Here is a 72,089-nt window from a genome sequence, read left to right as displayed (position 1 = left end):
GGAGTGTCAATTTATACAACCTGATATAACTAGAGTCCATTGGTCTAAGATTACTCTTGACAGCTCTGTGGGGATGAGAGAAGATCAAGAGTGGAAGCCGGGAGACAACTAGGGCCTGTTGCAATAGTTTAAGCAATAGCCTGGACCAAGATAACTCAGGTATGGGTGGTGATAACAAATTTTATACCGAGAGAAGTTCAGTAAAATGCTTCTGTGAATTTTGCCCATCCTAGTGAGTTATCTGAATGATTATTTTTATACCTTCAAGGTTGTGATATTGGGCTTCAGCTTGATCCATGCTACTGAAGAAAAGATAAATTTTCTGTGGTGTACTCAGGCATATCTGAATACAAATTGTCTTCCATATCGAGTGTGGTTAACTTTGTGTCTATATGTTTTAGAGTGTTATTTACAGGGAGAGAAAAGATGGATGAAATAATCCATTTTGGCCCATCAATCATCAGATTTGTCATGTAATCAGTCTAATTTGATTTGCAAAGATGTAAACTTATAAGTAAATCAGCCCAATGGGGTTTTTTTCCCCTGAAAATTGTGCACTGAAATAACATCTTCTCATTTTTGCTGTAAATATTAATAATCATTTCTCATCTTTATTACTTATTTTAAACGTTTATAGATAAGCTCTTGTGGTACTTTCAGGTTAAGATCTCTGACTCTTGCTTCTGCCATGGAAAACACTACCAATTTTCAAAGGGGCACCCTTGCTTACATAGTCTGTCCACTCTAGTTCCAGAATCTGGCTGAAATGTACTGATACATAACTCTTAACATGCATGTAAAAAGTTTCGTTAACAAGGGGCAAAGAGAGTTTTGTGCATTTGAAATTAAAGCATAACTAATTTTACATTTTGCTTTTAGCCACTTATTATATAAAATCCTTTGAGCTATGTTATAACCATATTTTGAAGGTGCTATATTATGTTTATAATTATCAAATTAAGTAACAGAAAATCATTTCATACAGTTAATGTACCAACTCAGCAATTATCCTTTATTTGGATAATAAGAAATGTAGTCTGTGAGTGACCTGAATGGGTTCACAGCTAATTTAGGCATAAATGGAGGTAAAACCCAGTCTCCTAATTTTCTAACAATGTAGGCTTGCTAGTGAATCAAATCACAGGGAATTGGTGTCAGAGTAAATTTGGAAGCATACGTAAAAGACATAAAAGTATCTCAACGAAGATCGTTTGTAAGCCAAAAAAGGCTCAATTAGCAAACTTCTAAAGGTTTATTTCACCAATTGAGAAGTATTCTCTCAGATATATATATATATATATATATATATATATATCTGGTAAATATATTCTAAAATCTTGAAGTCCACTTGAGAGTGACTCACAATTTTAGACTGCATAGTGAGAGCTGTTTTAAAATACATTTTTTCCTTGTTTTATGGGGAAATTTAGATGTAATCTCCAAGGGCTATGAGATTATATGTTCAGGAAACTTGGATATAGCCTGTGATCTGGTCTGGCTTCTTTGGAAGTTTTGTTTTGGGCCACAGAGCAGATGGACAGGCTGACCTGGTGACAATCCACATGTGTTTGAGCAAACTAAATTCACAGCCAAGAACAAGTAGAGACCATATTAATACCCTGGCAAGGACTGTTAACTAGTGGTTAGGTGGTCTGCTGACTCGATGTGAACAGTCTCAAGTCAGTTAGGGCCGCAAGTCAGACATTTCCAAACAAACCAGAAGCATTCAGGAAATTATAGCTTTAAATGATAATGAAAAGAGTTTATTTTCACTTAAAAGTAAACTTGTGTGTATAGAAAATCCTTTAATAGAAACAGCAAAAAATGCTGGGAATAATGCTGCTAATTCACCTTCCCTTATTCTGTTTCCACTTCAACTCCATCTTATGTTTTCACAGTAAATGTGAGCTTTATCTCTAGAAACTAATTGTGGTGAAGGCCTGTTATGTAATAGAGGCAATGCCAAAAACAACTGTATTCATCTGTTTTCACACTGTTATAAAGGAATACCAGAGACTGTGTAATTTATAAAGGAAAGAGGGTTTAATTGACTCCCAGATCTGCATGGCTAGAGTGGCTTCAGGAAACTTACAATCACAGCAGAAGGGGAAGCAAGGCACATCTTACATGGCAGCAGGAGAGAGAGATAGAAGGGGGAAGAACTAGACACTTAACAAATAACCAGATCTCATGAGAACTCACTCACTATCAGGAGAATAGCAAGAGGAAAATCCACCCTGAAGATCTCATCACCTCCCACCAAGTCTGTCACTCAACACCTGGGGATTACAATTAGAAATGAGATTTGGGTGGAGACACAGAGCGAAACCATGTTATTTGGCCCATGGTGCTTCCCAAATCTCATGTCCTTTTCACATTTCAAAATCAATCATGCTTTCCCAACATTCCCCCAAAGTCTTAACTCATTCCAGCATTAACTCAAAAGTCCAAGTCCAAAGTTGCATCTGAGACAAAGCGAGTCCGTTCTGCCTATGAGCCTATAAAATCAAAGGCAAGTTATTTCCTTCCAAGATACAATGGGGGTACATTTATTGGGCAAATTTTCCCATTCCAAATGGAAGTAATTGGCCAAAACAAAGGGGCCACAGGGCCCATGCCCATCTAAAACCTGGCAGGAGAGTCATTAAATCTTAAAGCTCCCAAATCTCCACTGATTCTATGTCTCACATCTAGGGCATATTGCTGCAAGGGGTGGGCTCCCAAAGCCTTCAGCAGCTCCCGCCGCCATGGCTCTGCAGAGTACAGCCCCTGCAGCTGTTTTCATAGGCTGGCAATGAGTGTCTGTGGCTTTTCCAGGCACACAGTGCAAGCTGTTGGTGGATCTACTTTTCTTGGGTCTGGAGTATGGTGGCCCTCTTCTCACAGCTCCACTAGGCAGTGCCCCAGTGGAAACTCTGTGTAGGGGCTCTAACTCCACATTTCCCTTCCATGCTGCCCTAGTAGAGGTTCTCCATGAGGGCTCTGCCCCTGCAGCAGACTTATGGCCGGACATCCAGGCATTTCCATCCATCCTCTGAAATCTAGGCAGAGGCTCTTAAAGCTCAGCTCTTGTCTTCTGTGTACCTACAGGCCCAACACCATATGGAAGCTACCAAAAATTGGGGCTTGCACCTTCTGAAGCAGTGGCATGAGCTGTACTTTGGCCTGTTTTAGCCACAGCTAGAGCTGGAGTGGCTGGGACATAGGGCACCAAGTCTCAGTGCTGTACAGTGCAGTGGGGCTCTGGGCCCAGCCCATGAAGCCAATTTTCTCTCCTAGGCCTCTGGGCCTGTGATGCATGGGACTGCTGTGAATACCTCTGGCATACCCTGGAGACGTTTTCCCCATTGTCTTGGCTATTAACATTCGGCTCCTCATAACTTATGAGAATTTCTGCAACCAGCTTGAATTTCTCCCCAGAAAATGGATTTTTATGTTCTACCTCATGGTCAGGCTGCAAATTTTCCAAACTTTCATGCTCTGCTTCCCTTTTAAACATACTTTCCAATTTTAAATCATCTCTTTGTGAATGCATATTACTGTCCACTTTCAGTAAAAGTCACATCTTGAATGCTTTGCTGCTTAGAAATTTGTTCTGCCAGATACCCTAAATCATCTCTCTCAATTTCAAAGTTCTACAGCTCTCTAGGACAGGGACAAAATGCCACCAGTCTCTTTTTGCTCTAATTCCCAATAAGTTCCTCATCTCCATCAGAGACCACCTCAGCCTGGACTTAATTGTCCATATCACTATCAGCATTTTGGTCAAAGCCATTCAAAAAGTATCTAGGAAGTTCCATACATTCCTACATCTTCCTGTCATCTTCTGAGCCTCCAAACTGTTCCAACCTCTGTCTGTTACCCAGTTCCCAAGTCACTTCCCCATTTTCAGGTTGTCTTTATAGCAGCACCCAACTTCCACTACCAATTCTCTGCATTCATTCATATTCACACTGCTATAAAGAAATATCTGAGACTCAGTAATTTATAAAGGAAAGAGGGTTTAATTGACTCACAGTTCTGCATGCTGTGGGGAGGTGGGTTTAGGAAACATAATCATGGTGGAAGGGTTGGCAAGGCATGTCTTACATGGTGGTGAGAGAGAGGGAGAGAGAGAGAGAAGTGGGAAGCACCAGACACTTATCAAACAACCAGATCTCATGAGAACTCACTCTCTGTCATGGGAACAGCAAGGGAAAATCTGCCACTGTGACCCAATCACCTCTGACCAGGTCCCTCTCTCAGGATGTGGGGATACAATTCGAGATGAGATTTGAGTGAGAGCAGAGAACCAAACCTTATCAATACTTACTTCATAATCCTTGGTTGAAATATCACATGGGCTACTAAATTATACTTATTTATTTCAAAGAATATGTTCATTCAAGAGGACTGGGATATGGAAATTGACTTTAATGATTTTGATCATTTAGAATGATTCAGGAGAATTTGTCACTCTCTGTGTGTATAAGATTTTATTGTCTGTGGAACACTTTTCTCTTACGATACCTCACTTAATCACCACAAAGATTATTCTTTTTATTTTTAAAAGCAAATAGGAACAGGAGAAATGAAGCTCAGAAAAGTAATGTCAGCAAGTTCAAAATGTTCACTGTGTTTAGTATATGAAAGTACCTGCTACCCTAGAATTCCAGTTTTCTGCAAATCAGGCATTGTTCTTGGATCCATAAAAGTCAAGTCACATGGCAAAGGTATGAGAGCAACTCACTTCCTGGGCTCACTTCCCAAAATGACTCATTCAATGTAATCCTTTCCAGACACTCTCTTTATAGTTTAATACACATCCAAACCAGACACCTTCTCAGAAGTATCCATATCTTTCATTCACCAAGACCTATGTAGGGCCATCTTATAATTTTGCAAGAGCAGTATAATAATATTTGGCCATTATAAGAAGGTGACCACTTGCTTAGCCAAAATGCAACAAAGGAAAGACTCATGACTGGTCTCTGATGCTAGTTTTGACATTTTTTTTTGTTAAGATTAACTTTACCTACCTAACTTCAAGATGTACTATACAGCTTCAGTAGTCAAGACAGTATGGTTTTGGTGAAATAATAGATAAATAGATCATTGGAACTGAATAGAGAGCCCCAAAATAGACCCACCTAAATACATTAAACAGATTGACAAAGAAGCAAGGACAATACAATGAAGCAAAGATAGTCTTCTCAACCAATGCTACTGGAACAACTAGGCAACCACATGTAACACCATAAATTTAAACACAGAACTTATACCCTTCACAAAAATTAACTCAAAATGAATCATAGGCCCAAATGTGAAATGCAAAACTATGAAACTCCTAGAAAACAACACAGGAGAAACTCTAATCTTGGGTGTGATGATATCTGTTAACTACAACACCAAAGACAATACATAAAAGAAAAATGTTGGTAAGTTGGACTTCATTAAAATTAAAAAAAAAACTTCTGTTCTGTGAAGGACATTGTCAAGAGAATGAAAAAACAAGCCACAGACTATGGGAAAATAGTTGCAAAATGCATGTCTGGTAAGGGAGTGTTATTCAGAACATAAAAATAACTCAAAATTCAACAGCAGGGAAAGAAATACCCTAGCATCAAAGTGCTCAAAGACCTGAAGATATAGCTCACAAAAAAATATATAAATGGCATATAAAAATATTAAAAATTCCGAATATCATATGTCAGTAGAAAATTGCAAATTAATAAAGCAATGATACCACTACACACATATTAAGATGGTTAAAACTTAAAATACTGACAATACCAAATTCTGGCAAGGAGGTAGAGCAATAGAAACTCTCGTTTATTAATAATGTGAATTTAAAATGATGCATCCACTGTGGAAGACAGTTTGGCAGTTTCCTGTAAGACTAAATATACTCTTACTATAGCATCCAGCAATTGTGCTCCTTGGTATTTATGGGAATGAATTGAAAACATAACCACACAAAAGCCTGCACATGGTTATTTATCGCAGATTTATTGCTAATTGACATAATTTGAAAGCATCTAAAATGTCCTTCAGTAAGTGAATGGATAAATAGACTATGATGCATCCAGACAATGGAATATTATTCAGTTCTAAAAAGAAATAATCTATCAAGCCTTGAAAAAATGTGGAGGAAACTTAAATGTGTATTACTAAGTGAAAGAAGTCAATCTGAAAAGGCTACATACAGTATCATTCCAACTGTATAATATTTGCAAAAAGGAAAACTATAGAGACAGTAAAAGAATCAGAGATTGACAGACATTAAAGGGGAGGGAGGATTCAATAGATGGAGAACAGAGGAATTTTAGAGCAGTAAAATTATTCTTCATGATGCTGTAATGATTAATGTATATCATTATAGATTTTTCCAAACCCACAGGATGTGCAATACAAAGTATAAACCCTAATGTAAACTGTGGACTCTGGTTAAGAATAATAGGTAAGTTCAGTTGTAACAAATGTACCACTTTGGTTGGGATTGTTGATAGCGGGGAAGACTGCACATATGTGAGGGCCAGGAATATATAGGAAACCTCTGTACCTTCTGCTCAATTTTGTTATGAACATGAAACTACTCTAAAAAAAGTTTCTTTTTTAAATGTTGATATGTGTTTTTGCAGTTATTCTTTGTCAGGCTGAGAAATTTCTTTTGTTTCCAGTTTGCTGAAAGCTTTTTGTCAAAAATAGGTGTTAAAATTTGCCAAAAGCTTTTGCTAAGGGTTTTGAGTTTATCATATGGTTTTCTTGATTGTTTATTCAACATGTTAAGTTGCCTTAATTTTAATATATAAACCAGCTTGCATTGTTGCAATATATCCTACTTGGTCATGAAACGAATAATAACTTTATCTGTTCAATTTGCTGATATGTGACAACTCTGTCCTTTTCTGTATTTTCTTTCATGCTGCATTTAAAAAAAAAAGTAATATATGCATATGTATAAGATATCCAACAGTATATAGAATGAAAAAAAATAGGTCTCTATTTCAGTCTACCACATCTCCATTCCATATCTCACAAAAATATGTGTATTCTATTTTAATTATTACTTTTTATGTTTTTCTAATGAATTTCTATTATAATGGAAAAAGATTTCCCACATATGCTCTCTCACTCTCCTGTTACACACCAGATCAAATTATATTCACTTCCTCTACTGTTTAACTCTGCAAATTCAAATAGTATGCTTAAACCTACAGTTCTAGTCCATTAACAATACATGGTATGTCAGGAATCTTCACTATGTCAGATGAGGACAGTAGCTCACCTGTATTTATTTGAACCTCCCAGCCTTAGGACTTTTATTTTCTTTCATCTGCATGTATATTTTCATTATTCCATTCTGTAATTGTACGTAAGTCTTCTATAGTTTGTGTGTATATTGATTCTAACAATGGAAAAGTAATATAAAGCATAGCTTAGAAATTGCTGTTACTACCTACTTTTTTCTTTCCTTTTCCTTTTTTTTTTTTTTTTTTTTTGACTGCAAAGCCAGATCTCCTAGGACAATTGTGGGCAGCTGTTGCATGGAAGAAAATTAGTGTTTTACCACCAGAACCATCATCATTACAACACAATTGAAAAAAAGCATAATGTGCAGCCAATTCACAGAAGGAAAATCCAAGAGGCCAGTAAACATATAAAAACATACCCACCCTTAAGAATAAACAGGGCAGTTAAAATTAAAACAACAATAAAATACCATTGATAATATCCTCAGATTGCCAAAGTTGTTAAGTCTGACAATAGCATATAATGGCAATATGTGGGAACATAGAAACTGTTATTCATGGCTAAAGGTAGTCTAATTAGAGCTACTTTGAAGAGAAATTTGGCCCTATCCATTTGAAAATACACATTTCCTGTGTCCTGGTAATTTCTCTTTTTCATAGATAATTGAGAGGAACTCTTACATATTTGCTGAAGGAAACCTATAAAGGGATGCTGATTGCAGCATTGTCTCTGAAATAATTAAAAAAATAAAAAAAATCCTAAACATCTGTGAGTATGGGTAAACAAAATGCAACAGATTCGTGTTAGAGAATATTATATGTCAGTTAAAAAGAACATAGTTCTTTTCTTCTAGTAAACCAAAACCAATGTTAAATTTAAAAAATCAAAATTGATGAATGCTATGTTTATGAAATTAAACATAAATTATAATATGAACTAATATTTATTGAATATGTATGTGTTTGTGTTTACTGATATGTGTGTAAATTAAAAATTTTAATGAACACTTCTGTTAAGGAAGAAGAAATAGAGCCAAGGCTGGCCACCTAAAGGGATTGTAATGCTAACTTTTATTTATAGTTGATTTTTTAATAAAAGGAAACAATAAAAAAGAAAATATTATCAGACATAGATACTGGATGACTGCATAACAAAATGATACATTTAATTTATTTCCTTAAATAATTAGTTCAATAAGTACTCTTTTACACATACAAACTTTTAATAAGTATATAAAATATAATGCATATCAGCTTTTTGTTTTCCATAGATGTATGACATGAACTGCCAAGATAACAGCTAATTAACATTCTAGATTTTCTCAGTGTTTATACCTGAAAAGCTGGCATTTACCTGTTATTTCCTTGGGCTGGTTTAATAATAAATGCAGTTGAAAAAGATCAATATGTTGACAATTGAGCAAAACAAAAGGCATTTGTTTCTCTCACATGGATATAAACAAAGGGATGCCTTAATTTTTCTCTATGAAAATGCATGAATTAAAAAAATAAATATCCTCACATGCCCATTGCTAGCAGATTCTGAGACTTGTTTACACATCTGCTTTGGTGTTCTAAATCAAGCTACTGCAATATTTCTGTTGTTTTTAATAAGTTGTGAGCAATTTTCTCAGTCTGACCAAGTTAGAGCAGCTGGTTATGTCCGAGGAATTCAACCTATCCAGGTTAACATTTACTGAGCACTGTCATTGGTGTTGTTAGAGAATCAGATATGAATAAGGCACTATCCTTACATATTTGCAGTTCAAAATAGATTAGAAGATCCGTTTAAGATCATGTATAATGATAAGTTATTCCACTGTAACAGAAGTGCTCTAAAATTGCTCTGGAGCTACAGAATGAGGGGCTTTCTCTTCTGTCCTAGTTAGGACTTGTAGATATTTCATTGCAACTGTTCTTGGAATGTTGCATAAGATCTGAGTGACAGAGAAGGAGATAACTCTCCAGACAGAGGGAATCTCCATACATATATTTTTATTGCATTTTAATCTACACTATTGTTAGTGATAGGGCAATTTAGTGACTGTACTCACAACAAATTTTGTATATTACCATGACTGTAATTATTGGCTAATAGGTATGAGTCATTAACATATACCAGAAGTGGACTAACATTTTAATATGTCTTAGCTCATTTAATCAACAAATGCAGGTATATATTATCATTTCCATTTTGTAGTAGAGGAAACTGAAACACAAAAATATTAAGCACCAGCTATATTTGACGTTCCTGGGTTTCAATCCCTAGTCTATTGATTTGAAGATTGTGTTTTTCTCAGATTAACTCTAAGATTTGAGGAAACTACTAAGTAACACAGCTTAACTTCCATCTTAAGAAAAGTCTGGCTCCAGAGACTTTGCTCTTTCTCCTCATATTGTAGTCTCACCACACTGCCAAGACATGGATAGACATAGTTTTTGACTGGCAGGGTGCAAGTCCTTAAAGCAAGAAAACATCCGCATTGTATTAGTTCATTTACACACTGCTATAAAAAACTGCCCAAGACTGACTAATTTATAAAGAAAAGACGTTCAATTGACTCACAGTTCTTCATGGCTGGGGAGGCCTCAGGAAACTTACAATTATGGCAGAAAACAAAGGGGAAGCAGGTAGCTTCTTCACAAGGCAGCAGGAGTGAGAACAGAGTGAAGGAGGGGCTGGGGACAGTGGCTCACACCTGTAATCCCAGCGCTTTGGGAGGATGAGGCAGGTGCGTAGGAGTTAGAGACCAGCCTGTCCAACATGGTGAAACCCCATCTCTATTAAAAATACAAACATTATTTGGGCTGATGGTGGGTACCTGTAATTCCAGCTACTCGGGAGGCTGAGGCAGTAGAATCACTTGAACCTGTGAGGCAGAGGTTGCAGTGAGCCAAGATCACACCACTGCACTCCAGCCTGCATGACAGAGTGAGACTCCATAAAAAAAAATAAAAAAAAAAAATAATAAAGGAGTGAAGGAGGACGAGCCCCTTATCAAACCATCAGAACTCATGAGAACTCACTATCATGAGAAGAGCACGGGGAAAGCCACCCCCATGATCCAATAACCTCCCACCAGGTTTCTCCCTCAACACAGAGGAATTATGGGGATTATTATTTGAGATGAGATTTTGGTGGGGACACAGAGCCAAATCATATCACCCACGAAAATAATTTTCAAATTTCCTGACCTACGTAATAAATAGAGTGCCTGATCTCTGAGCACTGACAATTTCCATGTGAACGTCCACTGATGCCTCAACATTTATACTCCCCCAAATAACTGACTGAATCCCTTTTCATGATTCTTAAAAGGGTGCCACATTTATATTGTCATGCATCTCAGAACTGGGAAGCTAGTTTTGATTCTTTTCTTTGCTGATTTTACATATACATTGTTGCCCAAATGGTACTGGTTTTATTTTCTAAATATATATAAAATGTGTCCCCTCTGCCCCATTCCTGCAAAACTGAATTCCATCAGGCCCGTATCATTATTTGTCTGTGGCCACCTAATAAGGCTTCTTCCCAAATCTGTTACTGATACCCTTGCCAGAAATACCTTTTTTTAAAACAAGCTGATTCTCACCTTTGTGGTTAAATCCTTGAATCTTTAACACATCATACAAAATCCTTACTACTGTCCATCAGGTCACCTTACAGCCTGGCCATGAAAGGTCAGGATTCTAGAATCAGGTTGCCAGTGTTCCAATCCTGGCTCTGATACTTACTAGCTGTGTGACCTTGGACAATTTATTTACCCTTTTAGAGTCTGTTTTCTCTTCTCAGAAATGCTGATAATGTTATGTACCTAACAGAATAGTTGCATGGATTAAATGAGTTGGTACAGGTAAAATGCTTACATGAGTGTCAGTAATCACTGTTAGGTGTTTGCTATAATTATTATTCTATTACACATTTGCATCCATGTATTTTGGATACACCATTGATACGGTTTGGCTCTGTCTCAACCCAAATCTCATCTTGAATTGTAGTTCCCATAATCCCCCTGTGTCATGGGAGAGACTCTGTCAGGAGTAATTGAATCTGGGAACAGTTACCCCAGTGCAGTTCTCATGATACTGAGTGAGTTCTCGTGAGATCTGATGGTTTTATTAGGGGCTTTCCCCCCTTTGCTCAGCACTTCTTGCCATCATATGAAGAAGGATGTGTTTGTTTTCCCTTCCAAGGGGAGGGTTGGATTGTAAGTTTCCTGAGGCCTCCCCAGCCATGATGAACTGTGAGTCAACTAAATCTCTTGCTTTTATAAATTACCAGGTCTCAGGTATGTCTTTATTAGCAGTGCAAGAATAGACTAATACAGTAAATTGGTACCATGGGGGTTGGGGGATGCTGTTATGAAAATACCCAAAAATGTGGAATCAACTTTGGAATTAGGTAACAGGCAGAGCCTGGAACAGTTTGAAGGGTTCAGAAGAGGACAGGAAGATGTCAGAAAGTTTGAAACTTCCTAGAGACTTGTTGAATGGCTTTGACCAAAATATTTACACTAATATAGACAATGAAGTCTAGGCTGAGGTGGCCTCTGATGAAGATTAGGAACTTGTTGGGAACTGGAATAAAGGTGACTCTTGCTATGCTTTAGAAAAGAGACTGGTGGCATTTTGCCCATACCCTGGAGATCTGTGAAACTTTGAACTTGAGAGAGATGATTTAGGGTATCTGAGGGTATCTAATTGAGGGTATCTAAGTGGCAAAGCATTCAAGAGGAAGCAGATCATAAAAGTTTGAAAAATTTGCAGCCTGATGATGCAATAGAAAAAAGAAACTCATTTTCTGAAGAGAAATTCAAGCTGGCTGAAGAAATTTGCATTAGTAATGAGGAGCTGAATGTTGATCACCAAGACAATGGGGAAAATGTCTCCAGGGCATGTCATATACCTTCAAAGCAGCCCCTCCCATCACAGGCCCAGAGGCCTAGGAAGAAAAAACAGTTTCCTGTGCTGGGTCCAGGGCACCCCTGCTCTGTCCAGCCTTGGACCTGGTGTCCTGCCTCCCATCTGCTTCAGCTCCAGTTGTGGCTAAAAGGGGCCAAAGTACAGCTCAGGCCATCACTTTAGGAGGTGTAACCTTCAAGCCTAGGCAGTTTACACATAGTGTTGGTCCTGCGGGTACGCAGAAGACAAGGATTGAGGTTTGGAAACCTCTCCCTAGATTTCAGAGGATGTATGGAAATGCCTGGATGTCCAGGTAGAAGTTTTCTGCAGAGGCAGAGCCCTCATGGAGAACCTCTGTTAGGGCAGCATGGAAGGGAAATATGGGGTTGGAACCCCCACACAGAGTCCCCACTGGAGAACTTCCTAGTGGAACTGTGAGAAGAGGACCACCATCCTCCACACCCCAGAATGGTAGATCCACCAACACCTTGTACCATGCACCTGAAGAAAAACACAGACATTCAATGCCAGCTTAAAAAGCAGCCAAGAGAAGGGGGCTGTACCCTGCAAAGCCATGGGGCAGAGCTCCCCAAGACCATGCAAAACCACCTCTTGCATCTTGATGTGAGACATGGAGTCAAAGGAGATCATTTTGGAACTTTGAGATTTAATGACTGTCCTGTTGGATTTTGGACTTGCATGGGGCTTGCAGCCCCTTCATTTTGGCCAATTTCTCTGATTTCGATTGTGTGTATTTACCCAATGCCTGTACCTTCATTGTATCTAGGAAGTAACTAACTTGCTTTTGATTTTACAGGCTCATAGGTGAAAGGGGCTTGCTTAGTCTCAGAAGAGATTTGAACCTGGACTTTTGAGTTAATGCTGGAATGAGTTAAGACTTTGAGGGACTGTTGGAAAGGCATGAATGTGTCTGAAATGTGAAGACATGAGATTTGGGAGGGATCAGGGGTAGAATAATATGATTTGGCTGTGTCCCCATCCAAATCTCATCTCGAATTGTAGTTCCCATAATTCCCATGTTTCATGGGAAGGACCCAGTTGGGGGTAATTCAACCATAGGGGCAGTTACCCCCATGCTGTTTTCATGATAGTGAGTGAGTACTCACAAGATCTGATGGTTTTATAAGGGGCTTTTCCCCCTTTGCTCGGCACTTCTCCTTTCTGCTGCCATGTGAAGAAGTATGTCTTTGCTTCTGCCTCTGCCATGACTATACATTTCCTGAGGCCTTTCCAGCCATGCTGAAGTGTGTCAATCAAACCTCTATTCTTTATAAATTACCCAGTCTGGGATATGTCTTTTAGCAGCCTGAGAACAGATTAATACAACTATGTTCCTTCAGGCTGCTGGACCTATGCCTACAATACTCACTCTTGTTTTCTATTTGGCAAACTCTTTTTATTCTTTAGCAACCTAATAAGAATGTTCCTGATACTGTGATGTCTACCTTGTTTATCTTATAATTAGTAATTAATAATAGTTAATTCATAGTCTAAAATTCATAATTTCTTTCTCAGTGTTTGGATAGAAGTTTGTTCAGACTGTGATTATAGCATGGATAACTGTTGTAAACCTCTGTTTAAGTGACAGCAAACAACATCAAGCTCTCTCCATGCCTGAACCTGGGTTTTATTCAGCTCTGTTTTTCAGCAGCAAAGACAGAGCCTAGAGAAGAGTAACATGAGCATTAATTAGAAAAGGTTACTCTGGCAGGAGGAGAAATGAATGGGAAGAGGAAATCTAGGAGCTGGATAACTGGCCTGGAGGTTAGGCATAGTGCAAACAATGAATAATAAAATATATGGCCATGAAATAGTCAATTCTAAGGGATTGGAGAGGGTGAATTGAGAATACGTAACTAACAGGGCAAAAGAGAAAAGCTATAACAAATATAATGCTTTTGCTGGATATAAAGTGTCATAACTTGTTTTTATGTTGTGTTATCAGTCTTCTTCTTTCACCTTGTCTTCCCCTTCATCCTCCTCCTCCTTCTTTTTCTTCTTGTTCTCCTTCCTCTTCTCCTTTTCTTTGTCTTCCTTCTTCTCTTCCTCCTTTCTCTTCTTCCTTGATTCAAAGGTCTATTATGTTTATCTTACATAAAGCAAAGGATTGGAGCATATTTGAATGACGTAATTACCCTGATGACTTTGAAAGTATAAATCAACATACAAAATGTAGCATAGTCTATTGAAAAGACAGTGAGACAGAATTTCTGGGTGCTTGTTCTAATGTCAGTGTTTATTAGTTGTGTGACTCTTTGGTCTTCTAACCACTGGATAAGATTTTATCAGTGTTATTATAAGATGCAAATGATGAAAATGTGCAAATCTGTTTTGAAAATTATAAAGCGCTCCACAAATAAGATGTATTACTTTTCTTAACATCAGAGTGTTGTAACAGTTTCCACATAATGTGTTTAATTATGTCTTGCTTCTAGGGAACATAGGACTTCTATGTAGATTGCATTTGTATAATCTGATTGAAGTTTCTAGCATATTATTCAAACTTCAACAATATTTACCAAAACTTAGTAACTAGATTTGCTACAATGTCCTTTATAATTGAAAATATTCAGGTACTGTATTTATATGTGAAGAAAATATTCTTACATATACATTTTAAAAATTTTAGTTAAAAAATAAAGTAGCCAGGGTCATTTCTTTGCATTACTTTTGACTATTTATCTTCTAACAGGCCAACAAAGTCAACAGCCTTTTCAAATTGACATAAACCTTAGCCTGCACTCTGCTCTTGCTCTACTGGGTGAAGGACGTGTGATGTACTATAAATAATTTTTGGAGACCTAAAGGCAGGGAGGATTTACAATAAAATGTTTTGGATGTTATTTTTTGATATATTGTTAAAAATATGTTTTATTTACATCCTATGTGTGAAACTTTTTTGTCATGTTTCCCAATCTATAATGACATGTAGTGACCTAGTAGTAAATGTCACTAGATGTTTAATACAAGGCATCAGGACTACTGCAGCCTACAACAAAATAATTGCAAAGTAACTTGTAAAGTGTCCTTTCCTAGGCTCATATATAGAGATAAATTTAAGGAAACATATCCAGAAATTATTTAATAATGTTCCAAAAACTTTTAACATATAAAAACTTTTTAAAAATCTATGTTCCAACATCTAAAGATATTTTATAGTAGTATGATTGTAATTATTATTATTATTATTATGCTAAAAGTAGAAAGAACTGTGCAGTGTCTGAGTGAGCTACTCAGTATTTTATGGGTGCTGGCAGAAGACATGAGACTTCTGTTTCAAAGGTGAAGGAGGATTTTATTACTTATGGCAATAGCAGTAGCTGGAATATCAATATTTTGTGGTGATTCCCTGAGACTCAATTCCTATAAGGTGATGTGAAGAGGCCAGCTGACACCTGCATATACAGTGAGTTGCATTAAAAGGAAAGGAACCTTGAACTTAGGAAAAGCAAATATTTTCTAATGGGGAAAAAAAAACATGCCTGTTCTTTGCTCCAGAGACAGACAATAAACGTGTTTTTCCCAACTGCAAGAAAACGTGCCCTTTGCTCTGGAGGGAAACGCTCTTTGTTATCTCCTGAGGCTGTGGATCCTTGAAAAGATTGGAGAAACAGATAGTTAATGGAGAAACAGACAATTGTCTGGAGAAACAGATAGTTAATGCTTCACCTACAAGACGTGTAGAAATACCAGAGATCCCTTGAAAACGATTATCTCCCCAAAGAGAGACAGTACCCCTTGAACATGAGCAAATCTTGCCTGGATTTGAATATTGCCTCTAGCAGTTTGTTACCTTGTAGCCTTAGACAATTCACTTATTATAGTTATTTAAGTTTCCTCATATGTAAATGGAGATAATAACAATCCCTATCATAAAGAGTTATTGTAAAGACTAAATGAGTTAATGCATAAAAAGCCTTTAGAACTGTGTACACACTGTAAACATTAAAGAAATACTACCTATTCTAGATAAATTATATTATAAACTATTGATTGCTTGTTCTTATTTTAAAGCATTGCTTATTTTGCAGAAATATATAAAAAGGTTATGCCAGAGATTCATTTTTGCAGTTAAAAATTTTCACTTATATTTATTAGAGTTTTTAACATTTGAAAATAAAAAATACCCATTTTACATATCTCTTCAACAGATATATAAACTATCAATCTATCTATGTTCCTGTACTAATTCCTATAATTATATTATTGCATTTCATTTTCATGGAAAACTTTGAGGTAGATGGCTTTAGCCCAGGAAGTATAACAGATTTTAAACCCAGTTCTGGGTGTGCCCTTAATTTATACACTTTTTCCCATTCAATATAAAGCACTGTGTTAAGGGATATATCTCAACATTTGAAAGCATGCCAGCACCATGAACAATGCCTATGTGATAATAATCTCACGTGTCTAGTGTTCTGTCATTACAAAGCACTTAATTTCATTATCTTGTTGTATATATTTCCCTGATTTTCTGTTAAAGAATCTAGCTTCAGAGATAGTTAAGTGCTTAACACAATGTCAGAGCTTGAATATAGAGGTGGGCTTTAGTGCATATATTCTAACTTAAACCTTTCCAGGAAGAACACCCTCTTCTGCTCTACAGAATTGTTCCCTTCTATCTACGAATGGGAGCAAATGCTATTGCTTGACACTTTGGAAATTTTGGCCTGCCTAAATGAAATACCCTCTGGTACAATGGAGTGGTCATGCAACTCTCAAGAATTGCTACTAGTAATCCTGCTATAGATTATCCAGTTCTTATTTCTTAGAGGGAACTTTGCTTTCTCCAGTACACTAAAAGTACCTTAACTTGGCCAAACTCTACCACCTGAGCTGTGGGCCCCAGGAACACAAGGTGGTGTAAAAGAGGAAAAGGACAGTGTTATTGAATGAGAGGTCCTAGAATTCCAACCTTTTTCAGCATGGACTCATGAATCCCTCAGCTATTCTACTGCAGTATCCACATGGGCTTGTTGAATCTTTCATGTGGTATCAGCAGCAAGAATCCAGAGACAGGTGTGGAAAATGAGATTAAATTTCACTACCAAGGCCCCTAGGTTGCTTCAGTCTTGCCACAAACTGCAACTAACCTTTTACATCAAGGAAAAATGACAATGAAAACAAAAGTAATGCTATTTTTAAATGGGCTTGTGGCATATCCTGTTATGTGATGCATAATAATGTTTTGCTCAATGACAAATAATATATAAATGGTGGTCCCATAAAATTATAATGGAGCTGATCAATTCCTATTGCCAAGTGGCATTGTAGCTGTTGTAACGTTGTAGAACAACACATTATCTTTTCAATGTTTAGACATATCTAGATACACAAGTACTTACCATTGTGTTACAATTGCCAGTACACAGTATAGTCACATGGTTTACAGGTTTGCAACCTAGGAGCAGTAGGTGATAACATACGGCCTAGGTATGTAGTAGGCTGTACCATCTAGGTTTGCGTAAGTACACTCTGTGGTGTTTGTACAAGAACAAAATCATCCAGCAGCACATTTCTCAGAATGTATCCTGGTCATTAACCCACACAACTGTATTTATACATAGGTGAGTTAGATTAAGGCAAGTCAGCTAAGAAACCGTCAAAATCATCTTTATGGCAGACCTGGGGTTTTATAATACTCTAGCAGTCAAAGGCTTTAACAACAGGTAGCAGGATTATATCCCCATGCAGAAAGAATTAAGATGTAGACAAGAAGTCAGGATGTAGACAACAAGATGTAGTTAAAAAGAATGGGATTCTGTAGCAGTGCTCTAGTTATAATAGGTGGAGTTTTAGGCTGGGAAACCAAAGGTGAGCCCAATGAGGGAGGAGAGCTTGATCCTACCGAGTTCAGACAGCGACTAGATGCGGTTCAATAGATAGACAGGTGTCCTGAGTTCTTGGGCTGCAAAACTCGGTTTGAATCTAATTCACTCATGGGTTATGTTTAGCTTCAAACAGAAGTTGGCAAAGGTAACTCCACAAACACACACACACACACACACGCTTCCAAAGTAGGCAATCTTGAGACTGTGTACAAATGGAAAGTCCCAAGAGATCCTAAGGTTAGGTTACCAAATGAGAAGTCTGAAAGTCGATCTACAGTGGGCCAATATTTTAACTAGAAAGACAGTGTTAGGCTTCTCATCTTAAAGAGAAAGCAATATGAAAAATAGATGAAAGGGCAGTGAATTCATAGACCAGGAGCATTAAGAGAAGTATCAAACACAGAGCTAGAAGAAAATAAGGGTAAGTTATTTAGAACCACTGTGTCCATGGTAAGAAAATCATGGTGTTTTCCTCTTCAGGGGAATGTCTTTTGGATACATGAGATGTTATGTCTTGGGCAGAAAAATTTATTTTAGATCCATTATTTGGAGGTGGAAGCTAACAATTTGCTCCCCACTCTGGGAAGGACTGGGACATGTAATGGAAAGGTTAAGACTACTTATAGACGGACATCTCAAGGGACTCCAGATAGATAGAGGAAGCAAAGGATGATAGCACCTTGTCACACAGTAAGATAAGAGAAAATAAAGATGGTTCCTACACATAATGAGTTCCTGAAATTCTAGCTGTGTAGTAATTTGTGCCCAGTTCATTAAAGCTGAGCAAAGAAAAATTTGATTTTCACCTCGGTTATTAAATAAGTTTAGAACAAACATAATCAATTTTTCACCTCTCATAGTCATGAGACATACTTGAACTTTGCCAGTAAACAAAGGTATGGAAGGCATGCTTTAATTAGAATTTTCCCAACATAGGCACTATTAGAGACACTTTATTTTCACCCATATATATGCATTGATTTGTTCTAGCCATTTATTGAGCCAGAAGCATCTTTATTTTTTTTAGACTTATGGGAACCCCCAAAAGCAGGAATTGAACTGAAGGGCACACACTCCAAGCCTGTTTGTTTTAATGAGATACTGTCAGATCTATCTCACCTAGAACACAACTACCTCTTTTGCTTTTATTATCTATTTAGTTTTTCTTGACACTAGCCCTATGCTAGCTTATCCAGAGTGAGCATAGTCACAAGATTGCAGAATTTGTGTCTGAGGGTATTAAGCCTGCATAGCTCCGATGCCTGGACACATCATCAAACAGCTGTACTCAGGTTTGGTGTGATGCCTTTGCATGCTAATATTTCTCTCTTCTCTTTCCAGTATACTAACTGTTTACCATATTCCTATTTTCTGCTTTATACTGTTGGTTAAATGGCTCCTGTCATATCCCTTTAGAGCAACTCTCTTCTACCTGCAGTGCCCAGAATCTTTTTTACTTTTTCAGCTACTCCCAAGTCAGATCTCGATGTTGGGTAGTCAGATCTTCTCTCGTGGGAATCTGCAATTAGAATTACTGTCCTACAACTCTAGAAGGTTCTGCTAGCTCCTTGTTCCTAGCTGCTCTATTAAAGAAGATTTACAATAAGATACAAAGTCTCAGCCCCACTCTATTTCACAACAATTATTGACCAGAACAGAAGTTATAATAGTGTTTCTCAGACTTCAAGTAAGAGGTGTCTGGAATTATTCTTGCTCTCTGATACATAGAACCTGGAATGTCTGTGGAATAATCCTTACTATGTACCTTCCGACGCTAAGGGTCTACTCAACCCTTGCTGTACTTTTCCTGTCCAACAGAATATGCCTTCACTTTACCATTCAGCTGGAACTGTAATCCTGCCTTGACTGAAATCTAATTTGACTTCTAGAGGTTGTTTTACTCACTTGGCCTTTGCTAGACCTTCAATATCTCAGATGGTTGAACTCTGACCAGAATTCTTAAGGATTGGCTGAATGAAGTTCGACTGGAAAATTCTTCCAAACTCCATTGTCTGGCTGCAAATGTCACCACCTGTATACTCCTATAGCCTTGCTTCTACCCTCTAGAGCAGACACTCAGATATGCCAATGCAGAGAAAGTATGAGCTCTCCATGGTCCTTTGGGCACTATACTTTGAGTTGCTTTCCTTTTCTATAATGAAGTCAGGTGTTTCAAACTTAATTCAGGCAGGTATCAACATAAGTTACATATTCAGGCCCCTATGAAAGGACAATTTCTGACATTATTAAGGAGACCCTAGCAACAGTTTAGTGCCACTTTATAGTGGATTCTTTCTTAGTTCACTCAACTTTCCAGCCCCAGGGAGTCAAAAACAGAGGGCAGTTGCAGAGATAAGAGTCAGCTCTTAAGCTTTTCTTGTTTTCATTAGCAAACTACCTGCTAAGCTTCAAGAATACCTTCTCACAGAGCTGTTTAACATGTGTTATCCAAACCTAGCCCCAGTTTTGTGGGTCATGCTGTTTAGGAACTTACAAATATCTTGAACCTTTGCAGTCAACAAGAGCTTCCAGGTAATCTCAACACAAGACCAAATGAGCACAAGGATTGATAAAGACTCAACATGATCATCTCAATTTTTAAAAGCCAAAAAATAGATTAGTTTGACATGAATTCTGAAAAGTAATTTATATGCTAAAAAAGACGAATAACCTTTTGAAATTAGGCATAAATTATAAAAGGGTGCATCTTTGTATAAAATAATATAAAGTTAATTGTGATTTTTATGACTTCCAAAAAAGGTTTTATGTCACAAGACAGATTTGTGTGTAAATGTATTGATTTTTTTTACATTTGAGAAAGAGAAGAAGACCTCTAGAATAATTATATTCTTCAATTGTAGCTCTACTTGGTGAAGGTGAGAATTTGGCCTTCCTGCCTTCTGTCCCTGAGTCTTTATTAAATTATTTATAATCATGTATCAATACAAGCTTTAATATATCAAACCTGTGAAATAATATGGACAAATCAGTGTTTTGTTTATGTATTTCAGGCGTGATAGTTACTAGTTTTCAATACTGGTAAATTTCTTCCCCAGAGGAACATCAGCTTCAAATGAATGGATATTTTTCTCCTTAACATATTTAAGGAGAATAGGATCCTATGTTTGGAAGGTTTATCTAGATGAATTTTGCATAAGTGCTTTCAATGTGATTTTTCTTGCTAGCTAACATTAAGAAATGGAAGATCCTTGCTCTTATTTTTCTCAGTTATCACAAAATTATTTCTTTAGAGATATCTAGTCTATTCTTTTCTACTCACAGAGATTGTCAGGGTAGAAAGCTTGAGAATGTAAGAAAAAAGAGAAAAGATGAGTTGAGTGAGAACATCTTATAATTTATCATGGTATGAATATTGGCAACACACTAAAAAATAGAAGTAAAATTTTGTACTAAATTTAAAAGTGCATAAACACTCTTATGGATATAGGTCAATAAAAATCTTCACTTCCATAGTGTTTCAAAATGAGCCTAAGAAGTACTGTGAAAATATAAAACTGAATAAACAATTCCTTTTGTATGACATATTTTAAGAGTAAGTAATTATTAATTAAATAACACAACTGTGAGTATTAACAAATGGTTTCATTAGTCCATATAAATATTGGATACAACACAAGTATTACAGCCTTTCTTTGGACCATTGATCTATTATGTATTACATCCTATTCATGGTTTGTAAGAAATGTACATTCCACTGTTTGCTGCTATCAACTTCAGAACTAACTAAAGTCCTTGAGATTCCATTTAATTATTGTTCTTAAATTGAGTACTCTGGATTTCATAGGTAGCCACATCTCTTTTAACTGAATGTAGGATTTTATCCTGAATCTTATTGGTTTCTCATTATGAATCCAGAATAACAAGTGAGTCTTAAATTTCAGTTCTGTTGTTTCTTTATCATTTAAAATACTTTGTCAACCCCAAACTTGACTTCCTACTTTTTCTGGCTTCTTCAATAGCATAGGCAAAAGAGTTGAATAAAATTAAGATTTTAGAAAATTCAGTGCAACAAATCTTTAGGATTTTCCTCCTCACTGACCTTCCTTCATGCATTCTTTTATTTATTTGCTTTTTGTTTACTGGTAAAAAACTCTAAGGCATTTTAGTATTTTGCTAGCTGTTACTAGGCAGATGATTAAGACATAATTGTCATCTCAAAGGTTCATAAGCTATTTGGGGAGAAATATATTTAAATCAGCAAGAGCAATAGAGGGTTATAACAGATGTATGCCACCTACAGAACAAACAAGGAAACCCAGTTAAGAGTTGTCAGTTCTGGCTGAGGGTCATAAACATCAGTGGTCAGAGGTAAACAGTGTTCCTTGAGCTGCGTTATGAAAGACAAACATAGGAAGTTCGGGTGGTATGAGATAGATTGGGGTGGATGGCAAGGAAATCTTCACAATGAAGGGACCCAAATGTACAAAGACAAAACGCGAACTACTATGGAATTTTCAGGCAATAGGCCATTCTGGGGTGGTTGTGGTGTTGTATTCAAAAGAATGTGGTTCAAGGAAAGGAGGTGCTGGGAATGGCAGGTGGCAGTCAAGCAACAGAAGATCTGGTAGGCCACACCAAGTGTTCAGACTTTATCCTGTAAACAACAAGCCAATGTCAAGGCATTTTGAGAAGAGTGTCACATCATTAATTCTTTGAGCGTAAGTCATAATTCATCAGGTTTTGAGAGACACAAAAAGAAACACGGATACCATATTCAATTATCAAAGAGTGGGACTCAAAAGGCTGCAAAACCCCTCTTGATATAATTCTGGACTACATATTTTCTCAGCTTTCCCATAAGTCCAGGAACAGTTCCATCAAAAACAAATTGAAATTTAAGTTTTCTATATGTATGACATTATTTTCACCTACTTTCTTCTAATACCCATTAAAATAAGATTCACTTGAAATATTGTTTGACAAGTTCTCAGAACTACTTTTGATAGTTCTGAAAACATTTTATTTTTTCCTATAAACATAACAGCAATAATAATTCATATTGTTTATTAAGTATCTACTAATAACCAAGGGTTTTATGTCAATTAATTTTTTCAACCTATACAACATACCATAAAAACCTATGGAATATTGTGGTATATTCATTCAGTAGACTCTTACACAGCTATGAGAATGAACTAACTGCAAGCACATGCAAAATACAGATGACTTTCTCACAAATATAATGTGAAATTTTTAAAAAAGTAGGCAAACATATTTGCTGTAGGATTCCACTTATATAAATCACAGAACCCAGCAAAGCTAATCTATGGTGATTAAAAAAATAGAGCAGTGATTTATTTTGTTGGTGAAGAATAGATTAATTGGATTCTGGTTATAGGAGTATGTTTAGTTTTTGAAGATTTATTGTGTAGTACAGTTTTGATATGACAACTTTCCTGATTTTATGGTATATAATTCAATAAAGAGTTTTAGAAAATCACTTTCTAACGCATTGAGAATGTATTATTATTATTTTTTTTTGTTCTTTTTCTTTTTGTTTTTTAAATTATACTTTAAGTTTTAGGGTACATGTGCACAACGTGCAGGTTTGTTACATATGTATACATGTGCCATGTTAGTGTGCTGCACCCAGTAACTCGTCATTTAACATTAGGTATATCTCCAAATGCTATCCCTCCCTGCTCCCTCAACCCCACAACCATCCCTGGTGTGTGATGTTCCCCTTCCTGTGTCCATGTGTTCTCATTGTTCAATTCCCACCTATGAGTGAGAACATGCGGTGTTTGGTTTTTTGTCCTTGAGATAGTTTGCTGAGAATATGGTTTCCAGCTTCATCCATGTCCCTACAAAGGACATGAATGCATCCTTTTCTATGGCTGCATAGTATTCCATGGTGTATATGTGCCACATTTTCTTAATCCAGTCTATCATTGTTGGACATTTGGGTTGGTTCCAAGTCTTTGCTATTGTGAATAGTGCCGTAATAAACATATGCGTGCATGTGTCTTTATAGCAGCATGATTTATAATCCTTTGTGTATATACCCAGTAATGGGATTGCTGGGTCAAATGATATTTCTAGTTCTAGATCCCTGAGGAATCACCACACTGACTTCCACAGTGGTTGAACTAGTTTACAGTCCCACCAACAGTGTCAAAGTGTTCCTATTTCTCCACATCCTCTCCAGCACCTGTTGTTTCCTGACTTTTTAATGATCCCGATTCTAAATGGTGTGAGATGGTATCTCATAGTGGTTTTGATTTGCATTTCTCTGATGGCCAGTGATGATGAGCATTTTTTCATGTGTGTTTTGGCTGCATAAATGTCTTCTTTTGCGAAGTGTCTGTTCATATCCTTCACCCACTTTTTGATGGGGTTGTTTGCTTTTTTCTTGTAAATTTGTTGGGGTTCATTGTAGATTCTGGATATTAGCCCTTTGTTAGATGAATAGATTGCAAAAATTTTCTCCCATTCTGTAGGTTGCCTGTTCACTCTGATGGTAGTTTCTTTTGCTGTGCAGAAGCTAGTTTAATTAGATCCCATTTGTCAATTTTGGCTTTTGTTGCCATTGCTTTTGGTGTTTTAGACATGAAGTCCTTGCCCATGCCTATGTCCTGAATGGTATTGCCTAGGTTTTCTTCTAGGGTTTTTATGGTTTTAGGTCTAACATTCAAGTCTTTAATCCATCTTGAATTAATTTTTTGTATAAGGTGTAAGGAAGGGATCCAGTTTCAGCTTTCTCCATATGGCTATCCAGTTTTTCCAGGAGCATTTATTAAATAGGGAATTATTTCCCCATTTCTTGTTTTTGTCAGGTTTGTCAAAGTTCAGATGGTTGTAGATATGCAGCATTATATCTGAGGGCTCTGTTCTGTTCCATTGGTCTATATCTCTGTTTTGGTACCAGTACCATGCTGTTTTGGTTACTGTGGCCTTGTAGCGTAGTTTGAAGTCAGGTAGCCTGATGCCTCCAGCTTTGTTCTTTTGGCTTAGGATTGACTTGGCAATGCAGGCTCTTTTTTGGTTCCATATGAACTTTAAAGTAGAGAATGTATTATTAAAGGGCAAGTGTGGGATAAATGAGACCATTTAGTAAGGCACTGCAATTGCATGGGAGAGAGAGGATGATGACATAAGTTTGGGCCAGAGATGTGAAGACTGAAGAAATAAAATCATTTAGGACATAATTTGGTGGAAAAGCCAAGGCTTAATTATGAGTTAAATATTGAAGGATGATGATATAGAAGAATCAAGAATGATTGATATAGGTTTTTGTCTTAAAATTCCAAGCTATTTATTGGTTGGGGAAGACTGACAAAAAAGGGGTTCATAGTACATAGGAGAGTTATAGTCATAAGAGTTACTTGGATATGCTAAGTGTGAGATACCCAAGTGGAAATGTCAAGAAGTCAGTTGAATATAGATGAGAGGAGATATGGGTGGAGTGGGAATTGAGAACCATCTGCTCAAAGATTAGCCTCAGGACTCAATGAGCTCAACCAAGGAAAGCATGTGGGGAGAGAAGAGAGGAGAATTCAGAATATAGTGTGGGGGGGTCTTATTAATTTTGTTTGTTTTTTAGTATATATGTGTCCCAATATTTCATGGGACATACTTATTCTTTAAACAACACAAAATAAGTTTTTGGTTGGTTTTTAATCTGTAATTCAAATTTAAAGAGACATCTGTATTTTTATTTGCTACATCTAGCAATCATAATCCACGAGCCATTCCTGGGGTGCACTGACATGTAGAGATTGAGCAGAACAAGAGCAGGAAGCAAAGGAATCTGAGAAAGGTCCATCACTGAAATGGGTAAAAACCCGCAAGATGTAATGTTTTGAAAGGCAGGAAAGAAACAAAAACATAAAGCAAGGGCTTAATTCATAAAGCATCACTGATGTAGAGAGCTTACGACTAGGACCAAATTAATTTCTTGTTCAGTTCATTAAAGTATGTACAGACATTTATTCTGAAAGGTGTTTATCCCATCATTCTCTCTCTTTGCCAGATTGTCTACACTCTACTGGACAGAAATAAAAAAGTAGATTTGTTTGATAAAAAGAAAATAGGGTATATTTTTAATAACACTAAAAGAAAAAGTCTCAGTCTTTATTTTATCCAATACAAGCAGTAACAGCATAAGCATGGAGGCCTAGAGGATCTTTTTCAATGCAAAGATACATAACGTTCCAGGTGTTTAACTCTGTAAAAGCTACTTACTTCTCTGAAGCCCCAACATATTTTTTTTATAAACTGATAATAGTGTGTAATGGTATAATTGTTTTTATTAGTATAACAAATAAATAAAAGAATCTTTTTACTTGTATGGGTCTTTGGGTTTATGCTTACTTCAGCATCCACAGAGCAGCACTGGCTAAAGTTTCATTTCACTATGTACCTTTCTGGAGTTAGCTCCTCTCGGACATAAAGGTCTGTTGAGCACCTTTCCAGTACCTAAGCTTTTGCATGTTGGGATGAAATGTGTGAGCAGTGAACGGAGAAGAGGTCTGCCACTCCTAGACTGTTATCTCTTGGCCTTGTCTGCTAGTGATTTCCCCTGGCTCTGGCTCTGGCACTGTGAATGCCTCACAGTGCATCCCAGGGTAGGTGCTGTAAAGGCCTAAATTAGAAGTGTCTCTGCAGCAGAATGTCAGCTCTGACGCCAGCACATCTGGCATTGGAAGCATATGGATCTGTTTTTAATCAACGACACAGCACAGCAGCACTTCAGGCACTTGTCAAGAGAATTCAGCCATGAGCTGGCTCTAATCAAGCACTGCCAAAAGGCTGCCAGGATCATCACTTTTTTTGTTGTTGTTTTTTGAGACGGAGTCTTGCTCTATCACCCAGGCTGGAGCGCAGTGGTGCAATTTCAGCTCACTTCAACCTCCGCCTCCCGGGTTCAAGCAATTCTCCTGCCTCAGCCTCCCGAGTAGCTGGGATTACAGGCACATGCCACCAGGACTGGCTAATTTTTGTATTTTTTTAGTAGAGATGGGGTTTCAGCATGTTAGCCAGGCTGGTCTCGAACTCCTGACCTTGTAATCCACCTGCCTCAGCCTCCCAAAATGCTGGGATTACAGGTGTAAGCCACCATGCCCGATTGAATCATCATTTTTAAAACAGTGCATCTCAAACTAGCTGTGATGAAAGACTGAAGACTTTCTTACTTATTTTTTAATTTCCAGTCCTGTGATGCATAACTAGTAAGTAGCTCATGCCACAAGTGAGTTCCCTGCTGTGTTCAACATAAGCAAGTCTGCTAGTCATGTGCTTGGTCATCTTAACAATAGTAAATGACTACAGAAATTTGTGTATCTCTTAATTTCTGTATTTAACTCATAGTGGACTTGCCCTAGTCTGCTAACCACACCTTCAATGGCACTGTTCTAAAACTCAAACCATGGCTCTCCCACTTAGAAATATTCATTGGTTCCCTTTTCCTAATAGGATAATGTTCAAAATGATCAGTAATGTTATGTTCCATTGCATTTTACTTAATTCACTATTATAACTCCCTATCATGTTTTATCAACATTTTTTGGTAAATCCGCCAGTTAACTGGCTCAACTTTGTGCTTCTGGAGGGCACATACAAGGTCATATACATATGTGCATCCCGGTAACTAGCCTCAGGCTTAATCAATAAGTAGACCTCAATAATGTCATTTGAACACTTAGTACATATTTATTTAGCACCCTCTATGAGGCAAGCCCCATTATAGGCACTAAGAATATAGCAATGAACAAAACTGTTAAATATCCCTCTCCTTGAGAGGAAGTGAAGCAAAATGGCTGAATAGAGGCCTCCAGCAATTGTCTCCCCCACAGGAATACCAAATTGAACAACTATCCACACAAAAAAGCACCCACGTGAGAACCAAAAATCACATGAGTGATCATACTATCTTGTTTTGACATCATATTAAGGAAAGAGGCACTGAATAGGGTAGGAAAGATAGATTTAAATCACCTACAGCAACCTTTCCTCATTCCCCAGTAGTGGCCACGTGGCACAAAGAGAGAAACTGTGCATTTGGGGAAGAGACATGGTGATTGTGAGACTTTGCATTGGAACTCAGGGCTGCCTGTCATAGCAGTAAGCATCGCTGGAAAGAACTCAGCTGGTGCCCATGGAGGGAGCATTTGGACCATCCCTACTCAGAGGGATATCATCCATCCCAGCAGTCAGAACTGCCACTGTGGGCTAAAGGGCTCTGGGCTGCTAAATAAACTTGAAAGTTAGTCTAGTTTAGAAGGACTGCAGTTCCTAGACTCAGAGCCAGTAGACTAGGAGCACATTCATACCAGTGAGAAACCAGCCAAAGCTGCCAAAGGAGTGCTCATGTCATTCCTTCTCCAACCCCAGGCAGCACAGCTCACAACTCCAGGAGAGACTCCTTCTCTCTCCTTGAAAAGCAAAAGAACAGTAAAAAGGACTTTGTCTTGCAACTTGGATACCAGCTCAGCCAGAGTACAATAGTAGAATAGGGCACCAGGCAGAGTCCTGACTTTCCCATTCCAGGCCCTAGGTGTTGGACAATATTTCTAAACACACCCCGGGCCAGAAAGGAACCCAATTCCTTGAAGGGAAAGACCCAGGCCTGGCAGAGTTCATCACTTGCTGACTTGCTGACTTAAGAGCTCTTGAGCCCTGAATAATCAGCAGTGGGAGCCAGGAAGTACTTGCCACAAGGCTTGTGTAAAACCCAGGGCCACATTGGTTTCAGGTGTGACCCAGCATATTCCCAGCTGTGGTGGCTATGGAGAGAGATGCCTTCTGATTGAGGAAAGCAGAAGGAAGAGTAAAGGGTACTTTGTCTTGCACATTGGAATTAGCTTGGTCATAGTGGAGTAGAGCATCAAACAGGATCCTTGTGGATCCCCCCATTTCTAGGCATTGGCTTCTAGATGGTATTTTGGTACATATCCTGGGTCAGAGTAGAGCCACCTGGCCTGGACGGAGAGAGTCTAAACTTACAGCATTCACCGCAAGATGAGGTAAAAGCCCTTGGACCTTGAGTGAACATTGGTGGAAGCCAGGCAGTACTTGCCATGGGCCTCAGTTGGTGGTATCCACAGAGACAGACTCCTTTGCTTAAGGAAAGGGCAGAAAAGGGTGGGAAAGACCTTATCTTGTGGTGTGGGTGCCAGCTCAGCCACAGTATAATAAAGTAGAGCAAGTAGATTTTTAAGTTTCCTGGACGGTATCTTTGGACCTGTGTGGGCCTAGGGAGAAATCACTGGCTTAAAGGAAGGACACAAGCCTGGCTATATTTGCTACCTACTAAATGTAGAGCCCTTGGGCCTTCAGTGAATATAGGTGGTATCCAGGCAGTGGTTACTGTGGGCCTTGGTCATGCTGGCTCTGGGTCTGACCCAATACAGGCCACAGGAGTTCTTGTATCATCTCTCCCTTAGCTCCAGGCAGCTCAGCACTGAGCGACAGGCTCTATTTGTTTGGTGGAAAATAAAAGAAGAGAACAAAAGTCTCTGCCTAGTAATTCCCCTGGGTCTTACCCAAGACCACCAAGGGGATGCCTCTACAAATATATGAGAGCCACAGTGTGGGCTTTAGGGGGCTTTGGGTTCCCCCTAAAGCAGATATGGCTGCAGTGACCAAAGACTTAGATCACTACAGCTAAGTCCCTTCAAATACCTGGACAGCCTTCCCAAGGCCAGGTAAAAACAGGCTCAGACTGTGAAGATTAAAATACATACCTAACTGTTCAATGCCAGACACCAATGAAAATCTGTAAACACCAAGACCATCCAGGATAACATGACCTTACCAAACAAACTAAATAAATCTCCAGTGACTAATCCCAGGGAGACATAGATGTGTGGCCATTCACACAGATAATTCAAAATAGCTATGTTGAGGTAACACCATGAAATCCAACAGATAAGTAATTTAGAACCCTTCTCTGTAAATTTAATAATTTAAATTTAATAAATTTTTCAAGTAAATTTAATAAAGAGATTAAAATAATTAAAAGGAATCAAGCAGACATTCTGGAGCTGAAAAATGCAATTGACATACTCAAGAAAGCATCAGAGTCTCTTAACAGCAGAATTGATCAGGCAGAAGAAAGAATTAGTGAGCTTAAAGACAGGCTATCTGAGAATATACTGAGAGGAGACAAAAGAGAAAAAGAGTGAAAAACAAGCATCTCTTCAAAGCCTAGAAAATAGCCTCAAGAAAGAAAATCTAAGAGTTATTGACCTTAAAAGAAGGAAGTCAGACAGATTGGAATAGAAAGCTTATTCTAAGGGATAACAGAGAACATCTCAAACTTACAGAAGATATCAATATCCAAGTACAAGAGGGTTACAGAACACCAAGCCAATTTTACTGCAATAAGCCTACCTCAAGGCATTTAATAATCAAACTGCCAAAGGTCAATGATAAAGAAAGGATCCTCAAAGCAACAAGAGAAAAAAAAAAAAAAAAAAACACAACATACAATGGAGCTCAAATATGTCTTCCAGCAGACTTTATAGTGGTAAACTTTCAGGCCAGGAGAGAGTGGCATGACATATTTAAAGTGCTGAAGTAGAAAAACTTTTATACTAGAAAAGTATATTCAGTAAAAATATCTTTCAAACATGAAGGAGAAATAAATACCTCCCCAGACAAACAAAAGTTGAGGTATTTTATCAACACTAGACATGTGCTACAAGAAATGCTTCTTGGAAAATCTACAAGAGAGATCTTCAGCGTGAAAGAAAAGAACCTTAATGAGCAATAAGAAATCATCTGAAGGAACGAAAAACTGGTAATAGTAAATACACACAACAAAACACAATATTATAACACTGTTTTTGTGGTGTATAAACCACTCATATCTTGAGTAGAAAGACTAAAAGATGAACCTATCAAAAATAACTACAGCTTTTCAAGACAGACAAGGTATAAATAGAAACAACAAAAAGTTAAAAAATGGGGAAATGAAGTTAAACTGTAGAGTGCTTATTATTTTTCTCTTTGCTTGTTTCTTTGTTAATGTCATCACTACTGTCACCAGTTAAAAATAATGGGCTATACATGATTATTTGCAAGGTTCATAGTAACCTCAAATCAAAAACATATAACAGATACACAAAAGGTAAAAAACAAAAAATTAAAACATATCACCTGACAAAATCACCTTTACTAAAAGGAAGACAGGAAGGAATTAAAGAAGGAAGAGAAGACCACAAAACAACCAGGAACCAAATAACAAAACAGTCGAAGTAAGTCCTTACTTATCAACAATAAGATTGACTATAAATGGAATACACTCATCAATCAAAAGACAGAGAGTGGCGGAATAGATTAAAAAAATACCTCATGACCTGCTGCCTATAAAATGTACATTTTACCTATAAATACACAAATAAAATGAAAATAAAGGGATGAAAATACATATTCCATGAAAATGGAAACCAATAAAGGGTCAAAATACCTATACTTATATCAGACAAAATAGATTTCCAGACAAAAACTATAAACAGAGACAAAGAAGGTTGTTATATAGTTATAAAGGTGTCTGTTCAGCAAGAAGATGTAACAATTTTAAATATATATGTACCCAACACTGGAGCACCCAAGTACATAAAGCAAATATTATTAGAGGTAAGGAGAGAGACAGATTCCAATACAATAATAGTTCAAGACTTTCACTCCCTACTTTCAACATTGGGCAGATTATCCAGACAGAAAATCAAGAGACAAACATGGAACTTAATCTATACTATAGGTCAAATTGACCTAATAGATATTTACAGAACATTTTATCCAATAGATGCAGAATACCTATTCTTCTCCTTAGCACATAGATCACTCTCAAGGATACATTATATGTTAAGCCACAAAATAAGTTTTAAAAAATTCAGAAAAGTTGAAATCATATTCATTGTGTTCTCTGACCACAGTGGAATAATAAAACTAGAAATCGGTACAATGAGAAATTTTGGAAACTATGCAAACACATGAAAATTAAACAATATCCTCCTGAATGAAAAGTGGGTCAATAAAACATTAAGATGGAAATTGAAAATTTTCTTGAAAAAATAATAGAAATACAACATACCAAAACCTGTGGAATACAGCAAAAGTGATACTGAAGGGAATGTTTATAGCAAGAAGTGCCTACACCAAAAAAGTAGTAAAACTTTAAATAAACAAGCTAATAATGCACCTTAAATAATTAGAAAAGCAAGAGCAAACCAAACCAAAAATTGGTAGATGAAAAAAAAATAAAAATAAGAGCAGAAATAAATGAAATTTAAATTTAAATTTAAAAATAACACAAAATATCAATAAAATAAAAAGTTGTTTTTTGAAAAGATAAAGATAACAAACCTTTAGCCAGACTAAGAAAAAAGAGATAAGACTCAAATAAATAAAAGATCTAAAAAAAGACATTATGGCTGATACCACAGAAATTCAAAGAATCTTTAGAAGCTACTATGAGCTATCATAAGCCAATAAATTGAAAAACCTAGAACAAAAATGGATAAATTCCTAGACACATACAACCTGCCAAGATTGAACCATGAGGAAATCCAAAACCTGAACAGACCAATGAGAAGAAATGTGATCAAAGCCATAGTAAAAAGTCTCCCAGCAAAGAAAGGACAAGGACCTGATGGCTTCACTTTTCATTTTGAAGAACACTGAAAGAAGAAATAATGTCAATTCTGCTCAAACTATTATAAGAAATACAGAAAGAGAAAATACATCCAAACTCATTCTACAAGGTCAGTATTACTCTGATGCCCAAACCAGATAAATGTGATGTGTTTTCTTTAAAAATAAGAAAACAAGAAGAAAAACAATAACAAAACTACAGGCCAATATAAGTGATGAACACTGATGCAAAAATTCTTAAGAAAATACCAGCAAACCAAATTCAACAACGTATTTATAAGATCATTCATCATGACCAAGTGGAATTTATCCTAGGGGTGCAAGGATAGTTCAACACATCAAAAGAATGGAGGACAAAGACAATATGATCATTTCAATAGATACTTAAAAAATATTTGTTAAAGATCAACATGGCTTCCTGATTAAAAAGAAAACCCTAAAAAGACTGGATATAGAAGAAATATACCTCAACAAATAAAAACAATACATTAGAGACACATAGCTAGTATTATACTGAATGAGGAAAAACCGAAAGCCTTTCCTTCAAGATCTGGAACAACGTAAGTATGCTCCCTTTTACCACTGTCATTTTTTATAGTCCTAGAAGTCCTACCAAAGGCAACATGATATAAAGGGGTTCTGAATTGGAAAGAAAGAAGTAAACTATCCTTGCTTGCAGGTGATATGATTTTACATTTGGAAAAACCTGAAGACTCTACAAAAGAAAACTATTAGAACTGATAAACAAATTCAGTAAAGTTGCAAGATATAAAATTAAACAAGAATCATAGCATTTTTTATGTCAATAGTGAACAATCTGAAAAGGAAATCAAGAAAGTAATCCTATTTACAATAGATGCAAATAAAATAAAATACATTGGAATAAACATAACTAAAGAAGTGAAAGATCTCTACAATGAAATTATAAAACATTAATGCAAGAAATTGAAAAGGACACAAAAATATGGAAAGATATTCCATGTTTATAGATTGGAAGAATCAATATTATTAAAATGTGTACACTACCCAAAGTAATAAACATATTCAATACAATCCCAATCAAAAGGCCAATGGCATGCTTCAGAGAAATAGGAGAAACAATCCTAAAATTTATATAAAATTACAAAATGCCTAGAATGGCCAAAGCTATCCTGAGGAAAATAAAAAACATGAAGGAATCACATTACCTGTGTTCAAATTATACTTCAGAGCTCTAGTAACCAAAACAGCATGGTACTGGCATAAAAACAGACATGAAGAGCAATTAACTGAACAGAGATCCTTGAAATAAACCCATACATCTACAGTGAACTTGTTGACAAAGATGTCAAGAACATACATTTGGGATTGTTTAGTCTCTTAAATAAATTATGCTTGAAAAACTAGATAACCATGTGCAGACAAATGAATCTAGACTCTTATCTCTCAACATATACAAAAGACAAATCAAAATGGATTAAAGACTTAAATCTAAGACTTCAAACTATGAAACTACTAAAAGAATACCTTGGGGAAACCTCTCCAGAATATTGGTCTCTGCAAAGATTTCTTGAGTAGTACCCTACAAGCACAACAAGCAAAGAAAAGGTGAACTAATGGGATCACATCAAGTTACAAAACTTCTGTAAAGTAAAGTAAACAATTAACAAAGTGAAAGAGACAACACACAGAATAGGAGAAAATATTTGCAAACTACCCATCTGAAAAGGGATTAATAACCAGGACACATAAGGAGCTCAAAAAAGCTTAATAGGAAAAGATCTAATAATCTGATTTTAAAAATGGAAAAAAATCTGAATAGACATTTCTCAAAAGAAGGCATATAAATGGCAAACAGATATATGAAAATGTGCTCAGTACCACTGATCTTCAGAAATATGCAAATCAAAACTATAATAAGATACCTTTTTACCCGAGTTAAAATGGAAGAAAATGTCTTTCTTCCAAAAGACAGAAAATGCATAGTGTTGGCAAAGACGTGGATGAAAGGAAATCCTCATACATTGTTCCCAACTGTTGCTGGGAATGCAAATTAGTACGATCACTGATACAGTGTGTATATTTGTCCCCACCCAAATCTCATGTTGAATTGTAATCCCTCATGCTGGGGTGATGCCTTGTGGGAGGTGTTTGAATCGGGGTGGATCCCTCATTGTTTGATTTTGTCCTTGTGATAGTGAGTTCTCACAAGCTTTGGTTGTGTAAAGGTATGTGGAACCTCCTCCTCCATTCTCTCTCTCTCTTGCTCCCATTCTCTCCATGTGATGTACTTGCTCCTGCTTTGTCTTCTGTCATGATTGGAAGCTCCCTGAGACCTCCCCAACAGCAAATGACACTATGCTTTCTGCACAGCCTGCAGAAATGTGAGCCAATTAAATATCTTTTCTCATAAATTACTAGTCTCAAGTTTTTTTTATAGTAGTGCCAGAAAGGCCTAATACAGAAAATCAGTACTGAGGAGTTGAACATTGTTATAAAGATACCTGAAAATGTGGAAGCAAGTTTGGAACTGGGTAACAGGCAGAGGTTGGAAACATTTGGAGGGCTCAGAAGAAGATAGAAAGGTGCGTGAAAGTTTGGAACTTGTTAAGGATTGGTTGAATGGTTGTGACCAAAATGCAGATAGTAATATAGATGATGAAATCCAGGCTGCTGAGGTGTCAAATGGAAATTAGAAACTTATTGAGAACTTGAGCAAAGGTCATATGTGTTACACCTTAGCAAAGAATTTGGCTGCATTCAGTTCACAACCTAGGGATCTGTGAAAGTTTGAACTTCTCAGTCATGATTTACCCTATCTTGCAGCATAAATTTCTAAGCAGCAATACATTCAAGAGGTGGATTTTGTAACAACATATACTCAGGAGAAGAAGCAAAGAAATGTTTTAACATTGGAACTCCTATTTAAAAGAGAAGTAGAGCATAAAATTTTTTAAAAAATTTGCAGCCTAGTCATGTGACAGAAAAAGAAAAAGCTTTTTCATGAGAGAAATTCAAGTAGGCTGTGAAGCAACCACTTGCTAGAAAAATTTGCATAACTAAAAGGGAGCCAAAAGCTAATATCCAAGACAATGGGAAAAAGGCCTGGAAGGCATTTCAGAGACCTTCCAAGCAGCTCCTTCCATCACAGGCCCAGAGGCCAAGGAGGACAGAATGGATTTGTAGGCCATGTCCAGAGCCCCGCTGCCCTGCACAGTCTCAGAACACTGATGTCTAGATCCTGACTACTCCAGCTCCAGTCTCGACGCAAAAGTCTCCAAATACTGCTCACACCACTGCTCTGGAAAGCACAAACCACCATAAGCCTTGGCAGCTTCTATGTGTATTTGAACCTGCAGGTTCACAAAGCACAAGAATAATTGAGGCTTGGAAGCCTCCACCTAGATTTCAGAGCATGTATGGAAAAGCCTGGTAGCCCAGGAAGAAGCTTGCTGCAGGGGCAGAGCTTACACAGAGAACATGTACTAGGGTAGTACAGAGAAGAAATGTGGGGTTTGAGACTCCACATGGAATTCCCACTGGGGCACTGTCTAGTGGAGCTGTGAGAAAGGGGCCACCACCCTCCAGACCCAAAAATAATAGTTCCACCAATAGCTTGCACTGTGTCCCTAGAAAAGTCACAGGGACTCAACAACATTTTAGGGCAGCCTAAGGGGCTGAACCCTGCAAAGCCACAGGAGTGAACCTGTCCAAGGCCTTGGGAGCCCACTTCTTGCAACAGTGTGTTCTGGATGTGGAACATGAAGTCAAAGGAGATTATTTTGGAGCTTTAAGATTTAATGACTGCCCTGCTGGGTTTTGAACTTGCATGGGGTCTGTAGCCCCTTTCTTTTGGTAGATTTTTCCCTTTAAGAATAGAAATGGTTACCCAATGCCTATATCCCCATTGTATCTTGGAAGTAAACAACTTGGTTTTGGTATTATATGCTCATAGGTAAAGGACTATGCCTTGTCTCAGATGAGACTTTTTTACTTTATATACATATATATATATATATATATATTTTTTTTTTTTTTTGAAGTTCAGGGATACATGTGCAGAATGTGCAGGTTTCTTACATAGGTATACAAGTGTCATGGTGGTTTGCTGCACCCATCAACTCATCATCTACATTAGGTATTTCTCCTAATGCTATCCCTCCCCCAGTCCCCCACTCCCCGACAGGCCCCAGTTTGTGACATTCCCCTCCCTGTGTTTGTGGTCTCATTGTTCAACTCCCACTTATGAGTGAGAACATGCAGTGTTTGGTTTTCTGTTCTTGTGTTAGTTTGCTGAGAATGATGGTTTCCAGCTTCATCCATGTCCCTGCAAAGGACATGAACTCATCATTTTTTTATGGCTGCATAGTATTCCACGGTATATATGTGCCACATTTTCTTTATCCAGTCTATCATTGATAGGTATTTGGGTTGGTTCCAAGTCTTTGCTATTGTGAATAGTGCTGCAATAAACATACATGTGCATGTGTCTTTATAGTAGAATGATTTATAGTCTTTTGGGTATATACCCAGTAATGGGATTGCTGGGTCAAATGGTATTTCTGGTTCTAGATTCTTGAGGAATCTCCACACTGTCTTCCACAATGGTTAAACTAATTTAAACTCTCACCGCCAGTGTAAAAGCATTCTATTTCTCCACATCCTCTCCAACATCTGTTGTTTCCTGACTTTTTAATGATTACTATTCTAACTGACATGAGATGGTATCTCATTGTGGTTTTGATTTGCATTTCTCTAATGACCAGTGATGATGAGCTTTTTTTCATATATTTATTGGCTGCATAAATGTCTTCTTTTGAGAAGTCCCTGTTCATATCAGTCACCCACTTTTTGATGGGGTTGTTTGTTTTTTTCTTTCAAATTTGTTTAAGTGTGTTGTAGATTCTGGATATTAGCCTTTTGTCAGATGGACAAATTGCAAAAATTTTCTCCCATTCTGTAGGTTGCCTGTTCACTCTGCTGATAGTTTCTTTTGCTGTGCAGAAGCTCTTTAGTTTAAATAGATCCCCTTTGTCAATTTTGACTTTTGTTGACATTGCTTTTAGTGTTTTAGTCATGAAGTCTTTACCCGTGCCTATATCCTGAATAGTAATGACTAAGTTTTCTTCTAGGGTTTTTATGGTTTTAGGTCTTATGTTTAAGTCTTTAATCCATCTTGAGTTAATTTTTCTATAAAGTGTAAGGAAGGGGTCCAGTTTCTGTTTTCTGCATGTGGCTAGGCTTTGGACTTCTAATGCTGGGACAAGTCAAGACTTTGGAGGACTCTTGAGAAGGCATGGTTGTATTTTGCAATGAGAGAAGGACATGAAATTTGAGAAGGGCCAAGGACAGAATGATACAGTTTGCGCATTTCTTCCCACACAAGTCTCATGTTGAATTGTAATCCCCAATGCTGAAGGCAGGGCCTTTTAGGAAGTGTTTGGATCATGGGGTTGGATACCTCATAGTTTGGTGCTATCTTCATAATAGTGAGTTCTCATGAGATCTGGTTATATAAAATTTTATGGCATATCCCCAACCCCCACCCACCTTGCTCCCATGTGGGAGTGTGCCACATGTGATGTGCCTTCTCTCCCTTTGCCTTCTGTCATGATTGAAAATTTCCTGAGGCCTCCCCAGAAGCAGATGCCACTATGCCTCCTGTACAGCCAGCTGAACTGTGAGCCAACTAAATCTCCTTTTGTATTAATTATCCAGTCTCAAGTATTTTTTTTTTTTTTTTTTTTTTTTGAGACAGAGTCTCACTCTGTTGCCCAGGCTGTAGTGCAGTGGCAAGACCTCAGCTCACTGCAACCTCTGCCTCCTGGGTTCAAGTCATTCTCCTGCCTCAGTCTCCTGAGTAGCTGGGATTACAGGTGCCCGCCACTATGCCCAGCTAATTTTTTGTTTGTTTTTTGTATTTTGAGTATAGACAGGGTTTTACCATGTTGGCCAGGCTGGTCTCGAACTCCTGACCTCATGATTCGCCTGCCTCGGCCTCCCAAAGTGCTATTACAGGCATGAGCCACCACACTTGGTCTCAAGTATTTCTTTATAACAGTGCAAGAATGGCCTAATACAACCACTTATGGAGAACAGTTTAGAGGTTCCTCAAAAAACTAAAAATAGAGCTAGTATATGATCCAGCAATACTCACAAAAATTAAAAATTAAAAAGTAAATACTCTAGCCATCCCTCTCCCTCCCCAACCCCTCCAAAAGGAACCTCACTCAGAGCCAGTGACCTAGTTCAAATACTGTTTTCACTGCTTGGAGAATTAGTGTTTCCCTTTTTTAACTCTTAAAGTGGGGACAGCAATTCAGTTTTTAAAAAATTACACATGCTGATTCGTGTAGCATCAAGCTCATGTCCGCAACATAGCAAGCCCTACATGATATTAGTCATTTATTATTAATAATAATGAGAAATTGTAATGTCACCTCCACTGTGAATCTCTTTTGGATTCTCTCAACCAGAAGTACCCCCTTCTTTGTGTAGGCAGTCCCAACAGCCATACTGTCTTTCTTTTTTCCCTACATGAGGTTGATAGCTTCAAGAATGAGGTAGGGACAGCCATCTCAGAAACATTAATGCCTGTTGAAGAATGTGGCACACAGTAAGTCTTCAATCAGCCTTAAAGACATCTTAAAGCTGGGAGAAAATCTAGATGTCAGAGTTTTCAAACTCTATTTTTCTGAAACAGAATGCTCTTCAAAAGAAATCTTCAGCAGAAACCTGTTGTTTGAAAACATAAGAGGAGCTTTTTTGGTTTGAAGTCTTCAGAACCCTCCCCCTGCACCATACACTCTACTTAGTAGTCTTTAAGAAATTCAAGAAAGGCCCCTAGAGATCTTCAAGGAACATTTAGAGGGAAAATAACATTTGCATGCATGCACACACACACACACGAAACTGTAAAAAGAGAAATAATTTGCTCAACTCCAAAAATAGTGACTATCATTTACTCTGTGCTGATTCTATGCTACACAGTGTGCAATCACTTCCCAGGCATTATCTTTAATCCATGTGGAAATTCTATGAGTTAGGCATAGCAGATACCCAATTTACAGAGGAAACAACTGACCATTCGCTCACACAGCTGATGTGGCAGAGCTGGGATATTATTGCAGGGCCTCTGATTCTGAAGCTCCAAATCTGAGCCAATGTTATATCTTTGTTTTATTAAATCAGTGTCAGAAAAACAACAAAAATTCTCCTCATGGAACTCTTTTTTGGGTGGAAGACAGATAATAAGCAAGATTTTTTTTTTTCTGAAGTGAAATATACAATTGGTTAGTTGCGGTAATTAATAAGGAAAAAAGCAGGGACAGAGAGTGGTTGAAATTTTATAAATGCCTTCTGGATGACTGAAAATAGAGGTGAATCAAACTCCTTCATCACTTGATTTAAATAATATCCTTCTAGTCTCGTCTTTCACTTCTGCCACCACACTCAGTGAAATGCTCATGGAACCTGAGTCCTTTCTTGAATCCATTATTTCTTTCTAGAAAGCTTCCTTCCTTTTCTACCTAGAAAATGCCAGCTTACCCAGATCAAATTTTATCTCTGAGAAGCCATCTGGGATGCAACTGGAAAGTGTTAGTTTGCTACTCTTGAGGATTTCTCAACATCACTGTAGGCTAGGAATTATCACTTTGACTTTTGATCATTTGCTTGTGATGAGCTGTCAGCAAGAATCTGCAAGAGTTAAAAGGCAAATACCTTGTTTGTTTCCCTTCTGAAATGCCAGCAGCCAGTGTGGGGCTTAGATATCAGGGAAGCTCAATAAATACCTGTTAAAATAAATTCACAGTAAAATGAGTTGGAAGAAACTATCTAAGGGATACGGGAGCCTCGTCTTGTTGGTATTGTGAGTTTTGTCCTGATCAGTTAATAGTACACTTTTGCTCATTCTACATGTCCATCACAGGGTGGAGAGATAGGCAGGAAGCTGATCATTTTACTTTTTCAGGGTCCCTGGTTGATGAAACTGCCACAGTCCTGAAACTTACCAGTCACTTTGGCAGAAGAAAACGATAATGCAGAGAAGCATGACATGGCCCCAAAGTGACACATGTCACTTCCCTCTTGGTTCATCAGCCCCAAGTAGTCACAAGGCCTCTCCAAACTTCAAGTAGGCAAGGAAATGTCATACTACTATGTGCCCAGAATGAAAGAGTGAGGAAAAGAGCCAAAAAAAATTACAAACAGCCTTCATTATATCATTTCTGCCCTACCATTTGATATCGTGAGAATCAAATAAAGTAAATATGTGAAAAGATTTTGCAAATTTTAAAGAACTATAAAAATATAAGAGACAGTAATGTTACAATGAATGCATTTATTAAAAAATTGGAAAGTCAAATATGGGATGCCAGATTACATTTTATTTACTGAGAACTTGAAATATTTATGGGCTCAGCAGTGTTAATTAATAGCAGAGTACCTCATAGACTTGTGGTCCTAGATTTTTATCTTGAGACAGATAAACTTCTGTTCTAACTTCCACACTTAGTAGTAACTCATGTTCATATTCCCATTCCTCAAATTAATTAGGACCCACAACTGCGAAAACAGTTTTCTATCAGTGGTTCCATCATGAGAGCTGCATAATGTTGATTATAACAGCTGGCATTTTATCATTTGTTTCACTTTTCAATTTTTACTTTCTAATTGTATACATTTTCTCACATATGTTGATATAAAGCTTACATAGACAATGAAGAACAAATAAAAAACAAGGTTAAGTCTCTAAGAGTTGATCTTCCCAAGGTTACTAATAGTATGAGATGATGAGAAAGTTCAAAAGTCACTGGAATTTTATTTCTTCTGATGAATATCAGAAAAGTATGTTATTATTACAAAGCTATCACCATGCTGAAAAGCTCAACTTATTAAGTAGATTACTCAAAAGCATGGGTCATAGAGTAATTTGGAAATCTTTCGTGATTTTTGAAACATACTATATTTTTACACATATAGGAGAGTAGGAGAGACAGAGAGGAGAGAGATGAAAGAATGGGTATATTCTTTGATAATCTCAAATTATAATCTATACTTTTTGTGCAGCCTACTCATATTTATTCTCTCTGATATTTGCTGCTTCTGATAACACTTTCCTACTTTTTTGAGCTAGCCTGAATGGTTTTCTTTACTTTTTTCCTATAACCTATCAAAAAATTAAGAGAGTTTCTACTATAGATTCTTAGTTTCTGGAGATGTCCCTCTGTTTGACTCTCAACTTGTCTTATAAAAGTAATTCGATGCTCATACTTTACTGGACATTATCTTAAATTCATAGACAAATATGTATTAGATTCCTATTTTGCTCATATACTGCCTAGTCCCTTAGACTAACAAAAAAACAAACAATCATCCCACAGTGTTTGGGATAATGCAAGGGTATAATAAGATATTAGTTGTAATAATACAATCAGCTACCTTTTTCAAGCACTGACTACATATTCCAAAGGATGTTAAGCAATTTTACTCTCTGTATTTCAATTAGGTTTCATAATGACTAATGGGAGGAATACCATTATCTTCTTTAGTTTTTAAGGATGAAGATATCTGCTATAGTTTGTATACTTATGGCACACCTCCCCCCAAAAATTAGTCATCGAAATCTAATCACCAACAGTAAGGCATTAGGAGGTGGGACCTTTGGGAGATGATTCAGTCATGAGGATGGGGCCCTCATGAATGAAATTTGTGCCCTTACAAAAGAGGCCCCAGAGACACCGCTTGCCCTTTTCACCATGTGAGCACACAGTGAGAAGGCACTGACTATGAACCAGGAAAAGAGCCCTCATCAGACACAAAATCTCCTGAACTTTGATTATAGTCTTCTCAGCCTTCAGAGCTGTGAAAAATAGAGTTCTGTTGTTTATAATCTACCCAAATTATGCATTTTTTCATTATAGTAACTCATATGGACCAAGACAGAAAATTGATACCAAGAAGTGCAGTGCCGTTATATTATCTAAAACTGTGAAAGCAACCTTGGAACTGGGTAATGGGTAGATACTGAAAGAGTTTCGAGGTGAATGATAGAAAAAAAATCTACATTGCTGTGAATGAACCCTACAGATTGATTCTGGTTAGGACTCAGAAGGAGAAGAGGAGAACTTCAGAGAAAACCTCAGTCTTCTTAAAGAATACCTAAATGGACATGAAGAGAATGTTGGTAGAAATATGGACCATGAAGTCCATTCTGAGGATGTCTGATGGAAATGAGGAACATGTGATTAGACAATGGAGGAAAGTCCATTCTTGTTATAAAGCAGCAAAGAACTTGGCTGAATTTTGTATATGCCCCTGTGTTTGTAGCAGGTAGAACATGTAGGCAATGAAATTGAATATTTGGCTGAGGAAATTTCTAAGCAAAATGTTGAAGATATAGCTTAGCTTTACTCAATGACTTATAGTAAAATTCAAGAAGACAGATATGATTCAAAGACAGAATTCTTAATCAAAAGAGAAGCAGAATTTAAAAATTTGGAACAATTTTAGCGTATCCATACTCAAAAGGAAGAGAAAGCATGTTCAGGAGAGAACACCAAGGGTATGGCCAAATGACTATCTGATAAGAAGTTTGGTCAATCAAGACCTATTGCTCAAGACAGTGGAGGAATGACCCTGCAGGTAATTCAGAAATCATCAGGGCTGCCACTCCCGTCACAGGCCCAGTGTGCAAAGTTGACAATGAATATGGGACTATTGCAGAGACCTCACATTAATATAATGCTCAGTGGACCCATAGAGGTGCTACTGGCACGTAATTCTAGCCCAGGGAAGCCAAAGGTGCATGACCTAGGTACAGAATGGCTACAGAGGTGGGGTCACGACTGAAAACCATTGTGAGGGTGGGCCCAGGCACAGAGCAGGTGCAAGGGTGTTTTTGTTTGTTTGCTTCTTTGTTTTTCCTATTTCTTCCTCTTGGAATGGGAATTTCTGTCCTATGTCTGTCTCACAATTGCCCTTTAGAAGTACATACTTGTTTGATTTCATTGATTCACCACTGGAGGAGAATTGGCCTTTGGGTGAATAGTATGCTGAGTTTTGCTCAGATCTGATTTAAATAATTTTTAGATGAGACTTTGGACTTTTATTTGAAAGTTGATGCTGGACTGAGTTAATACTTTAGGGGTTTATTGAGATGGAGTGAATGTATTTTGTTTGTGAGAAGAACATGTATCTTGGGGAGCCCGAGGAAAAATGCTATGGTCTGAATGTTTGTATACCCACAAAACTCATCTGCTGAAACCAAATGGCCAATGTGATAGTTACAGGTGGTGGAGCCTTTTGGAGGTGATGGAGTCATGAGGGGACAGCCCCAAAATAGAACCAGTGTCCTCTTAAAAGAGGTCCCAGGGGTACTGCTCACACCCTTCATCATATGAGAACACAATAAGATGCCTTGTCTACGAATCAGGAGATCGACCCTCACCAGACACCAAGTCTGCCAGTACTTTGATATTTGACTTCACAGGCTTCAGAACTGTGAGAAAGAAATTTGTGTTGTTTATAAGCTACACATTTTATGGTATTTTGATATAGCAGCCTGAATAGACTGAGACAACACCCTTGTTTGAATTGCTTCATAAAGTTGCCCTAAATTATACATCATTACATGACAGAACCTTGACACCAGTTCTGATTCCAGATTTGAAGCAAAGACAAAGCGTGGAAAATGAACATTCCTGAGTTAGAAAAAAAAGTGTTCATACATTATGAGCAAACAGGGAAGTACTAAAGGACAGTTGAATGCAATAATATTAGAGGCATCACGTTTGTAATTGACAAACATACAGTGAAAACAATAAACGGTATTGCTTGTCCAAAGAGAAGAGAGAAATAACCACGATCTGAAATTTACTGAACAGACTTTAGTTATGAGGATTTTATTTAACTTTTCATTAGTGGTTCCGTCACTGAAGTGAATGAGGCACATACACAGGGAATATGTCAGTTTCAGGAGACCTCGTTTTTTTATTTTCTCCTTCAGTTCTCTGTTTTTCAACTGTGCAAGTTATTTATGCAATCTGCACCTGTATTTCCTTTTTTTTTTTGCAATATAGTAATCCTATACAATTAGGAGAAATAATATAGCTTACTCTACCTATGGCACATATTTGATGAGATAATGGATATAAAAACTAGAAAACATTTAAACTGATATTGAGTTGAGTTTCAACAAATTGATAAAATGGCAAAGATTTGTAGGGAAGATGCATGTTGTTTACATTATGTCATTTTATTTTCCAGAAAGACAAAGATGGATTTGATATCATGAAATGGCAATTCTAAAACTCAGGAGATATGTTGGTGTTTCTGAGCTCTTACTCCAGTGTCCACTTGTCCATAGAATCACCTTTCACTTCTGGGGTCAGAGGGTAAGCTTTAAACATAAATCTGATCAGCAGAACTCTGGAGTCTGTTTGGGAAACTGTATTTTGCACTCCAGTTGCCAGAACTGCTTCCAGCATACGGTTCCTTATTTAATCTTGAATGACTGAATGAATGAATGTAGGTATGTATAAATGACTAGAAAGATGGAAGAACAGTTGGCTGTCTGGCTGAAGGACATAAAAAGATGTTTGAGTGAATGATACGATGGATGGTTTAGACACAGAAGCTAAGTCCATGCCTTATTACTTCCTTCCTTCCTTCATTCATTAAAAGGTGTTTATTGTTTAGCCCAAGGAAGCCATTATAATAGATAGAATGACATGTATGACATAGTGCTTGCTTCAAAATATTTAAATGCCAGCACAGAAAAACATGTAATCCAAGACATAATGACAGGTGGGTCTTGAGAGAGGTTTGGATAAATGCGAATAAAAATTCACAAGAGTTATAGATTTTATAAAGGAGGGGATGATTCATGGAAAGTTTTGTGAAAAGATTATATTACTAGACAGAATGCTGCAAGTTCAAAGGTGTGGGAAGGGAAGGCAAAATCATTGATCGATATCTACTTTGTGATGAAGCAGATATTTGGCAGTGTGTATAAAGTTTCCTTACTCAAATTTGATCTTTTTTGCCTTTCTCCTAGACAGCTCCTGGAATGATCTCCCATCTTATGGCAAAAAGGTAAGAGAACTTGGCTGGGCGCAGTGGATCACGCATGTAATTCAAGCATTTTGAGAGGCTGAGGCAGGCAGATCACTTGAGGTAAGGAGTTCGAGATCAGCCTGACCAATACGGTAAAACCCGTCTCTACTAGAAATACAAAAAATTATCTGAACATGGTGGTGCGTGCCTGTAGTCCCAGCTGCTTGGGAGGCTAAGGCATGAGAATCACTTGAATCCGGGAGGTGGAGGTTGCAGTGAGCCAAGATCATGTCACTGCACTCCAGCCTGGGCGACAGTGAGACCGTGTCTCAAAAAAAAAAAAAAAAAAGAAAAGAAAAGAAAAAAAGAGGTAAAAGAACTTAGTCTTTAGTCCTGATTCTATTACTAATCACACAATGTTTCATATGCAAATGACTTAATCCCTCTAACCCTCACCAGACCCACCTATACAAAGGGAATGACAGTGCCAGGCTTGAAGTTAAAGCTCTAGAGGTGTCTGCCTAATGAATAAATGGGTACCACGAATGAAATTCAAGAACTGGTGGGGGTGAATGTGTATACAGGGGTATTAGAGAAACTCTGAAGTTTTTTTCAGCCTTTTGTTTCTGATTAGAGTTATCTTTTAAAATTTTGCTGTGCAATATGGGAATATTGTAACATTTGAGAGAAAGGGGGAGGAGGGATAAAGTAGAGAAGCAGGTTCTATAAAATGGCAACATTAAGTTACTCTGATGTAGCACCTGAGAGTTAACTTGAGTATCTCCTCCAATTCAGTATTTTATATCAACCTCACAATACCCTTCCAGAGGGAGACTCATGTACTAGAAACAGTGCAGCAACTTCACTGAGCAGATAAAATTCCATACTGTGGTTTTACGTCAAAGTACACATTTTCAGAAATATCACTCTTTAATATATTTAGCAATTGCATGGATGATCTACTATCCCTGAACTAAAATTACTCTCTCTATAAATAATCTGCAATTTGGCAGGATTTTGTGCAGATGCCTCAGTGCTCTTCTCATTATATGCGTGTGTATGTGAATTTATTTTTTGACATTTGCATTTTTTATTGACTCTTCACAACTTTGGCAAGGTGAAAGTCTTGTGGTGGTTAGGGACCATGTGCTAGTATTGCGAGTGGTTTGAATATAATGCCTTTGCCAGTGAGCAACCCACACTGTTTAGTTTCTGAGTGCCATTCTCCAATGGATTCCTGTTGACTCTAAAAACATGCTTGGCTAGTCGAGGAAATCATTTGAACTATGTTGGAGACTTCAGTCAATGGTCCAGTAATCACACTAGTCCTTTCATTCTAAATGATCCATCTTGAATGACTTTATCACATGGAGTTCTCTCTTATGTGATTTATCCCAATAAGACAGGGTACCCACTGAGAATCATCATTGTATTATAGGCACAGTTTACATACCACCTCTCACTGTGTGCTATGATCCCCAGGGAGGAACATCAGTCTTCCACTGTAAAGCTAGCATTAGGCTCTACCTAAGAAAGCTCAGCATTCTCCTATGAGAGTGTTCATGTCAGAATCAACTAGAATTTATTTCACATTATTGAGTTTCTGGTGCTCCCTTTGAGGCAAACAGTTAAATATAAAAATGTGAAGAGTTCTGACATGAATCTGATGTAATGACCGTAAATAAATAACTGGATCCCACAATAAACGTGCATTTTCTTTTTTTAATGGCTAAATATAATTTTGATGTGTTTTTTAAAACAAAATCACCATTAAAATTTAACTATTTTAATTATTACTGAATAAGTCCATTTTTTATTCCTTGTATATGTTCACAATATAATAATATGGTCTTCACGTACATGTGCATAGCTGTGTATGCTTTTATATATGTGTGTATGTATAAAATAAGAAGAATAGAGCATCCTAAAACTCCTAAATTCAAAATTTGGTTTGTTACTTCGTTGGCCATATATTTTACACCTAATCTGACATAATCACAATTTTATGTAGAATTTAAAGGTAAAAAAGATGTAAATAAATTCATATCTGCACACTTCCCAATCTTAAAAAAAAAGTAGAATAAACATTTACATGTCAAAATGTACTCAAGAATTGTTTCTTATTTTAACACCATCATGAGAGTTACAATTCTGTTAATATACCAAGTGCTCTGAGGTGTCTTTCCATAGAGACAAACTTTTAGTGTTGTTTCATTGGGAATGGGAGGTTCTCAAAATTATTTGATAGCTTTTTTCCGTGAACATACATAAAAGCATTAGGTTCTTGCAGAATTGGTGCTCTACTGTTCTTATTTTTGAAAATATTGAATTCGAAACTTTGTATACATTTTCTAATGTACTCTTACTTTTCCATGGATTTTTGTAGGGGATATTTGTTATTTTATTTATCTAAGACCTTTCTTCTAGCTGACCAATATCTTTTTATTTTTATTTTTTATTTATTTGTTTTTATTTTATTTTATTATTATTATACTTTAAGTTTTAGGGTACATGTGCACAACGTGCAGGTTTGTTACATATGTATACATGTGCCATGTTGATGTGCTGCACCTATTAACTCGTCATTTAGCATTAGGTATATCTCCTAATGCTATCCCTCCCTCCTCCCCCAACCCCACAACCATCCCTGGTGTGTGATGTTCCCCTTCCTATGTCCATGTGTTCTCATTGTTCAATTCCCACCTATGAGTGAGAACATGCGGTGTTTGGTTTTTTGTCCTTGAGATAGTTTGCTGAGAATGATGGTTTCCAGCTTCATCCATGTCCCTACAAAGGACATGAACGCATCATTTTTTATGGCTGCATAGTATTCCATGGTGTATATGTGCCACATTTTCTTAATCCAGTCTATCATTGTTGGACATTTGGGTTGGTTCCAAGTCTTTGCTATTGTGAATAGTGCCATAATAAACATACGCATGCATGTGTCTTTATAGCAGCATGATTTATAATCCCTTGGGTATATACCCAGTAATGGGATGGCTGGGTCAAATGGTATTTCTAGTTCTAGATCCCTGAGGAATCACCACACTGACTTCCACAATGGTTGAGCTAGTTTACAGTCCCACCAACAGTGTAAAAGTGTTCCTATTTCTCCACATCCTCTCCAGCACCTGTTGTTTCCTGACTTTTTAATGATCCCCATTCTAAATGGTGTGAGTTGGCATCTCATTGTGGGTTTGTTTGCATTTCTCTGATGGCCAGTGATGATGAGCATTTTTTCATGTGTGTTTTGGCTGCATAAATGTCTTCTTTTGAGAAGTTTCTGTTCATATCCTTCACCCACTTTTTGATGGGGTTGTTTGTTTTTTTCTTGTAAATTTGTTGGAGTTCATTGTAGATTCTGGATATTAGCCCTTTGTCAGATGAGTAGATTGCAAAAATTTTCTCCCATTCTGTAGGTTGCCTGTTCACTCTGACGGTAGTTTCTTTTGCTGTGCAGAAGCTCTTTAGTTTAATTAGATCCCATTTGTCAATTTTGGCTTTTGTTGCCATTGCTTTTGGTGTTTTAGACATGAAGTCCTTGCCCATGCCTATGTCCTGAATGGTATTGCCTAGGTTTTCTTCTAGGGTTTTTATGGTTTTAGGTCTAACGTTTAAGTCTTTAATCCATCTTGAATTAATTTTGGTAGAAGGTGTAAGGAAGGGATCCAGTTTCAGTTTTCTACATATGGCTATCCAGTTTTTCCAGCACCATTTATTAAATAGGGAATCCTTTTGCCATTACTTGTTTTTGTCAGGTTTGTCAAAGATCAGATAGTTGTAGATACACGGCATTATTTCTGAGGGCTCTGTTCTGTTCCATTGGTCTATATCTCTGTTTTGGTACCAGTACCAGGCTGTTTTGGTTACTGTAGCCTTGTAGTATAGTTTGAAGTCAGGTAGCGTGATGCCTCCAGCTTTGTTCTTTTGGCTTAGGATTGACTTGGCAATGTGGGCTCTTTTTTGGTTCCATATGAACTTTAAGGTAGGTTTTTCCAATTCTGTGAAGAAAGTCATTGGTAGCTTGATGGGGATGGCATTGAATCTATAAATTACCTTGGGCAGTATGGCCATTTTCACGATATTGATTGTTCCTATACATGAGCATGGAATGTTCTTCCATTTGTTTGTATCTTCTTTTATTTCATTGAGCAGTGGTTTGTAGTTCTCCTTGAAGAGGTCCTCCACATCCCTTGTAAGTTGGATTCCTAAGTATTTTATTCTCTTTGAAGCAATTGTGAATGAGAGTTCACTCCTGATTTGGCTCTCTGTTTGTCTGTTGTTGGTGTATAAGAATGCTTGTGATTTTTGCACATTGATTTTGTATCCTGAGACTTTGCTGAAGTTGCTTATCAGCTTAAGGAGATTTTGGACTGAGACGATGGGGTTTTCTAGATAGACAATCATGTCATCTGCAAACAGGGACAATTTGACTTCCTCTTTTCCTAATTGAATGCCTTTTATTCCCTTCTCCTGCCTGACTGCCCTGGCCAGAACTTCCAACACTATGTTGAATAGGAGTGGTGAGAGAGGGCATCCCTGTCTTGTGCCAGTTTTCAAAGGGAATGCTTCCAGTTTTTGCCCATTCAGTATGATATTGGCTGTGGGTTTGTCATAGATAGCTCTTATGATTTTGAGATACGTCCCATCAATACCTAATTTATTGAGAGTTTTTAGCATGAAGGGTTGTTGAATTTTGTCAAAGGCCTTTTCTGCATCTATTGAGATAATCATGTGTTTTTTGTCTTTGGTTCTGTTTATATGCTGGATTACATTTATTGATTTTTGTATGTTGAACCAGCCTTACATCCCAGGGATGAAGCCCACTTGATCATGGTGGATAAGCTTTTTGATGTGTTGCTGGATTCTTTTTGCCAGTATTTTATTGAGGATTTTTGCATCAATGTTCATCAAGGATATTGGTCTAAAATTATCTTTTTTGGTTGTGTCTCTGCCTGGCTTTGGTATCAGGATGATGCTGGCCTCATAAAATGAGTTAGGGAGGATTCCCTCTTTTTCTATTGATTGGAATAGTTTCAGAAGGAATGGTACCAGTTCCTCCTTTTACCTCTGGTAGAATTCAGCTGTGAATCCATCTGGTTCTGGACTTTTTTTGGTTGGTAAGCTATTAATTATTGTCTCAATTTCAGAGCCTGTTATTGGTCTATTCAGCGATTCAGCTTCTTCCTGGTTTAGTCTTCGGAGGGTGTATGTGTCGAGGAATTTATCCATTTCTTCTAGATTTTCTAGTTTATTTACGTAGAGGTGTTTATAGTATTCTCTGATGGTAGTTTGTATTTCTGTGGGATCGGTGGTGATATCCCCTTTTTCATTTTTTATTGCGTCTATTTGATTCTTCTCTCTTTTCTTCTTTATTAGTCTTGCTAGCAGTCTGTCAATTTTGTTGATCTTTTCAAAAAACCAGCTCCCGGATTCATTGATTTTTTTGAAGGGTTTTTTGTGTCTCCATCTCCTTCAGTTCTGCTGTGATCTTAGTTATTTCTTCCCTTCTGCTAGCTTTTGAATGTGTTTGCTTCTGCTTCTGTAGTTCTTTTAATTGTGATGTTAGGGTGTCAATTTTAGATCTTTCCTGCTTTCTCTTGTGGGCATTTAGTGCTATAAATTTCCTGCTACACACTGCTTTGAATGTGTCCCAGAGATTCTGGTATGTTGTGTCTTGGTTCTCGTTGCTTTCAAAGAACATCTTTATTTTTGCCTTCATTTCGTTATGTACCCAGTAGTCATTCAGGAGCAGGTTGTTCAGTTTCCATGTAGTTGAGCAGTTTTGAGTGAGTTTCTTAATCCTGAGTTCTAGTTTGATTCCACTGTAGTCTGAGAGACAGTTTGTTATAATTTCTGTTCTTTTACATTTGGTGAGGAGAGCTTTACTTCCAACTATGTGGTCAATTTTGGAATAGGTGTGGTGTGGTGCTGAAAAAAATGTATATTCTGTTGATTTGGGGTGGAGAGTTCTGTAGATGTCTATTCGGTCTGCTTGGTGCAGAGCTGAGTTCAATTCCTGGATATCCTTGTTAACTTTCTGTCTCATTGATCTGTCTAATGTTGACAGTGGGGTGTTAAAGTCTCCCATTATTATTGTGTGGGAGTCTAAGTCTCTTTGTAGGTCACTAAGGACTTGCTTTATGAATCTGGGTGTTCCTGTATTGGGTGCATATATATTTGGGATAGTTAGTTCTTCTTGTTGAATTGATCCCTTTACCATTATGTAATGGCCTTCTTTGTCTCTTTTGATCTTTGTTGGTTTAAAGTCTGTTTTATCTGAGAGTAGGATTACAACCCCTGCCTTTTTTTGTTTTCCATTTGCTTGGTAGATCTTCCTCCATCCCTTTATTTTGAACCTATGTTGTCTCTGCACATGAGATGGGTTTCCTGAATACAGCACACTGATGGGTCTTGACTCTTTATCCAATTTGCCAGTCTGTGCCTTTTAATTGGAGCATTTAGCCCATTTACATTTAAGGTTAGTATTGTTATGTGTGAATTTGATCCTGTCATTATGATGTTAGCTGGTTATTTTGCTTGTTAGTTGATGCAGTTTTCTTCCTAGCCTTGATGGTCTTTACAATTTGGCATGATTTTACAGTGGCTGGTACCGGTTGTTCCTTTCCACATTTAGTGCTTCCTTCAGGAACTCTTTTAGGGCAGGCCTGGTGGTGACAAAATCTCTCAGCATTTGCTTGTCTGTAAAGTATTTTATTTCTCCTTCACTTATGAAGCTTAGTTTGGCTGGATATGAAATTCTGGATTGAAAATTCTTTTCTTTAAGACTGTTGAATATTGGCCCCCACTCTCTTCTGGCTTGTAGATTTTCTGCCGAGAGATCCGCTGTTAGTCTGATGGGCTTCCCTTTGTGGGTAACCCGACCTTTCTCTCTGGCTGCCCTTAACATTTTTTCCTTCATTTCAACTTTGGTGAGTCTGACAATTATGTGTCTTGGAGTTGCTCTTCTCGAGGAGTATCTTTGTGGCGTTTTCTGTATTTCCTGAGTTTGAATGTTGGCCCGCTTTGCTAGATTGGGGAAGTTCTCCTGGATAATATCCTGCAGATTGTTTTCCAACTTGGTTCCATTTTCCCCATCACTTTCAGGTACACCAATCAGACATAGATTTGGTCTTTTCACATAGTCCCATATTTCTTGGAGGCTTTGTTTGTTTCTTTTTATTCTTTTTTCTCTAAACTTCTCTTCTCACTTCATTTCATTCATTTCTTCTTCCATCACTGATACCCTTTCTTCCAGTTGATTGTATTGGTTACTGATGCTTGTGCATTCATCACGTAGTTCCCATGCCATGGTTTTCAGCTCCATCAGGTCCTTTAAGGACTTCTCTGCATTGGTTATTCTAGTTATCCATTCATCTAATTTTTTTTCAAAGTTTTTAACTTCTTTGCCATTGGTTTGACCTTCCTCCTTTAGCTCGGAGTAGTTTGCTCTTCTGAAGCCTTCTTCTCTCAACTCATGAAAGTCATTCTCCATCCAGCTTTGTTCCATTGCTGGTGAGGAGCTGCATTCCTTTGGAGGAGGAGAGACGCTCCCATTTTTAGAGTTTCCGGTTTTTCTGCTCTGTTTTTTCCCCATCTTTGTGGTTTTATCTACCTTTGGTCTTTGATAATGGTTATATACAGATGGGTTTTTGGTGTGGATGTTCTTTCTGTTTGTTAGTTTTCCTTCTAACAGTCAGGACCCTCAGCTGCAGGTCTGTTGGAGTTTGCTGGAGGTCCACTCTAGACCCTGTTTGCCTGGGTATCAGCAGTGGTGGCTGCAGAATAGCGGACATTGGTGAACTGCAAATGCTGCTGCCTGATCGTTCCTCTGGAAGTTTTGTCTCAGAGGAGTACCCGGCCCTGTTAGGTTTCAGTCTGCCTCTACTTGGGGGTGCCTCCCAGATAGGCTACTCAGGGGTCAGGGACCCACTTGAGGAGGCAGTCTGCCCGTTCTCAGATCTCAAGCTGTGAGCTGGGAGAACCACTACCCTCTTCAAAGCTGTCAGACAGGGACATTTAAGTCTGCAGAGGTTATTGCTGTCTTTTGTTTGTCTGTGCCCTGCCCCCAGAGGTGGAGCCTACAGAGGCAGGCAGACCTCCTTGATCTGTGGTGGGCTCCACCCAATTTGAGCTTCTGGGCCACTTTGTTTACCTACTCAAACCTGGACAATGGCAGGCACTCCTCCCCCAGCCTCGCTGCTGCCTTACAGTTTGATCTCAGACTGCTGTGCTAGCCATGAGTGAGGCTCCGTGGGCGTAGGACACTCCGAGCCAGGTGTGGGATATAATCTCCTGGTGTGCCGTTTGTGAAGCCCGTTGGAAAAGCACAGTATTAGGGTGGGAGTGAGCCAATTTTCCAGGTGCCATCTGTCACCCCTTTCTTTGACTAGGAAAGGGAATTCCCTGACCCCTTGCACTTCCTGGGTGACGCGATGCCTCATGCTTCGGCTCATGCATGGTGTGCTGCACCCACTGCCCTGCACCCACTGTCCAGCACTCCCCAGGGAGATGAACCCAGTACCTCAGTTGGAAATGCAGAAATCACCTGTCTTCTGTGTTGCTCACTCTCTCAATATCTTAAATTTACTGTGGAAAAAAAAATCACTCTTATCTACCTTCACCATTAACTGTACAGGGAGACCCTGGATGATTAAATGAACAATTCATTCATTAATTTATTGATTCATTAATTCATTCATTCAACAAAATATATGGAGCTTTATCTGACATGCTAGGCATTTTTACAGGTACTTAAGATACAGTGTAAAACAAGACAGGCAAATCACTGCACTCATAGATGTGCAAACAGACAAATACATCAATGAAATGTAGAGAAGATCAGAGGTAAAGAATGCTATGGAGAAAAACCTAAACAGGGAAGGGGCATTGAACACTGGAGGTGTGACATGGTGGCTTCCTTGCCCATAGTAATTTATGGAGAGGAAAATGGATGATCTCAGAGCCTTGTGCTCTGTGGTGGCTGAATTAATATAATTAAAATAATGATATTGGTTTAGAGATATTCACTCAGTAAATGTTTCACATGTGTCAGTGTGAAGAGACCACCAAATAGGCTTTTTGTGAGCACTAAAGTTTTTTTTTTTGAGACGGTGTCTCGCTCTATCGCCCAGGCTGGAGTGTAGTGGCATGATCTCAGCTCACTGCAAGCTCTGCCTCCTGGGTTCACGCCCTTCTCTTGTGAGCACTAAAGCTTTTTAATCACCTGGGTGCAGGTGGGCTGAGTCTGAAAAGAGAGTCAGAGAAGGGAGATGGGGTGGGGCCGTTTTATAGGATTTGGGTAGGTAATGGAAAATTACAGTCAAGGCATGACAACACCAGGAGGTCAAGGTAAAGGAGAAGATCCAGCACAAGGGACTGGAAAACAATAATCAGGGAGGTAAGATACAAGCTAGAAGAGTGTGACCTCCTGAACACCAAGTGAAGAGAGCCTATCAAGGAAAAGGGAGGTGCCAACTATTTCTAATGTTGCTCGGAGGTCAGCAGGAGGCCTGAGAATAGAACTTTGGATTTAGTAACACAGCAACATCAACATCCTGGATGTTTACAAGGATCATTTCAATGGATAAAGAGTGAGAAAGGTTCTTAGTGGATCCAAGAGAGGTAATAGGATTAAATAATTATATCAGAGCAGATTTTAGCTTGAGCCTGTGATTTATGGAGGAAGTTGTGGGGCCTTTCCAGGAATGCTCAGAGTTTGGTATTCTCCATTCAAAGTTATTCTCAAAGGTAACATGGAGGCTGGAGAAACTTTGCATTATCTAAATAGTTATAGGATCCTGAGTTTTTTGTTTGTTTGTTTGTTTTTAATGACTCCTGCCTTGAGGAAATAAGACTGGAGAGGGGTGGCCTTATCTAGAACTTACACACAAAACTCATTGACTTGCTCTTAGTTCTTACTGATAGAGAGGTGTAGGCAGCAGGTAGTGTTACTGGGGGGCCTTGCTCCCAGAGCTCCCAAGATGGTTGTGGGCCACTTCCAAGATGGTGACAAGATTCGTGTTCCCTGACCTGGGGTTCTTGGCCTCACGGATTCCAAGGAATAGAATCTTGAGTGTTATAGCTCTATTAGAAGTCGTGGGTCATGGAAGAGAACCGTGTAACCCAGTGACTAGTGTTCAGCTTGATTAGGATGAACCCAGGCACTTAGCCATGCAGGAACAATGGCAAGCCTTTAGCCTGATCGGGAGTGGCAATGGGTGCCTTGCTGGATCAGGAGCACAGAGGACACCCTGCTGGATCTGCAGGGATGGAACTCAGTGGTGGGTCTGTGACGGCGGCAAACAGCAGTGGTGAACACAAGTGAAAGCTCAGCTCCAGCCGTAACAAACATGGACCAGAAGAGTGCAATTGCAAGGTTTAATAGAGTGAAATAGAGTGAAAACAGAGCTCCCATACAAAGGGAAGGGACCCAAAGTGGGTTGCCGTTGCCGTTGCCGGCTCAAATGCCTGGGTTTATATCCCGATCCTTATCCCTCCCACTGTGCTCTCAGGCAATAGATGACTGGCTATTTCTTTACCTCCTGTTTTTGCCTAATTAGTATTTTTGTGAGCTCTCTGTTTGGTTGGGTGTGAGCTAAGTTGCAAGCCCTGTGTTTAAAGATGGGTGCGATCACCTTCCCAGCTAGGCTTAGGGATTCTTAGTTGGCCTAGGAAATCCAGCTAGTCCTGTGTCTCAGTAGGGCCAACTTACCAGGAGCACTGGAGAATTGTAGATAAGCTAATTAATATATTTCATATCTCCAGTACAATGGCTGGATAAGGAGTGACCCAATGCAAATCAATGAGAGTTAGGTTCCCATTTTTTGGTTTATCTGCTGGAGGAGAAAAGATCTGTAGCTGCTGGATTTGAAACCTGGGATGTGCCGGAGATTTTTAGTTGGGACAGTTATTTTGTACTTGCGCAGGTAGAGCCTAGAGCTAGCAGAGACTGTTAGTGGATCCGCAATAGAGCTGAGAGATGGAGAGAAACTGAGCCTTCTTGCCAACACTAATTCCTAAGTCAAGCCATGCCTGCAGCTTTCCCTAGCTCTGACCATTTGATTCACCTAAGCTAACATTAGTCACTTTTTAGGCTTAAGCTGATTCATGCTGGATTTTCTCTTGAGGTTTCTACCTGATCCAGATAGGTTCTACTATCACCACCTCGGTACAGGTGAGAAAACCAAAACTTATTTCTCAGTGAATGACTAATTTTTCCGGCTCACACAACTAATGAATGAAACCAGGTATATCTCAGGACCATCTACTTTCCCCTTTCTACTGAGAGGGATAAATTAGTGAGTTAGAAACAAAAATAGCAGAAATAAAGAGAGTTTATAATTAGAAAAGATTTTCATGATCATTTTTCTGATATCCTTAGGAGAAACTTGTACCTTAAAGAGGAAAATACTTGGTTTCTGATTCTGCACCCAAGCTTTAAGCTTTTTTCAATTCCAAATGATGCTATTAACAAGATAAACAAAAATACATAAATACATAGAAATCAGAAAGTTAGACATTAGAGGGGATGAAAAAAGAGTAGGCTTTAAATGGGACTTAAAAAGAAAATTTAATTAGAAGCAAAGGTAGCTTTGATATCTTCTCTACGTTAGTGTTAAGAAGGTAGAGGAAATTATAAGTATTTCGGTAAATAGCTGAGGATAGTATATGTCATGGGAATTTGGGGTCCTATTAAGAAAGCCAATGAGGGGTAAATTCTATTTAATACTGTTTCCTAAAGAAGAACAAGTACAAAAGGAACTAGCTAGGGAGAGAAGGCTACGGATCACCACATCCTTAGCTAATGAGTTCATGGCAATTTTGGTGTGGGGTGGCAGGAAAAATAGGCAGGTAAGCAACATGAAGTGAATGTGAAACTTTAGTTAATAGAAACATAGTTTTGAGTATCCACTGTCTGCTAGTATTTTGAGATTTTTATAATTTTTACAAAGAATCAGGTTAATCTATCCTATGCCTCAAAAATTACAAAATAAATAAAGCAACAAAGAAGAGGAGCTCAGAGTTATCTGATGTAAAGAGATCAATCAGGTCTTATTGCTTATAACTCATGTCACATAGCAGTGGCTACACAGTATTGCACTGAAAAATATATGGTGGGTGGGTCTAAACTAACAGAAAAATAATTATTGATCACTGGCACTGTCTGCCCTGGTGATCCCAGAGTGATGTGGACATACCTGTGCTATATGCTGCCTCCAAGATCTAGTACCCTTGATTGACGGTCCATACAAACTGTACCATTGGGTCCTCATAACCCTCCTGCAATGATCAGCTATTGTTTCTTCTGCTAAGCAAGGCTCCTTTCATTTCAGAAGGGTATCCCTACTTTTGGTAAATTCCTCCAGCCCCTACTTCAACTTAATAGCTCTAGAGTAAATTGTACATTATTGCACACTGCTCACCATGAGGAGTGGGGAAGTAAGACAAATTGGGCCAGAAATCTTCCCTAAGATTTTTAAGCTACAACTAACAGAAGAGTGACTATTGCTTGGTAAGGTGAGAGATGTGAACACTGAAGCTGCTAGCTGCTTATCTGGACTTCCAGTCCCCTAGTTTAGAAAAAGTTTGTCTAAAAATCAGAGATGTGCAGCCCACGTGCAGAGAGAAGCAATGATAAGAGATGTAGTCTGACAGTCCTAAAAGCCTTTTGGTCACTGACTCAGGTTGTCTGCAAAGCTGGTTTCATCTGATACTCTGTGGCTTGGAATACATGAGCCTATAAAATCCATCCTTGCCCTAAGAGAGTTGTTTCAGTTTTTATCATTTCCAATCATGAGAGATACGGCCTTTTCTGTGCTATGAGTGTAGAAAACAAGGCTTAGAAAGGCTAATTAACCTGCCCGAAGCCACACTGCTACCAGCTGTTGCATGAGAAGTTGTTAGTTCTTTTTCCTTTTATATTTACAGGCATCAATCCAGCTACTCACATGATCAACTCCTCCAGTTTATTGATGAATCTCCTGAAGTAACTTCTTCTTAGTGGATATCTGTGATCACTCTATTTAGAATAGTACCCTTTATTCCTCATCTCTTACACTCAATTTTTTTTTCTTTCAATTGCTTGTCATGCCTTTCCCTAGACTATAAACTTAATGTGAAGTCTGTCTTACTTACCATGATATCCCCAGAACCTAGAATAAGTATATGTCCATACATATTTTTGAATACCTGAATAAATAAACATTTGTTTTTTTAATGGTAGAATATTTTACCCTGATCTGCTACTTCTGTTTTCACTTCATAACAGTTGGAGATTTCTAATTTATTATAATTAAGAGTATACCATTATGTGAATGTAACATAATACAGTTAATAATCTTTTTTTTAAAATAGAGTGTTGGTGGGGTCACATGTGCAGGTGCTACTTGGCTACGTTGTGTAGTGGTAGCATCTGGGCTTCCAGTGTACCCATCACCCAAACAGTGACTATTATATTTTCTAATCTTTCATTGTCAGGGGTGAAAGTTGCAATAAATCTCCTTTTTGAACCCTTTTTAAAAATTATACATGAGTCTAACTGTAGATTAAATTGCTAAAAAAAAAAAAAAAAAAGAACTTCTGGGTCAGAAACAATGCCCATTTGATATGTGTTGTCATTTTGTTCTCTAGTTGAGAATGTAACAGCTTATCCTCTAATCAGTGACAGGGGATATACTCAACCCTTTTCTACTTGTAATTATATTGTGTTTTCACACTTTTTGCTCTTTCTCAATCTGGTAGATGAAAAATGATGTATTATTGTAGCCCTGTTTTGCATTTCACTCATTAGTGAGATTAATCCTACTTTTATGTTTTATGCCCAGCTGTGTTTTCTGTGAAATGTGTATTTTGCTGATTATTTTCATGAGCTGTTAGTATTAATTTTTATTAACTATTATATTAAGAAACTATGACTTTCGCTCATGACATATGCCTTTTGTTTGAACTCTTATTTTATTTTTCATGTTGAAGTAAATTTTTAGTTTATACTTTCCATACTGTCATTTTTAAACATTTGATGACTTCTGGTTTTTATTATTGTTAAAGGTGTGTTATTCATAAGAATTTATTTATGATCCTCCCACATTCTTACCTTTTTTAAATCATTTGTAGTTTTTATTTATTCTGGATTTTGTTTTATTTTTTCTTATATATGGGACATCATACACATGTAACTTTACACCATGAATCTTGAAAGAAAGACAGTCTGTCTTTTCAGGGATTGGAATTCAAAGACATCAAGTATACCAAACAAGGGGTAGATTTTTTATGTTGTTCCTTACATGCTTCTATGTCAAGCATTGAGAAAAGTGAATTCGGTTTTTTTAATAATTTATTTTGATCTATTTTCCCTGTGAAATTTTAGTTTTCCTATATTAGTATTGGTTATATATTCTTAGCCACACACACACACACACACACATGCGCACACACACACACACACGCACACACACACACACACACACACACACATTTAAAACCACTTGATCTCTATTTAAATTTATAAGCTTTATCTATAAATGATTCTTATTTTCTTAACATGCCCTCGAATTACCTCAGCATTTTAGCACATCCTTTGTCTACATTTTCTCTGTAGAAAATTACCCACATTTCTATTTTTCAACCTCTCTGAGTCAATTTACAGTTATAGATATTTTTGCTTTGTAATCCAATCTGATGCTTTTGTACCTAAATAGGCGATTTTAATTTATTGATATAAAATATACATTTGGTCTTTATTCTGTCTCATGTTTTATGCGATGCTTTCTGCTTTTACTGATTCTTTAAAAATTCTTTACTATGTGAAGCATATTTCTTTGGTATTTGTGTGTATGTTCCTAGATAATTTAGAATTATGTTCCACTAATGACTTTTCTTAATGTTGCCTTATAACTAAGACTTTATATAAAACACTGGCAATTTTATATAACACTTGCTATTCTATTGATTTAGACAGCAAGTGTTAAATACTACAAGCAAGTATACAGTTGTGACAGTGGCGTCTTTGCTTAGGTTCTTCCAAAAGCAGATCTTGAGACAAACAGTCGAATGTAAGAGTATAAGTCCTTTATTGGGGAAATAATAGTAGGGAAGTAGGAAAAGAAGAAACCAATAACGTGGCCTCTTCAAGCCAGGTCCCTCCATAGAAGACTGAAGTGAAATCCTGCTGGGAAACTCTGGGTCCAGCACAAAACACACACACAAAAAAATCCTCAGAATCATCTCAGGTGGAGACGAGGGAGCTGGGGTGATTGATGATACACCAACCCAAGCTAAGAATTTATTGAGGGCTGCTTTCTGAGGCATTAATTCCCCTGCAATTTTGGCCTTTTTCACAGTCACAAAATGTGAAATCAATGGCAGAGAAAGCCTATGGCAAAAAAATGCGGGTGCTAGAATTTTGAATTCAAGCTGTTCTACCCTAAAATGGGCAGGGAACTCACGGTAATTCTCTTATACCACTCAGACCCACCCATGCTGTATACGAAAATCCTGCAAGCAGTTATTTGAGACAATGGCCTATTTCAATATCTTAAAACAAGGAAAACTGGCAAAAGGACAAGCTCTAGTCCCCACTGCCAGAGCTAGTCCTAGTAGCTTAATAGGTACAAATCACCTCCTTCCTCTGCTACACACTCTAGATTACCCCATCAGCATTTCTGCCAGCCATTTACAGTTATTAAGGGATATAGAGGCATAAAATTTTCCCCCTAAAATTTCTTGTATTTCATACTTACTACTCCCTATCACCACTATGTAGCAGCCAAACTATCTTGTTAGGATTATTGGGGTCTTTTACACCACCAATTACAATCATTCTTTTCTTTGACTCCTAGTCTACTGTCATGAAAAGCCTATGGTGAGAAATGTAGAATAATTCCTATTTCATTCCTGGTAACAGCATCCCCCAGCTCTGAAACCAGACTTCTAGTTTAGCAAAACCCAGAGCTATAGGCATAGGAAGGATATACCCCCACACCCCAAGTTTCACTAAAAGTGATTATGAGTAATTATCCTATTGCTAACTTTTGTATTCTCAAGCTTATTCATCTCCTGCACAGTCAACACCATATGATGGCTATTGGTTAAAGTATACATCAAGTATGGAAGGACATCACTTCAGACTCAAAGAATTCCATACCTAACCTGGCATCTTAGCTGCATTTTGAAGATCCCATCCCAATGTTCTAGATAGATGACAGCATGTATATGATGGAGTACATGGGAGAACCAGTGTATCCCATGCTCATGTGCCAATTGTCACATCTCCTTGCTGCTTTAATTGAGCCCCTTGGTGATATAGTTCAGATATTTGTCCCCTCCAAATCTTATGTTCAAATATGATCCTCAGTGTTGGAGGTGTCCCTAGTAGGAGGTGTTTGGATCATGAGAGTGGATTTCTCATGAATGGCTAGTTGCTGCCTTGAAGTGATGAGTGAGTTCTCATTGTATTATTTCACCAGGTAGCTGGTTGTTTAAAAGAGCATGGCACCCCTTCTCTTTCTGTCTCTTGCTCCCACTCTCATTATGTGGCACACTAGCTCCCTTTCCCCTTCTGCCATGATTGAAAACTTCCTGAGGTCCTTACCAGAAGCAGATCCTGGTGCCATGCTTCCTGTACAGTCTGTAGAACCATGAGCTAAATAAACCTCTTCTTTATAAATTACTCAGCCTCAGGTATTACTTTATAGAAATGCAAAGCAAACAAAGACACTTGGTCTAAGATAATATTATGCAAAATCTCGTGGTATAAACTGCATGCTTAGTGACCCTCTGGATAACCATACTGTCCAAAAACACTCAGAGCAAGGAATACAAATCCACTCCCAGTATAATCTCAATTCCAGTAATTATAAAAGAGGCCTCCTCCAGGTAAAAGGGACGTGAAATCAACTTGCTTTCCAGTGACTCATTAGTTTTCTTGACAAAATGATGCCATATCATAGGCTCAGTGTCCTTTGTTGCCTCTTCCAGTTTGGACATTCAGTAGTAGCAGTAACTAAGTCAGTTTTGGTGACCCGGAGCCCAGAGTGCTGGCTTACTTCTACTGGACCAGGCAAACTCTCTTCTTCGTTATTCACTGCTTTCACTACCCTGGCTGCTTTTAGGTGGGTGACGTGGGGAACCGAAATATCTACTTGTTTTGTCTGTTCACCATTGTAGAACCAGCCTTAGGTCTCCTGTTCTAACATCATTTTCTTCAATCTTCTAATCCTGCTCTTTCCAAGACAAGCCATTTGTCACTTTCCAGGGATTCCATGCACATTCTTTACTCAGGCTACTTTTCTCTGTGGATAAAGTTGATGACTAGAGGTTTAATGATTGTAGCTCTGCCCAGTAGGATTTCCCTCATAGTAACTTTCAAAGCCTTTGCTGAGCGAAGCTGTAGTACAATAGCCTTAGGGCTGATCTGAAGGGATTTTCATTCCCTGGCACTAATGGTTGATATTTGTGTGGGCAAAATGATTTCATTGCAACAGAAGGCCCTCATGCAAAACAATTATCAAGTGCTGTGAGTTGTAACCAGTGCTGGCATGCACTGTAGTTGAAAGACTGAAGGGAAGTGGGTGGGACACTGATGATGTCTGGCATAAATTGGTTGTTTTTTCTTAGTAAAATGATGGATTTTTCTTAATATCTAACGTTATAACTTTATATATAAATTGCATCCTTGTGACTAAATTTATCTACTTTAAATTATATAATTTTGAAGGCTTGGTTACAATAAATCAGAAAATAAGTCTCCTTAAACTACCTCTTACACTCTTCCTTTCCTTCCTTTGCTATTTACCACCATATCTACATGTGTATGTTAATAACATTTCAATTTTTTCAGGTAAGTATCCTGTATTTCAAGTGTCTTAATCTTGTCCCTATAGACATGTGAATTCAATATTCACCATTATTCCCTTCCAGAAAGATTTTCTATTCATGTTTAGGTTTTCTGAAGTGTATCCCCTAGTACTTTTAAAACAAAGACTTTTATAAAATATGTGATTCTTTTTATGCTAAAAATGTTTTATCATATGTACAACAACCTATTTAGCTTCTCTACCTAGATTTTTAGTAGGTCTCCCAAACTGCACAAGTTCTGAAGTGGGCTTCTGATCTTTTCCCTACCCAATCCCAAATCTGTTCATTTCAGAGTACAAGCTAAAATCCTTAAAACACTCAACACTCCTTTTCACATTACCTTCCTCACCTCATCCCATTCTCATTGCCTCCTCCTCACTCTTCCAGCTGTCCTGACCCCATTCTTTACCACTTAGCATTCCTGGCTCCTGGCGCACTCCTGCCTCAAGGCCTTAGTCCTAGCTATCTCAATGCTTAGAATGCCCTTTCTCTGGATGACTGCAAGGCTTACTCCTTTACTCACTAAAATGTTTACTCAAATGTCCCCTCCAAAAATCTCGAAGCTAGTGACAAGCAATGATGGCCATGACAATCTTAATCAATAAAAAGGGGGGAGATGTGGGCGAAGGATTACCTAGGTGCTGAGGCAAGAGACTGAAGGCACAAACTGTTTCAGTGTAATAAAGAAAATAGAATAAGAATAGTTATAATACAAATTAGATATAGAGATGACCATGGACGTTATCAATCATTAGTATAATCATTATTAATCATTAGCTTTTAATATTACTCTTTGTTGTATTACTAATGTAACCAAGGAATAACTGGCTGGTATAGGGTCAGGTGCTGAAGGGACATTGTGAGAAATGACCTGGAAGCCCTCTGTCACACCCGTATAAGGGCTGCTTGAGGGCTCCTTGGTCAAGCGGTAATGCCAGTGCCTGGAAAGGCACCCGTTACTTAGCAGACAGTGAAAGGGAGTCTCCTTTCGTTGGAAGAGTCAGGGAACACTCTGCTCCACCAGCTTCTTGTGGGAGGCTGGATATTATCCAGACCTGCCTGCAGTCATCTGGAGGCCTAAACCCCTCCCTGTGGTGCTGTGCTTCAGTGGTCATGCCCCTTATCAACTTTCATGTTCCTCCTGTACTCCTGGTTTCTCTTTGAAGTTTACAGTAGATAGCAGTAGAAGAAATAGTGAAAGTCTTAAAGTCTTTGATCTTTCTTATAAGTGCATAGAGGAAAACGCTGATGTATGCTGCCTTCCCTCTCTGCTTCAGCTACCTAAAAGGGAAGGGCCCCCATCCCATGATCACATGACTTGCTCGACCTTATCAATCACTTGGACGACTCACCCTCCTTACACTGCCCCCCTTGTCTTGTATGCAATAAATATCAGCGCACCCAGCCTTTTGGGGCCACTACCGGTTTCCGCGTCTTGGTGGTAGTGGTTCCCTGGGCCCAGCTGTTTTCTCTTTATCTTTTTTCTTGTGTCTTTATTTCTTACAATCTCTCGTCTCCACACCCGGGGAGAACACCCGCTAAGCTCCATAGGGCTGGATCCTACAGGCTTCTGATCTTTTCCCTACCCAATTCCAAATCTGTTCACTTCAGAGTACAAGCCAAAATCCTTAAAACACTCAACACTCCTTTTCACATTACCTTTCTCACCTCATGCCATTCTCATTGCCTCCTCCTCACTCTTCCAGCCATCCTGACCCCATTCTTTACCACTTAGCATTCCTGGCTCCCAGCACACTCCTGCCTCAAGGCCTTAGTCCTAGCTATCTCAATGCTTAGAATGCCTTTTCTCTGGATGACTGCAAGGCTTACTCCTTTACTCACTAAAATGTTTACTCAAATGTCCCCTCTCATTCAAGCCTTCCATGGTCATCCTCTCTAAAGTGATAATGCTTTCGACAATCCCTATTGACTTTCTAGGTTTTATTTTTCCTTTGAGTAATCAATGATCATCTCTTTACACACTACACATTTTACTCTTTATCTCATTCATTGCTCTTTTTGCACTCTAATTAGAATATAAGTAGAGTGGGCCAAGTGCAGTGGCTCATGCCTGTAATCCCAAAATTTTGGGAGGCCAAGGCAGGTGGATCAGAGTTCAGAAGTTTGAGATGAGCTTGGCCAACATGGTGAAACCAGGTCTCTACTAAAAAATACAAAAATTAGCCAGGCATGATGGCACATGCCTGTAGTCCCAGCTACTCAAGAGGCTGAGGCAGGAGAATCACTTGAACCTAGGAGGTGGAGGCTGCAGTGAGCCAAGATCATACCACTGGACTTCAGCCTGAGTGACAGAGAAAGACACTGAGTGACAGAGAAAGACTACATGTGTATGTATATATATATATGTAGAATGAGAGCAGAGATATGTGTCTGCTTGTAATGGTTGTTGTTGCTGTTGTATCCTCTGTACCAATAATGCTTGAAAATAATGAGCACTCAATAGTTTCTAAACAAGTGGATGAACACCGACTTTACAGTTAGAATAAACTTTGGTGGGGCTAAACGTCTTGTTTCCTTGAGGATGTTATGCTCACATGCTTCACAGTCTTCTATCCTTGAATGTTGCCGTGAATTATTTTGAATCTAGCCTGATATTTTTTGCATGTGGATGATTTAATCATTTTGCCTAGATGCACAGTGTAATCTTTATCATAGAAGACTGGTAACTTTAACTGTTCAGCATTTCCTTTAATTTTTGGAGCTACCTATTATATGTGAAGCCCTTTTTTCTTTCCTATGTTACATAGCTGCCATCAGCATTTTTTTAAATGCTTTGATCGTTTTTCTTTTGTTTTTTTTTCTCACTCCAGTCTTTCATGGCCTTAATGTATCTTGAACAGCTTCTATTTTTTTTTTTATGCTGCTTCCGATGCAGACGTGATTTTGTAGATGATGTTCTTTCTTTTTTCTTTCCACTTATTTCCCAAGTTCTGCCAGCTCATGTTTCATCTCTTTTAGTTAACTTGACATATCTTACCAGTGCACTTTTTTTAACAGTATTTTTAAAATTTTATTTATGGCTTATGTTTGCTCATACTTTACATCTTTTCGGTGGTAATATTTTTCTGGTGAGGCTTAGTCATCTTTCACATGTTTCCATTCCTTTTTTTCTTATTTCTTCTAGTATCTTTGTATGAATCCATGCATCCAGGGCTGCTTCCTTTTTATTTTGAGAGACAGAGTCTCACTCTGTGGCCCAGGATGGAGTGCAATGGTGCAATCATACCTCACTGCAGCATCAAACTCTTGGGCTCAAGTGATGCTCTTGCCTCAGCCTCCTGAGTGGCTGGGACCACAGGCACACACCACCACAGCTGTCTAATTTTTAAGTATTTTTGTAGAGATAGTGTCACGCTATATTGCCCAGCAGTCTGATCTTGAACTCCTGGCCTCAAATATTTCTCTGACCTTGGACTCTTAAAGTGCTGAAATTGCAGGCGTGAACCACTACACCCACCCTGTGCTACTTCCTTTTTAACAATGGTTCATCTTTGAATGAAACTGGTTCTCACAGTACCATCTATTTTCAAAAGATTTGAATTATGCTGGAGCCAGAACTGATTTCTGCACTAACAGAAGCTTTCTTGTGTTACAGAGTGTGACAGCTTATTTGGCAGTATTGTGAGACTAAAGTTGTTGGAGCCTTTGCTTTTTCCCGGAAGGCAAAGATGGATAGCAGTCAAATCTCTCTAAGAAACTGCTATAAGATTTCCTGAAACCACCCTGTCCATATTTCCCTGTTGTAGAACAGAATAGGGGCTGCTCCTGTGGCCAGTCTGTGTCTCCTGTTCCAGTTGTTACATATGTGAGCATTGGATTTGCCCTTTATGTATTACACCTCCTTTTGAAAGTTTTTTGTTTTGTTTTATTTTGTTGCTAACTTTATTTTATAGATTTGTCATTATCAACATCTTTTTCAGCAAGTGTCTTTTTGACCTTTATTGCATTTGGGCAGCTTTTTCTCATGTATTGTTATTCAAGGTTATAGATGTTATTCAATTTTTATTTTCTTTGAGACAGGGTCTCGATCTGTCACCCAGGCTGGCATGCATTGCCACCATCATGGTGCACTATAGCTTGGAACTTTTGTGTCCAATTGATCTCTCACTGCAGCTGCCTGAGTAGCTGGGACCACAGGCGTGCACCATCATGCTTAGGTATTTATTTTTATTATTATTGTTTGTAGAGCCAGGGATTTTGCCATGGTACCTGGGCTGGTCTCAAAGTCCTGGGCTCAAGCGATCCTCCTGCCTTGACCTCCAAAGTGCTCAGATTATAGGCATGAGACTTATCTGTTATTAAATCTTTAAAGATAAATTTAATTCCTTTAACTTTTCATTATATCCTACAACCTCTTACAACTTTTATTTTACTTAAATTTGTACAATAAGAGAAAAAGAGAGCCAGACATGAGCACTTGAGAAACAACACTATTTAAGGGAGGAGAAGAGCAGAATTTAAGGAAAGGGGGCAAACAGAAGACTGCAGAGGGTGCTGATGTATTTGCTGGGAGAATGCTGGTGACATCTGCTTGGATACAAAATTGAGCAGAGGGAGAAGAGTTAGGAAAGAAGACAATGAGCTCTGATTTATACATTTTAAAAGCCATTTGGAAGCTATCCTGGTAGAAAACTCTAGCACTCATTGATTATTACATGATGAAGCTTGTGAGGAGTATGAGTTTGAGGATGAAATTTGGAAGTTACTACTGCAAACGGTAATCAGAAAAAAAATGTCTAAATGAAATCGTTGAGATAAAGTTTGTATGATTGGAAAAGCAGAGGGTGGTGTGCTGGACCTTGTAGGGCTGGGACTATGGGAAGTAGCCCTGTGAAGAGGCAGAGTAGTAAGCCCAAGACAGGCACAAGAAGAACTTTTATTCTCTGCAAGAAATGTTGAGTTGGATTATTTTAACAGTGACATTTAATGGTATTGTTTTTGTTGTTCCAATACAAAATGTCTATTGATAACTACTGACTTATGTAAAACATACTTATTCAGCCTCTGTTATGTGCCGTTTCAGGCCCTGGAGAAAGAGTGATGGATAAGTTACATCCTCAGCTTTGATTATGATTCTTTATAGTAAGAATAAAGAGTTCTTTCTTCACTTTTCTTTTTTTCTTTTGGCTTGGAATAGAAGATCCAAATGCAAATGTTCAAGGACATAATTCATCAGTTCGGCAAATACTTATTGAGTGTCTCTTATGTATCTGATACTTATCCAGGTACTGGGAATTAACCCGTAAATTACATAGAAAAAATTCTCAACCTTCATGGAATTTCACTGGAAAATTGCTGGTTCTCCTCCCGGGGATTGGGGGAAGGCACTTACGAATATAACATGATTTCTTCTTGTATAAACTTCAGGAGATCACCAACCAAGTGTTTCTAGTTATATATTACAAATAGCTGATTTAGTGCCAGACTATCTAGATCATTTTACAGACAATAGTTAAAAGAAAGATTAAAGCATACAATAATTGTGAGTACCAAAAAGTTTACACTAACAATTCTCTGATAAACAAAATTCAGTGAGGTGTTATCAGCCCCATTTTATATTCAAGTAATCTGAATCTCAGAGTTTAAAGTACCTTGCCCCAGTCCACAAGTACTCAGTAAAGAGATTGGTGTTCTGGCCCAGGCTCCATGACTTATTGTGCTTTTCACTCCATTGTCCATGAAATTATTGCCCACTTACATTCCAGGAGTGTAGCTTTAGCCTGAAGAAGTAAATCCATTCTGTTACTCTGTTTTTGTTCTCCAGCTCCCACTGTTTTTGCATAAGATGAGGAAAACAGCATGCCCTTTTGACATTTTGTCCTACTTACATGCCCCAAAGTATGTGTTAATTTAAAAAAAAGATGCTTAGATTTTTAAACATCTGAAAGGCGTACAAATGTGGAGACTTGGAACAACAGCCTTTCTTCTTTCCTTGCCAATGATCTGCAGACTTTTAGAGGTGATTATAGGTGCTAGATGCACTAAACAGATACAATTTGTGGCACAATATGTCAAAACTAAACAACCATGAAGAGCTTCTTCAGAGTAAATCGTGCTAAAAAACAGCTAACAGCTATTGAAGGCGGTATCTTTTTACATAAAAGAAATATTAGTTTGATTAAATGTTCCAAAACATTGTTATGTAAACATAACTCAAGTTCCCTGAATGGCAAAAAACAAAGAGAGATAAATGTGGAAGATAAAGCTATTCACAGCGAAGTATATTAATGCTAGAAAGTGTGGACATTCCTTTCTTTACTCTGCTTTTTATAGTCTTTGTTCAGAGCAAAAACAGCTGCCCTTTCCAACTTCACTTCAGAAACTTGTCTTCAGTCTCTTGCATTGGGCAGTGAGTGTGTGTGCATGTGTGTGTGTGTGTGTGTATGTTTGGGCAAGCTCATGTGCATGTTCAGCGGTATGAGTTCATGCATTTAAGCACATCTTTCTGAGAAATTATGTCTCTGTGTCCTCTGAGTGCATGATCTTGTGAGTGCTGGCTTTGCAGTGTGTGAATGAGCCTGTGGACAATCAGAAGTGCACACAGTAGTCTATTTGCACGCATGTGTGTGTGTGCTTTTGCAGATGTTAGGATAGTTGTGTCTATGGAGTTGTGAAATGATGCATGTGTGAGTAAATGAATGCATTTAAGTTCTTAAGGGTAAGTGTGTATTTGTGTGTGTACATGAACACCTATATGAAAGGGAAATGAGTGCCTCCATGCACAATCCCCTTGATTTGTATGTATGTCTGAATGTGCAAGTTCAGATGTACATTCTTATTTGTAAGAATGTGTGCATGCATATGTGTTTGTATAATAAGTCTGGGGAAAGTAAGGAGTCTGTCAGCAATGTCGAAGAATGACAAAGTGTTACTGGAGATGCTGTTTCTTAACTGCCATGCTTCACTGTCAGTGTGGAAGCTGTTTCCAGAATCAGCTGCTGATTTGTCGTGCTGTTAATTGATGTCAAAGCTGTGTCTGCTGGGTCTGGCACTCGTGGTAAAGTGAAATTTCCAAACAAGTCCAGACCCCGGCAGCGGGTTCTGAGTTTACAAGGTGATAGAAAACAGGCATTTTTAGGAAAACAAAAACAAAAAGATACATTTCTATTGGTACTTCATCTAGAGAGCCAGTTTGACAGGTCTGTTTGTAACACACTGCAGGTGGGTTAGTGAGGGTGAGGACCCCATGGGAGTTGGGGGCAGGAAAACTAGGAAGAGACAGCCAGCCAAACTCCCACTGAGACAGCTTCTCAGGGTGTTTTCCTAGATTCTGAGCAGCTGTTCACCACCTTAGGGTTTTCCTCGCAAAGAGGGAGATCCTAGAATTGAGTGAAAGGCCATACAGCAGATCCTACTTTGTTTAGATTTTAAGAAATTGAGGACCAGAGGGGAAACTACTTTCCTGTTATAGCAAGAGGCTGATATGGTTTGGCTGAATCCCCACCCAATTTTCATCTTGAACTATAGTTTCCATAATCCTCACATGTTGTAGGAGGGAGCCGGTGGGAAGTAATTGAATCATGGGGGCAGTTACCCTTATGCTGTTCTGCTGATAGTGAGTGAGTTTTCACAAGATCTCATGGTTTTATATGAGTTTATTCCCCTTTTGCTCGGCACTTTTTCTTGCTGCTACCATGTGCAGAAGGATGTGTTTGTTTCCCCTTTTGCCATGATTGTAAGTTTCCTGAGGCTTCCCCAGCCCTGCAAAACTGAATCAATTGATATGGCTTGCTTTGGCTGTGTCCCCACCCAAATCTCATCTTGAATTCCCACATGTTGTGAGAGAGACCCAGTGGGAGGTAATGGAATCATGGGGGCAGGTCTTTCCCATGCTGTTCTCATGGTAGTGAATAAGTCTCATGAGATCTGATGGTTTTGTAAGGTTAAGTTTCCCTTCACAAGCCCTGTTTGCCTGCTGCCATATGTGTAAGATGTATCTTTGCTCCTCCTTGCCTTCTGTCATGATTGTGAGGCCTCTCCAGCCATGTGGAAGTGTGAATCCATTCAACCTTTTTTCTGTACACATTACCCAGTCTTGGGTATATCTTTATTAGCAGCATGAAAATGGACTAATAAGGCCGGGCACAGTGGCTCACACCTGTAATTCCAGCACTTTGGGAGGCCGACGAGGGCAGACCATGAGGTCAAGAGATTGAGACCATCCTGGCCACTATGGTGAAACCTCGTCTCTACTAAAAATACAAAAATTAGCTGGGCATGGTGGTACACACCTGTAGTCCCAGCTACTCGGGAGGCTGAGGCAGGAGAATGGCTTGAACCTGGGAGGTGGAGGTTGCAGTGAGCTGAGATTGCACCACTGCACTCCAGCCTGATGACAGAGTGAGACTCTGTCTCAAAAAAAAAAAAAAAAAAAAAAAAAGAAAGAAAATGGACTAATACATCAGTTAAACCTCTTTCCTTTATAAATCACCCGGTCTTGGACAGTTTTTTATAGCAGCATGAGAACAGACTAATATAGAGTCAGTTCAGATTATAACCCAAATCAACACAATATGAAAACTATTTGTAGAATGCAGATTTTTTTCAGTGTGATGGAAATATTTTATTT

Source organism: Pongo abelii, chromosome 3, assembly GCF_028885655.2.
Source record: "Pongo abelii isolate AG06213 chromosome 3, NHGRI_mPonAbe1-v2.0_pri, whole genome shotgun sequence".
Classification (NCBI taxonomy): Eukaryota; Metazoa; Chordata; class Mammalia; order Primates; family Hominidae; genus Pongo; species Pongo abelii.
Note: the sequence above shows the minus strand (reverse complement) of the source record.